The following is a 72,089-nucleotide window of genomic DNA, read 5'->3' on the forward strand; positions in this document are numbered from 1 at the left end:
CAAAAACGAGACCTTTCGACCATGGAGTATGACCTTTCTTGAACTGTCCAGCATTACTAACCTTGTGGCTTCCTGCTAGACCAGTTTTGCCTTGTTGTATGGAGTATTACCATCAGTAAACATATTTGAATCTTCTTCTTGTATAGTTCCGCAACAAAATTTGGTATGATTTTAGTCGCAAAAAGGCTACTATTTATACTTTTTGGTTCTTTTGATATTTTAGGTGAGAATTTCTAGATGCTGACAATGTTTACATAGTTCTAATAAGGCTCAGGGTGCAGTTTTTTACTCGTTAGATCAGATAATTTCATCCTAATAGGATACTAGATCGCCCCCTGAGTGATGGGGGGTTTTCAAAGAATCATCAAAAGAAAGCCAATATGGTGGTTTAATTCCGTATTATTGATAACAAATATTTGATTTGGGATTGTTTTTGTAGTTTTAAGTAGATATTAGTAAAAAAAAATGCCTTTAGAAAAAAAAAATGAAATTGACCATTTTTGTACCACTATATTATAATTTTCTTTCTTTGAGACCCAAATGTGATAAATCAATTTTGTTTTCTTTAAAATGTGAAGAAAAAAACTTGCTGTGATAAAAAATTCCTAAAATACTTGTGTAATTATTCAAAAGTGTTCTTATCTGAAGAACTTTATATATGAGTATGCAACCCTGAGCTTTTAGATTATTGGTCATATCGGCACCTGTAGAAAATAATTATTACCACAAATACTTTTCAACTTATCAAGAATCTGTAAATTGGGACTGTTTTCTGAATCATTAAAGTAATTTATATTTTTTTCTATTTTTTTTATGAAGTAGAAGTATTTTTAATTTTAGCTTCATTTGATTCAATTCTATTTTTTTCCATATTTGGAATTTGAAAAAAAAATAAACCACTTTAAAACTATTTTGATAAAAGAAATTTGTAATTCAAATACTATAATGATCCAAGAGAAAAAAACACTTTAGTTGGTGAAAATATCTCAAAATGTAAAAATGTTATTGCAATATTGATAAAAGTGGTCATATCTAACTTTTTGAATTTTTCAGATAAGAAAGAAGAGCTGAAAACAGGTTTGGGTAGCTGTCTTTGAAGCTGGTTTGCGGACATGATGATGGACTGATCGAAACTTTGCAGAACGATTGGAAATATGATGAAATGACAGAAAATGTTTTTTTTTATTACAATATTTTAACTTTAGCGCACCTAATAGGTACAAGACCACAATTATCTTCCCTTAGGTTTTCATTGTGTACGAATATAGTTCCTATAATAATAGGGGATTTTTCAAAATTTTTTAGAAACACTTCCTTTCAGAATTTCTTATACTTTTTGTACTCAAATGGAAGAGGAATAATGAAATTATTTTAGTAGATGTGTTGAAATGAGAAATTTGACAATTAGGTTGTGATTTGGTGAGGTAAAAAAAGGTCAAGTATGTGAGATCCGGAAGCCATTTTGGGTCATTTTTTAGGGTATCTCTGTGTTTATGCATATAAATTGAAAAAATAATGGTAATTTTTTAAATATTTTTTATATAAGTTGTTGGAAGGTTCAAATTAAAAAAATCTGAATTGAATTGCGCTGGTGGAATTATTTAAATTACAGAAAGGCTATAAAAAAGACAGTGGGAAAATTAATTTTGGTTTCGTGCCTTCATCTGAATAGGGTACATGATTGGTCAACCTAATGCAGGGAAATAAATATTACTTTTTTCCCTGTACCTCCACTCATCTGAATGAACAAACAGGAAAAGTGCTTTTTCAGTAAGTACATCCATTTTATGACACAAATAAGAAGTTACAGAGCTCTGGTACATTGTTTTGATCCTTGCCAGGGCATATTAGAACCACTGTGCACATCATGCAAGACAGCTTTTTTCCCTCCTGAAAAAAAAATAAATTCAATGCTGTTCATTCCATAAATAATGAAAGATGAACAAAATACAACATTGTTTCATCATTAGTTTGACAGAAACATAGCTCTAATACACGAAAATCTGTAAAATTAGCTTCTTTTATCCATTTCTTGCTATTGGCCGAGGGAAATTAGGTATTGAAAAACACATTTTTTCAACTAAAATGCAGTTTTTTTTTCTGGTAAAGGATAAAATCAGCATTCTAACTACACAATATGATTGTGCAGTGTATGCTATCAAATAAAAATACTTACATGAATCTTCTAAGAAGGTTATTTTCAAATCAAGTGTTCAAATACATATGGCTGTGGTGCTGCGGCAGGGCACTTTGTTCAGTCAAACCTCTAAAACCTGGCCATTGACATCTATTATTGATTGCTTATACCTATATAAGACAGAATATTGTATTTATTACATGAAAAAAGTACAATTTGTCACAATATTACCATAATACATGAAATTCTTATGTTTTATGCTATGAAAATTAGGCCTCGGACTGCGTCACGGACAATTCAAGGTTTACAGAAAGAATATCACTAAAGTATGATAAAAAATTGTTATTCCAGACTTGTCGTAAACTATAATATGTATCGTAACAGTAATTTGCACCAAAACTTTTCAAGAAAGTGGTTAACATGAATGAATCTGATATTAAGTGACCATATGTCAGGGGAAATAACTTTTTTTTCTCAAAATCCTCAAGAACTGCATAAAATATTATTTTTAGAAAAAATATCAATTGAAAGGAGAAAAAATACATTAGGTGAGTGATTCTTACATTCAAATATACGTAATAAGTGTGCATCTACTTTGAAAACTTCTATATTAAGTTCTGCAAGTGTAAGTGTTTGTTTACGCCATGAAGCGGTGTCCGCAGAATCACAATGCAAAATCTTATATTTTATGCTTTTCATAATATTTTTTATAATTTAGAACAAGGTATTTGTCATTTTTTATCAGTATTTCTACACAAAAAAAAATTTGCTCTTAGTATTGAACCCATTGATGTGTTAATGACAAGTCTCTATGCATTTGAATGGGGACCCATTCTCATAAAATCATGGAGTCACGTGACGAGACTTACATACCCTATTAAGTAAGGGTACCAACAAAATTACCAAACACTTCTCCAATCCATAATCAAGTCAATTAAAAGAAACTCTGACACTGCAATGGTCCTGACTAAGAGTTGGAATTCTCAGGCATTTCAAAATAATTACATGTATAAATGGTTGGTTAAAACTAGGTTTTACAAAGCGCCTGTAAGGTGAAACATGAAGTAGCACTCCAGATAAGAACCATGCAAAATGTGATGCATGGTTGGAAAGCCTACATATTTTTATTTTTGATATTTTAATTAATGTGTTATAGTTAACAGAAATAAATTATTAACGTGGTTTTTTATATAACCCATGCTCTAAGGAGATAAAAATTATATAGAATATACTGTAGAATTCAAAGTTATGGGAGATAACTCTGTAATTGACAGTAAAATATAATCGAAACTGTTGGATTTTCCATGTGGATTATCTACAAAGAGCAGACAGATTGGAATGAATAATTATTCATTTCATCATAAAGACCTATAAAACAAGTTAATAACAAAAATAAAAATATGTAGCCTTTTTAGGGTATATCATATTTTACAGAATTTGTATAATTCTTACAAAGACAGCTACATTTTTGTAAACATTCAGAAGCCATGTTTTTTCAACAACAACAAAAAACTACACGGCATAAATATTTTAGCTACATGTACCTCACAGTCGAAGTAGTGTGGGTAGAACATTGTCCAAATCAAGAGTACAAGTTTTGGCTTGACGGTCAATTATTCAGAAGGACTGAAAGGCAAAGGCCCAGAAGTTAATATGAGGAGGGCAATGGCCTTATCAGGTATGTGCGAGCGAAGTCCGACTCAAAAGTTTCAGGTTCCCTTTTTGATGTATTAGACTTAATGCCATTTATCATTTTGTCAAGTTACGTAAGTTACATATGTAGTTTAGGAATTTTTCATCAGCTGCAAAAACTGGCAGATGGAAAAGGACTTCAAATATTTGTAACATTCTTAGTAAGGTGTACTGTTGGCAAGGTTTTACATGACAAATATGTTGTCATACCAGCAGACAAAGCCCAAAACAACATTGTTTTTGTCTGCATAACGTTTTACATCCAATGTTTATTATCAGAGGTAGATGTAGAAAATAAAAGCAGTGATAAGACCTATACTGCTACCACACTCTCCAAAGAACAGATTGTTGAAAACCATAAATCTGTGATATCCTCTTTTGGTCTCTCTACCAAGGACGATAATTGTGATTTACTGTCTATGTACTGGATTTCTTAACTCCGCAAGAATCCATACAAACAACATTTCATAGCCGGATCTGCAAAATGTACCATCAAACCTCTTTCAAAACTTTTAACTTCTATACTCACAACTGTCAAAGAGGGTCTGCAGTCCTACCACAACACTTGTTACTCCCTAAAGCCTATTCATTTCTAAGTCTAAGTGTTAGAGCATTTTCTCATAGTGCAGGAGTACTTATATAAAAACTCATTTTTAGAAGCTAAAAAGAATGAATCAACCCAAACTTACTTCCAAAGTGCTATAGACACATTAAATGTACTTTAAAAACAACCAGAGGCAGTGTTTTAGAGTAAACTATCAGATGGGGTAATTAAAATCAAGCCAAAACCAGGGTTGTAAAACTGCGGGTTTTGGTAAATATGCTGTTTATACTAAGATTTTACCCCTACAGCCACAAAATAGTGAAAAGATATTTTAAAATGCATGTTTTGATGCTTATGTGGTACATATGAACTCATCTGGATGTTTCTTTTTCATATCAAGTCAGGTTTTTTTCTGCTTTTAGGCTTTTTAGTGTATGACCGGCTCCAAAATAAGTGTTTTTTCTCAACTCAGTAGGGGTTTAAGTGGCACATTTATTCAAAATATATGTAAAAGAATGGGAAATCATGGTTGTTTTTACATTTTTAAGACATTTCTCTCCCATAATCCAGAATTTCATACCAACGCAGTGCAAGGGAGTATTCCAAGAGGTTGAGACAATTGACTAACACTGTAATTTTGCCAAATGACCTTTGCCGCAGGTTAAAAACAAATTCTAAATGTTAAAATTTTTACCTTTACCCTGTCTACTGCTGATGAATAGTGTTTATTTGCTATTATTATGACACTGTGTGTGCAAAAAACTCAAAATGAGACAATAATTAGCTCATTTGCCCAATTTTACCCTGATGCCATAAGCAATTATGAGTTTTACATTCAAAATCCCACAGAAACCCATTTTTGGACCAAAATGCAAAAAAATGAGAAAAGAAATAGTTTTTTTTTGGCCACATTTCATGTTTATTCCAAGAATGTTGAGAAATAAACCCTCAAAACATATAAAAATAGCAAGTTTTACAAAAATGTGACCTCTCTTATTAGATCGGCTTATTTTGAAACTCAAGTGAAGGCTTCATCTGTGGAAAGCCTATTCATTTCTAAGTCTAACTGCAAAGTTTACAGAGATTTGTTGAAAAATAAATGATTAATGGCAAATTTTGTATCAATGGTATATGTTGCGACTTCAACTTTTTGCAGATTGGGTGAAGAAGTGTCCTCTAAATAGCCTCAATTCAAATATTTGACAGATTGTCTCTTTTTTTTCTCTTTATTTCTATTGCATTGCATGTTTCTGAAGTAGAAAACACCAGCTAGTTAGCTTTCCATCTGATTTAAGACAGAAATATGTGTTTTCATACATGACACTGCAGTGTTAGAGCATTTTCACATAGTGCTGGAGTACTTATATAAAAACAAATTTTTAGAAGCTAAAAAGAATGAATCAAACCAAACTTACTTCCAAAGTGCTATAGACACATTAAATGTACTTTAAAAACAACCAGAGGCAGTGTTTTAGAGTAAACTATCAGAGGGGGGGTGTCTTCTAGCTATTCCAACATTTTGAAATTACATATTCTACCTATTCCAACATGCAGAGAACAATAGATGTTATTATAGCCTAATATGTTGTTACAATAATTAGTAATTAATTAGTTTTACCGGTAAAAATTACCTGAGAATTAAATATGAAAAATTACTGTTTATAAATTTTCCTACAAAATAAATTTTGAGTGAAAATGAGTGGAATGATGACACACATAATCTCGTTTCACACAAAGTCATACCAACTTTCCAGTCCTGTAAAGGCAGCCTATACAACGAGAGACACAAACTACTACCCGCACTACCAAACTCAGTAGCTGATATTAATATTGAGGGTGAATGGGCTGAAACAACTGTTCGACAACAATTTCTTTTAGCAGATGACAACACACATGGCCGCATGTTGACATTTAGTACACCAACCAACCTTACTCACTTAGCTGCAGCTACTACTATTTATGCTGATGGTACATTTTACTCATGCCCTACCTACTTTTACCAGTTATATACTCTTCACGCTATGGTTGATGGAACTATGTTTCCACTGGTGTACAGTTTACTACCCGGTAAAGAACAACCAATGTATATTCGACTACTCAGTATACTCAAAGATCTATGTAACACCAACAACACTCCTCTTCACCCGACAACCATGTTTGTAGACTACGAAACAGCAGTACACAATGCCGCCTACGCAGTATTCCCTGGCATCAACATCAAAGGTTGTTTCCTCCACTATACCCGGTGTATATGGAGAATTGCACAGAAACATGGCCTTCAAACTGCATACAAAGATGATGAGTATGTCCACCAACTAGTTCGTAGAGCAGCTGTACTACCACTACTACCACCAAACACTGTTGAAGACGTATGGTTTAATGCACTTAAGGACATCAACGATGCTGACACCAACACTGACACTTTAGGTTTCACCGACTACGTCACCAGCTACTGGGTTGAAGGCCATCGCAACCTCTGGAACCACTACGCCACAGAGGGCCCCGGAACTACAAATCACCTTGAAGGTTGGCATGGGAAGTTGAAGAAACTTGTAAAATCACCACACCCGAACATTTTCAACATGATTCGACTACTCAAAAAAGAAGAAGCAATACACGCATTGACTCTAATACAGTATTCAGCTGGTGGTAAACGAGTACTAAAGAAAAGAAAATACAGAGAGATAGATAACAGACTCGCCAACCTGAAAACCAGACTTCAAAACCAGGAACTCACACAAGTCCAGTATGCTGATGCCGCATCTTACTTGTTACACATTGACTGAAATTTACTAGGTTTTATTTGTGTTTCAACAGTACATTTGTGCTTTTTGTCTTGAATTAACTTTTGCAATATTGCAGTATGATTTTAGTAATTTGTTTATATTTGTGCTTCTTTCTGATCAATGAATTTTGTTAGTGCTAAATAATTTAGTTGTTCAATATGTTGTTTATATATAATCAAATGTACAAAATAAAAAAATGAATTTATTTAGTTTTAATTTCTTTTTCTCATGTTCAAATCATTTATTCCATGAAGATACCAGGAGGCATGATTCAGACAAATCACAAATATAACAGAATACAACAATACAATATCAGACAAAATCAGTTTTTATAGCACAGTCTCCCAATAAACATTAAAAAAATCAAAAATAACTGTACTGAAGTAAGCAAAGGATACATTTACAAAACACATTAATTCCAACATTCTTACAAAAAATCACCTTTTTACCTGTAATTAACATCACCAATTAAATAATGTTTTTACAAGCTAATCCGATTGTTTGTCCAATATTTACACAATAATTCCACCTATTCCAACATGAAATTTTTGTTTTTTTAACTTAAATTTCAAAATGTTGGAATAGGTGGAATGAACCAGATGGGGTAATTAAAATCAAGCCAGGACCAGGGTTGTAAAACTGCGGGTTTTAACAAATATGCTGTTTATACTAAGATTTTACCCCTACAGCCACAAAACAGTGAAAAGATATTTTAAATGCATGTTTTGATGCTTATGTGGTACATATGAACTCATCTGGATGTTTCTTTTTCATATCAAGTCAGGCTTTTTTCTGCTTTTAGGCTTTTTAGTGTATGACCAGCTCCAAAATAAGTGTTTTTTCTCAACTCAGTAGGGGTTTAAGTGGCACATTTATTCAAAATATATGTAAAAGAACGGAAAATCATGGTTGTTTTTACATTTTTAAGACATTTCCCTCCCATAATCCAGAATTTCATACCAATGCAGTGCAAGGGAGTATTCCAAGAGGTTGAGACAATTGACTAACACTGTAATTTTGCCAAATGACCTTTGCCGCAGGTTAAAAACAAATTCTAAATGTTAAAATTTTTACCTTTACCCTGTCTACTGCTGATGAATAGTGTTTATTTGCTATTATTATGACACTGTGTGTGCAAAAAACTCAAAATGAGACAATAATTAGCTCATTTGCCCAATTTTACCCTGATGCCATAAGCATTATGAGTTTTACATAAAAAATCCCATAGAAACCCATTTTTGGACTAAAATGCAAAAAAAAAATGAAAAAAGAAATAGTTTTTTTTTGCCACATTTCATGTTTATTCCAAGAATTCTAAGAAAAAAAAAAAAACCCAAAACATATAAAAATAGCATGTTTTACAAAAATGTGACCTCTCTTATAAGTTGCGGTCAAGTTCTGGAATTCAAAATAAAGAAGTTTTTTGACAATTTTGATATATATGCCATCATTTGGACAAGTTTTGGTTAAATCCAACAACTTTTGATCTGGCAAATTGGATTCCAACACACCCACTGTGAGCCTTGCTTAACCACCTTCTTATACTAGAAAAAAGCAAAAATCTGAAAATGACCACTTATTTAAAAACTTCTCTAACTTCTTTTCTAAACAAAGATTTTCTCAAAAACTAAAGTGGTAATTATTCTTAGATAATTATGTTATCAGTAATTAAAGCTGCTTTAACAAAAAACACTTATTAGAAAATAAGTATGAATTATCTAATTCTTAATATGGAAAAAAAAAACCACATTTACAACAAATAAAAGCAATTTTTAAAGTAATTCTTTGATATGAAAAAATATAAAATTGTAATAATAAAATAAAGAAATGATACAAAAACTAGAAACAATTCACAAATTGGGGACAAAATGATTATCCTTCAAATTCAAATGTTGGATTGGCATCAGTAGGCTTAGACAGGCCATTAGGAAACAGGAAGACACAAGAGAATTTGGCCCATTTGAATGTTTCACCACCTAGCAGAAGTAGCATGCAGAGAAATTCAGACAGAGTAGCAAAGGAGATGATAGACCTGAATATAGAAGACATGAAGGAGAAAACAGAACTAGTAAAAGCTGATAACAGAAGTAAGGGAAAGCCTGAAAATCTTGTAGATTTGACACTAGATGGTCGATATCCTGGTTCAAGTCGCTCAAGCCAAAAAAAAAACCAGGGCTTAACGCTTCTCAGTCACAGATGTTGGGGGTAGAGCAAAACACAGACAGAAAATATATCATTGTTGGAGTGTCCCAAAACCTATTATGTTGGAAGAGAGCATGGTTACGAGAACTTGGTTTTGAAGTAGTGTGTCTTGGAGGCCATGAAGGATGTAATGCATCTCATAAAAGATTGGCACCTGTGTCAGAATATGAGATGGGAAAGGATGCAGGAAGCCAACTAGCACCACAGGATATTTTAATTCGGTATGCTACTACTGAATGAGATGCCAGGTCGGCGCAAGGAGTTGAAGATGCTATCCAAGCCTTGGTACCTTTGTGGGAAGTGCAGAGACTTGCTGACCCGGTGCACCTGAGCCAACATCAGTTTCGTACAGGATTACATGCCCAGTTTAGTGAGACCATGTTCCACGGTAAAACAAAGATGGAAAATAAAGAATTGAAACAGAAATTTAGCCTTGATTTGAGATGTCGATGTTCGATGATTTTAAACCAACTGATGAATGATCATGAAAGAAACATAGAAAAAATTGGTAAAATTTTACCTGCAATTGTAACTGCTACACTTAAGTGCTATGATGGGGACTGCTCATCCTGCTTCAGGGATTCCATGGTGTGTGGTGGAACAGAAACAAGTAACTGGTGGTTGCGATCCTATTACCTCAGCTGCTATAACATTATTGTGCTAAAAATGGACAAAACAGACAAAAAATTAGTCACTGAACTGGTAAAGATGATACTAAGTGAAGAAGCAATCAATAGTATGAAAATGTATCACACGACGAACAAGAATGAAGGTTTCCACCGTGCCCTGAGTGTAAGCCTACCTAAACATGTAACCCGATAGCAAAAATATGGAGGGGAGTATACATTCTGCAGTTCATCGCAACAACAACAGGCTTGGTACATCAGCCATAAAAAAGAGCAAGAATTTGGGAATACAGATTTCAAATGAATGTAACACTTTCTTCGAAAAGATGGACAAAGACTTTGTTTACCACCAGCAATATGAAAAACGTACTGAGGTAAACAAAAAAAAAACACAACTTCAACAGATAGCTCAAAACATGAAAGATCACAAGGCTACGAAGAGCACAACAAAAAGAGACCTGATTACAAAAAGAGCCAACCAGATGCTGTACCAGGATTGCTGCAGCATGGCTATTACTGCAAAAAGAAGATGCCCCAGTGATGAAAGAAGAAAATCAAACATAAAGGTCCTTTTAAGGACCACCTAAATCTTTCAAAAAGATTCTTAGTTGATGAAAAAAAAAATAAATAAAAAATAAAATAAATAAAGACTGCCTTCCCCTAGCCTGGCCTCCCCCTCCCTTAATTTTGTCAAAAATACCTAAATCATTGTCTGTCATCCTGAGGGCTACTAAACATGGTGGCAATGGGGCAATGTGACCAACACATTCCCTTTTGACACGCATGTCTGCCTACTGTTGTTAAAGCCGTGAGGCTCTAACACCAAGTGCGCAACATTAATGCAGCTAGTGTTGTGGCACAAGTGAGAAACATCAACTGCAGGTAAATAAGCAGATTGATGCTCTATCATGTATGCTAGCCTGTGCACATAAACCGATTTCCACCCAATGGCACCAGGAAATCTACAATTTATAATCCTATATTTGCCATTGGGTGTTGAAGTTCCTGTCCATATAATACATTCCCTGTTCTCTCCAAGGGCTGATTGATCTTGTAGCCTTGTTCTGTACTTTTGGTAAAATGCCTCCATTTTGCTAAAATGAACTTTTTCAGCATGGGTGTGTAGGAATCTACCCCTAAACTTCAGAAATCTAATCCAATTTTCCCCAAAATAGCCAGAATTTCACAGAATTTCAGAAAAATAAACTTCTTCTTACATATTTCAGTACCCAAAGGCATTATCTACACAGATATATAAAAAAAAATACAAAAATAATCAGTACTGGAGCAATAACTGCTGATTTTATATGTAAAAACACTCCTCTATTAGTTGCGGTCAAGTTCTAGAATTCAAAATAAAGAAGTTTTTTGACAATTTTTATATATGTGTCATCATTCTGACAAGTTTCGGTTAAATCCAACAACTTTTGATCTGGCAAATTGGATTCCAACACACCCACTGTGAGCCTTGCTTAACCACCTTCTTATACTAGAAAAAAGCAAAAATCTGAAAATGACCATTTTTTTAAAAACGTCTCTAACTTTTTTATAAACAAAGATTTTCTCAAAAACTAAAGTGGTAATTATTCTTAGATAATTATGTTATCAGTAATTAAAGCTGCTTTAACAAAAAACACTTATTAGAAAATAAGTATGAATTATCTAATTCTTAATATTGTAAAAATATGGGAAAAAACTACAACAAATAAAAGCAATTTTTGAAGTACTTCTTTGATATGAAAAAATATAAAATTGTAATGATAAAATAAAGAAATGATACAAAAACTAGCAACAATTCACAAATTGGGGACAAAATGATTATCCCCTGTGTAAATAAATATTTTTCACAACAGCTGATTTAACCAAATACTCAAAGGCTCAGGATATAGAAGTTCACAACTTGTTGGCTTGCTCTACAGGACATTTGCATAATTTGACAATTTTTTTTGACAAAATGAAAAGAAATTGACTTTTTCTTTATGTTTTTTTTAAAAAAAGATAGTTTTATCACATTTTGTTACATTTAGACAGAAAAATGATGAAAAAAGTAAAAAAAAAAATGCCAAAATCATTTATTTTTTGGAAAGAAAATTCAGGAAGGCAAATCAAGAACATGTTTTTAATAAAACCACTAAGAAAATTTCTAAATCAAATTTATTTCTTCCATTTCACAGATTTTGCACACCATATTTGATTTCTATTGATGTTTCTTTGATCCCCCCCTGCACTCAGAGGGGTTATCCCAGAATCCTATTACAGTTGATTTATCTGATAAAGGAAATAAAAGACTTCAACTGAGCCTTTCTAAGACTAAACAAACATAAACAGAATAAAAAAAATACAATCTAAATTAGTAAAAGAACTGAAAAGTATATAATGTGGCCATTTGAAAGCAAAAATCACATCAAAATTTGCTGCCAAGACTGACTGCAAAAATATTCCAAGATGTTTGCTCCTGGCAATCCTCCACACAACAAAGGTAAAACTGGTCTAAAGAGGAGGTCTACACCTAAGACTGCTGGATGGTACAAGAAAAGTCATACTCTATGGTTGAAAGGTCTTGTGTCTGAGAACGCAGCTTCACCAGATGAAGATAATTCAAAAACTTACATCCGAATGAATTTCCAAGGTCACCAACAAGACGATAAGCATGTTGAAGCTGATACAGAAGAACCGTATACCATTGGCAGTGACAGCTGTTCCCAGTTTGGAAATGATGATGATCCTGCTGTTGATAATTCTCAGAAGATGATATTGCGACCACTTCACCTGAAAAGAGATGAAACACGGACAACATTAAGTTCAAATTCTCGCATCATTGATGAAGAACAGATGTTTGCTCTGTTTAACTCAGCATACGAGCAACACAGATTAACTCCACGTACCTGCAATAAGCCTCAGATGGAATCCCATACCATTAAGAAATGGGGTTGTGGTGCTATGTACAAAATTAAATGCAAGAACTTTTGGTTTGTGTCCAATGGAGTAGTGAAGCTCTACAAAGAAATTGAAAACAACAAGCTGGGACCGAATCCTTTAAATTCAAATGTTGGATTGGCATCAGTGGGCTTAGACAGTCCAATAGGAAACAGGAAGACACAAGAGATTTTGGCCTGTTTGAATGTTCCACCACCTAGCAGAAGTGGCATGCAGGGAAATTCAGACAGAGTAGCAAAGGAGATGATAGACCTGAATATAGAAGACATGAAGGAGAAAACGGAACTAGTAAAAGCTGATAACAGAAGTAAGGGAAAGCCTGAAAATCTTGTAGATTTGACACTAGATGGTCGATATCCTGGTTCAAGTCGGTCAAGCCGAGAAAAACCAGGGCTTAACGCTTCTCAGTCACAGATGTTGGGGATAGAGCAAAACACAGAAAAATATATAACTGTTGCAGTGTCCCAAAACCTATTATGTTGGAAGGGAGCATGGTTATGAGGACTTGGTTTTGAAGTAGTGTGTCCCGGAGGCCATGAAGGATGTACTGCATCTCACAAAAGATTGGCACCTGTGTCAGAATATGAGATGGGAAAGGATGCAGGAAGCCAACTAGCACTTATTCGGTATGCTACTACTGATGGAGATGCCAGGTCGGCGCAAGGAGTTGAAGATGCTATCCAAGCCTTGGTACCTTTGTGGGAAGTGCAGAGACTTGCTGACCCAGTGCACCTGAGCCAACATCAGTTTCATACAGGATTACATGCCGAGTTTAGTGAGACCATGTTCCACGGTAAAACAAAGATGGAAACTAAAGAATTGAAACAGAAATTTAGCCTTGATTTGAGATGTCGATGATTTTAAACCAACTTATGAATGATCTTGACAGAAACATAGAAAAATTGGTAAAATTTTACCTGCAATTGTAACTGCTACACTAAAGTGCTATGATGGGGACTGCTCATCCTGCTTCAGGGATTCCATGGTGTGTGGTGGAACAGAAATAAGTAACTGGTGGTTGCGATCCTACTACATCAGCTGCTATAAAATCACTGTGCTAAAAATGGACAAAACAGACAAAAAATTAGCCACTGAACTGGTAAAGATGATGCTAAGTGAAGAAGCAATCAATAGTATGAAAATGTATCACACGACGAACAAGAATGAAGGTTTCCACCGTGCCCTGAGTGTAAGCCTACCTAAAAATGTAACCCATAGCAAAAATATGGAGGGGAGGTTACATTCTGCAGTTCATCGCAACAACAACAGGCCTGGTACATCAGCCATAAAAAAGAGCAAGAATTTGGGAATACAGATTTCAAATGACTGTAATACTTTCTTCGAAAAGATGGACAAAGACTTTGTTTACCACCAGCAATATGAAAAACGTACTGAGGTAAAAAAACCACGACTTCAATAGATAGCTCTAAACATGGAAGATCACAAGGCCTACAAAGAGTAAAACAAAAAGAGACCTGATTACAAAAAGAGGATTGCTGCAGCATAGCAATTACTGCAAGAAGAAGATGCCCCAGTGATGAAAGAAGAAAATCAGACATAAAGGTCCTTTTAAGGACCACCCAAATCTTTCAAAAAGATTCTTAGTTGATGCAAAAAAACATAAAAAATAAAATAAATAAAAACTGCCTTCCCCTAGCCTGGCCTCCCCCTCCCTTAATTTTGTCAAAATTACCTAAATCATTGTCTGTCATCCTGAGGGCTACTAAACAAGGTGGAAATGGGGCAATGTGACCAATACATTCCCCTTTTGACACGCATGTCTGCCTACTGTTGTTAAAGCCGTGAGGCTCTAACACATAATGGGCAACATTAATGCACCTCGTGTTATGGCACAAGTGAGAAACATCAACTGCAGGTAAATAAGCAGATTGATGCTCTATCATGTATGCTAGCCTGTGCACATAAACTGATTTCCACTCAATGCCAATGGCACCAGGAAATCTACAATTTATAATCCCATATTTGCCATCGGGTGTTGAAGTTCCTGTCCATATAATACATTCCCTGTTCTCTCCAAGGGCTGATTGATCTTGTAGCTTTGTTCTGTACTTTTGGTAAAATGCCTCCATTTTGCTAAAATGAACTTTTTCAGCATGGGTGTGTAGGCATTTACCCCTAAACTTCAATTTGAAACCCCCTTTGACAAAAAGATTTGAAAAAAATAGAAATCTAATCCAATTTCCCCCCCCAAAATAGCCAGAACTTCACAGAATTTCAGTACCCAAAGGCATTATCTACACAGAAATATAAAAATAAAAATACAAAAATAATCAGTACTGGAGCAATAACAGCTGATTTTATATGTAAACACACTCCTCTATTAGGTACAATAAAGAGTCACTTTCTGTCTTAGAAAAAATAAATAACTATACAGGTATCTTCCTATACACATACTGAATGCATTTGCAAAGTTTCAGTGAAATGTGACAAGCACTTTTTTTTAAATATGTGATTTTTAAATATAGGGTAACCAAGTTGCGCGAGCAAAAAAGTGACAATATTCTACCATACTTAAATGCATTAAATATTTGCAAAGAACTTTTCCTGACTTTTCAAATAAAAAAAATCAATAACAACTTGTTTTTTTAACAATATTAATAAAGAGATAGCCTTTAAAAGTAGTCATTTTCTGAAAAATTGGTCTATTTTTAAAAATTCATGTCAGACATGCCTCCCCCTTTTTCTTGACCACATGTCAAAAACCCTAAATCTTTAAATTTTCGCAAAAGGTGATATCTTTGGCTTTAAATTTGTAAATACAGTGTTTTCACAATAAAATATGACAAGTAAAGGGTACATAAAGCAAAAAAATTACTCAAAAATGGATTTTCCATGTTGCCATAGGGAAATGCTTATATGTCCTTAACCGCAGTAATGAAAGTGAGTTTTTCCTCATTTCTAATCAAATATTTGCTCAAATTTACAAAAAACTTGATTTCAAGTGCTGATTACCACCATTTTTAGGTAAATATAGCCCTCAAAGTTAAAAATTTGATATTTTTACTAAATTTTCTACACTTTTCACAAGATAGGACATAAAATTCACCCAAAAAGGCCAATTTTCCATAATTTGGACCTATAACTTAAAAAAAAATGCATATTTTGAAGGATTTTTGTAGTGTATTCCTCTCATAGCAAAGTTTACAAGATCTTCAAGTAGTTTAAAGCTATTCCAAGAAACTTTTCATTTTGCCATGGCCTAAGCTTAAGGCTAAAAACCACTAATTCCACTTCCCATAGGCTTCTATGCTAATTTCACAATATTCAATGGCTTCTCTGGACTTTACCTTAACTTTAACCTGCAGAGGACTATATATCAGCATGATTCTACATATGTCAGCTCACAATCCTCAGAATGGCATGTGGGGTTAGCAGACTTGCAGTGCAGTACTGGTCACCGGAAGTGAAGTGTCTATAAATAGCATGGGAAATCCCAGTGTTTTCACAAGATAGGGGTATATTTAGAAATCATTATGGAGATTAGGCTTCACATCACAAGAAGCAAAATGCACCTATAAAATGAACAGAAATGTTTTTCCTTTCAGAAACTGTTTAAATTTTTGAAATGAGATGAGAACTTTTTTCACGGCACTATGAGGAACAGGGGTAATTTCTACGTAGGACTATTTTTACGTACGTTCCAAATGCTCATTGGTTGAATTGGTGGTCTGTAACCTACAAGGACACAATTAATTTTCACACCGAGTTAATTATAGCATTTTTTAAATTAAAAAAAACTACCGCTTCAAATCAAATGCAATTTTGGGAGCTGAATAAACCATCTTACCTTAAACTTCCATAAAAAAAATTACAAATTTTCACCATCATTTTTCAATTTTAACTACCTGAACACAGATACCCCCTCAATTTGACCCAAAATGGCTTCCAAAGGTCAAAAAGTTGACCTTTTCTGACCTCACCAAATCACACCCTATATGTATTTTTTTTATTAATTCAAGACATCTATTAAATTATTTCCTTTATTCTTCTTTCAATTGAACCAAAAAAGAATAATAAATTCTAAAGGTAAGGTTGTATAAATAATTTTTAAAGAAATACCCTATTAAAATAGGTTTTGTTCTGCTCTGCTGACTTTTATCAAAATTACAGGCCTTCGAATTAACAATTTCTTTTAAATCAACAGTTTTCAGGACTTTTTTTCTCAACATATTGAGCTGATGTTTGGTATGTGAGTTTACAATGTATCATGATCAGTTACAGATCAAGTTCATGTCATGTTGTATACAAGGAATAGCTAAGGGCAGATAATTGTGATCTCGTACCTTAAGGCACGAAACCACAATTAATTTTCCCACTGTCTTCTTTATAGCCTTTCTGTAATTTAAAAAAATTCCACTGGCGCAATTCAATTCAGATTTTCAGGGATGTTAATTTGAACCTTCCAACAACTTATATAAAAAATATTAAAAAAATTACCATTATTTTTTCAAAGTTTATGCATAAACACAGAGATACCCTAAAAATGACCCAAAATGGCTCCTGGATGTCACAAACTTGACCTTTTTTGACCTCACCAAATCACAACCTAAATGTCAAATTTCTCATTTCAACACATCTACTAAAATAATTTCATTATTCTTCTTCCATTTGAGCACAAAAAGTATGAGAAATTCTGAAAGGAAGTGTTTCTGAAAATTTTTTGAAAAATCCCCTATTATTATAGGAACTATACTCGTGAAAACAACGAAAAGCTAAGGGCAGATAATTGTGGTCTCGTACCTATTAGATGCGCTAAAGTTAAATATTGTAATAAAAAACCATCTTCTGTTATTTCATCATATTTCCAATCATTCTGCAAAGTTTCGATCAAATCAGTCCATTATCAAACCAGCTTCAAAGACAGCTACCCAAAACTGTTTTCAGCTCTTCTTTCTTATCTGAAAAATTCAAAAAGTTAGATATGACCACTTTTATCAATATTGCAATATTTTTTTTACTTTTTGAGATATTTTCACAAACTAAAGTGTTTTTTTCTCTTGGATAATTATAGTATTTGAATTACAAATTTTCTTTTATCAAAATAGTTTTAAAGTGGTTTAATTTTTTTTCAAATTCCAAATATGGAAAAAAATAGAATTGAATCAAATGAAGCTAAAATTAAAAATACTTCTACTTCATAAAAAAAATAGAAAAAAATATAAATTACTTTAATGATTCAGAAAACAGCCCCAATTTACAGACTCTTGATAAGTTGAAAAGTATTTGTGTAAATAATTATTTTCTACAGGTGCCGATATGACCAATAATCTAAAGGCTCAGGGTTGCATACTCACACATAAAGTTCTTCAGATAAGAACATTTGTGAATAATTACACAGGTATTTTAGGAATTTTTCATCACAGCAAGTTTTTTTCTTCACATTTTAAAGAAAACAAAATTGATTTATCACATTTGGGTCTCAAAGAACGAAAATTATAATATAGTGGTGCAAAAATGGTCTGTGGTATGCAAAGGTACAGTCAGTGGTAATTGGTACATCAGATCCTTTTACCTCAGCACTTACATCCCTGTGCTGAAAATAGATGAAATTGATGAAATTATACTGCTAGAACTACTGAATATGATACTTAGTGAGGAAGCAGTCGATAGCATGAGAATGTTCCAAACAACAAATAAAAAGGAAGGAGTTCATCGTGCATTGAGTGTGAGTGTACCAAAAAATGTAACTCATGGAAAAAAACATGGAAGGCAGACTTCATTCTGCAATACACAGGACCAACAACAGACCAGGTACATCAGCCAAGATGAAAAGCAAGGAGTTGAACTTTAAAGTGTCTGAAGACTGTGAGACCTTCTTTGATAAAATGGACAGAGAGTATACTTACAAAAGGACTTATGAGCAGAAACCTGAAGTAAAGACAAGGAGGTTACAACAGGCAGATGTCAGACTGGAGGAACACAAGATTCATAAAGAGCTCCACAAAAAGAGACCAGACTATGTAAAAGGGCAACTAGATCCTGTACCAGATGAGATGATGCATGATGCATACTGCAAGAAGAAGATGCCTAAGTAAAAGACAGACAGCTTAAAAAAATCAAAGGTCCTTTTAAGGACCACCCAAATCTTTCAAAAAGATTTCTTATATTGATACGAATAAAATGAAATTTAATGAATAAATGAACACTTTCCCCTGCCCATTTTCTTTTAAATCCATTAAAATACTTAAATTATTATCTGGCATCTTAAGGTGCACTAAACAGGGCGGAAAAGGGGCAATGTGACCTATACATTCCCCTTTCGACACACTTGTTTGCATACTGTTGTTGAAACCATGTGGTTCCAACACCAGAAGGGCTACATTTATGCATTTGGTAATGTGGCACAGGTGTGATACATCAACAACTGCTAACTGTGGAGCCCTATGCTGTATCATGTATGGAAGCCTGTGCACATATAATAATTTCCACCCAATGGCACCAGGAAATCTACAATTTATGACCCCATATTTGCCATTTGGTGTACATGACCCTGTCCAAATAAAACACTCTCCATTTAGCCAAAGGACACATTTCTCCTCTAGCTTTTGATGGCACTTCTGAAAAAAGGCATCCATTTTGTAAAGTTCCTTTTTCAAGCAAGATTGAGTAGGAATATTTCTCAAAAAGAGAATTTGGTACCCCTCAAAACCAAAAAAAAAAGTCCAAATTTGAGATATTCAACCCCTATCTTTTGAAAAATGATGAGTATCTATAGGTTTTGTTCTGCTCCGCTGACTTTTACCAAAATTACAGGCCTTCGAATCAACAATTTCCTTTAAGTCAACAGTTTTCAGGACTTTTTTTCTCAACATATTGAGCTGATGTTTGGTATGTGAGTTTAAAAAGTGTCTGTTATAGACAGGTATTCAGGTTCAGTTAAGACAGGTTTAAGTGTTCTGTTTTAGATATAAAAATAAAAATTTCACTTTAACTTATTAGTGTTTTTTGTTAAATACTAAGGTCATTAGTTCACTGATAACAGATTAGTGTTTAGTATTAGATATTAAGGTCATTCGTTCACTTGATACAGATTTTATGCATGGAAGTACAGCATTCTTATTCTTGTTCTTCTTTTTCAGGACTTTGTATCTCTAGTGGCATTGAAGAATTTGTCAGATGGAATCAAAGTCTGCTTTCATCTCAATTGTTCCATGTTCATTTTGACTGTGTATATATCATCTTCCAGTACTATGTGCATGGGGCTGTTTGAGATTATGGCATTTCATCATCATCAGTAGATTCAGCAACTGGGGACCTACCATAGAATTTCTACTCTTCAATCTTCCAGAATGGATTTCGACTCTCCCTTTCTAAAGACAAATGTAAGACCAGCTTGACCTCTTGAGTATTCTAAAATATATTTAGACCTTCCTTTTTTAAGACCGACCTAACCGTCTTTTTTAAGACCAGACTACCCTAATCCTGTTTTTTAAAGACCAGCCAAAACCTCTTTTTTTAAAGACCAGCCTAACACTTTTTCTTTAAGACCAGCCTGACCTTTGTTTCGGGGGAGGTGGGGGAGGGTTGAAGTATAACCAGTGAGGATCATCTTGTTACATTTCTGATGTATTTTTTCAGTGAATAAACTCAGAAGTGATTAAGGCTTTCCAAATCTGTAGGGTTTAGGCCATTTGATATGACAATTTACATTACAATTCACATATTACACAAACAAACAGTGCAACTAACAATCTGTGCCATTAACTCAATTAGCTACTAAATGAACAGTCAATTTCAGTAATTTTTTCTTGATAACACGACTGAAACTCCCACATGTTTCAATAACCTGTCAGTTTTTACTAGTTTCAGGTTTTGGGCAAGCTGTTTAAGGCACAAAATGAACTGACGAAGGAATGTCACAATATTTATTTATCTATGAGCATTATTTTATTAAAACTACATAGTGAGAAATCTATCTAAACCTATATATTTCAAATTTAAAACTGGCTCCGTTCAGACTTGTATAGGTGGTTGGTTTTCTAAGGTTTCAAAATGTACATTTACACTGATATAAAGATCTTTAAAAAAGTGTTTGGTATAGACAGGTTTCACCGTATATGAAACCATCTTAGTTTTGTGTCAAACGTTTTTTTTAATGTGAAGAGAAAACTTTCTTGAATTACCTCCCTTAGACCATTTTTGGCTTCTCTTAAATTCACGCTTAATATTTATAGTCATAATATTTGAAAACTTCTTTTACAACTCAAAGAAAACTTAAGACCAACACTATATCCATCTTAGGCACTGAATCTTTTTAATACTGAAGGGAAAGTGGGTGGGGTCGGATAATTTGGAGAAAAGTAATTTTCAAAATTTAAGCCATTTTTAGCTCACCTGCCCACAGGCCATGTGAGCTATTACCATAACTTGGCGTCTGTTGTCGTCGTTAACAATTATACACAACTCTTCTCCTCTGACACTACTTGACCAATTGAAACCAAACTTGGTATGAATGTTCCTTGGGGTATCCTGCATAGAACAAATGAGGGATTTTTTATTCGTCCAAAAACATTGCCGCCGTTACTAAAACTAGAACATAGGGGTCAGACAGTAGTTTTTCACATATATCTCCTAAACCGTTAGGTTTAGCTAAATTCTGACTGGGGTAAAAGTGTTCAGCATGATGAGATCTATCTCAGGTCAAATTTTGGTTTTAATCCCTTAGGTCTCACGAACTACTTCCAGGTCAAATGGCCACCCCCCTATGTAGTACCAAAAACACACTGAACCTAGACATATGCATTGTAAGTGCATTAATTGTGTGTATTATGATTAAAAGTAGTCAAAATAAAGCTGAGAATGTGTACTTTAAAATCATAAATGCAATTAATTACAAAAGTGTATGAATATTGTTTACATGTGTGAGTAATTTGCCTCCATGCTGTCAGTTAGCAGAACAGGTAAAAATGTGGATTTTCAGTATTATTTATTCAAGTAAATTTTGTGAAGAATTTCTACAATCATCGTACCATTAGCATAATGATTTGGGAAGCCTTATTTTCCAAGCTTCGCAACGGTATGCAACTTTAAGATGTCATTTGTCCTGGGAATTCACTGTGAGACTTTGAAAATTACTTTTTCAACATGTAAAGTAATGGAAACGTTAGAAGTGGTTAGTGAGACCTTAAGCCATGTTGGAGTTGTTGCCCTTTTTCAATGATTTTTGCCATTTTTAATGTTATTTCTTTCAAAAATCTTCTCCTCTGACACTACTTGACTAATTGAAACCAAACTTGGTATGAATGTTCCTTGGGGTATCCTGCATAGAACTAATGTGGGGATTTTTGATTCGTCGAAAAACATTGCCGCTGTTACTAAATATAGAACATAGGGGTCAGACAGTAGTTTTTCACATATATCTCCTAAACCGTTAGGTTTAGCTAAATTCTGACTGGGGTAAAAGTGTTCAACATGATGAGATCTATCTCAGGTCAAATTTTGGTTTTAATCCCTTAGGTCTCACTAACTACTTCCAGGTCAAATGGCCACCCCCCTATGTAGTACCAAAAACACACTGAACCTAGACATATGCATTGTAAGTGCATTAATTGTGTGTATTATGATTAAAAGTAGTCAAAATAAAGCTGAGAATGTGTACTTTAAAATCATAAATGCAATTAATTACAAAAGTGTATGAATATTGTTTACATGTGTGAGTAATTTGCCTCCATGCTGTCAGTTAGCAGAACAGGTAAAAATGTGGATTTTCAGTATTATTTATTCAAGTAAATTTTGTGAAGAATTTCTACAATCATCGTACCATTAGCATAATGATTTGGGAAGCCTTATTTTCCAAGCTTCGCAACGATATGCAACTTTAAGATGTCATTTGTCCTGGGAATTCACTGTGAGACTTTGAAAATTACTTTTTCAACATGTAAAGTAATGGAAACGTTAGAAGTGGTTAGTGAGACCTTAAGCCATGTTGGAGTTGTTGCCCTTTTTCAATGATTTTTGCCATTTTTAATGTTATTTCTTTCAAAAATCTTCTCCTCTGACACTACTTGACTAATTGAAACCAAACTTGGTATGAATGTTCCTTGGGGTATCCTGCATAGAACTGATGTGGGGATTTTTGATTCGTCGAAAAACATTGCCGCTGTTACTAAATATAGAACATAGGGGTCAGACAGTAGTTTTTTCACATAGATCTCCAAAACCGTTAGGTTTAGCAAAATTCTTTCGATAGCTGAAATGATTCATATTATTAGGACTATAAAAGTCTTCAGGGATAAAAGTTGTCTGATGAGTTTTTGCCCTTGAAAGGGGAAAAATGACTCCTTTTTTAACAGTTTTCAGTCAATATCTTGAGAACTATGATAGATTTAAAGAAACTTTCAATTGTTGAGAAGATCTTATGATAAGTCCTACCAAAGAATTCTTGAGTCAAAATTGTTGGACAACTTCTCGTTAAAATGTATTGCCTTTGAAAGGCAACATTTAACAAGGTGAGCGATTCAGGCTTCTGGAAACTCTTGTTTCTCTTCTTTTTTTCTCAGGCATTGACAGAAAAAAATATAAATCAATATTTCCCTATTACTTAACAATGAAAATTTACAAATATTAAAATGTGGCCTTGCTAATTCCCCTTTTTTTCAACCCGAGATCTTGATATCGGCGGATCAAAGATAATATCAATCAAAGGCTGATAACAAGGGCGATATTAAAATGGCTGTACATATTCTGTTTATCACATACATGTTTATACCAGTAATGGATTATTTATCAATTTTTTTTCCTTTTTTTTGGACAGAAAATAATAAAAGACTAGCAGATAAATGATGTGGTGTTTTCTATTTTTACTGCATTTGACTTTACTCTGTGTTTCTAGCAAAATCAATCTTCATTATGACAGGTGATTATTGTTTATCAGCAATTCAGCATATAAGGAAGACATGGAAGAAGAAAGAAGAATTGAGTAGAAAAAAAATTTTAAAAATTGATTTTTGCCTCAGTGAGGTATTAAAATTTGCCAAAAAATACAAATATACTTCAGTTTATCTCTTGGTGTCAAAAAGATTCGGAAATGGGAGGTATAAGGGTACCTGAAAATCATTAGTTGATTAGGGTGGGGGTGTTCACGGGTGCTATCTCAGCTCACATGCTATAGTTCAATGTGAGCCACCCTTTTGATAATTTTGTCTTCTTAGTCTAATAGATTTCCCTTTAATCTGTTTCTTGTACCAATTGTTAGGCACATAACATTTTTTTGTACTGATGGGGAGGCTTGGTTTGTTATGGAAAAAATAAGATTACTCCAAATTTTAGCCATAAGTATTTTACTCAGTCATTGATTAAAAAAAAATATTAATATTGTTTAATATTTCCACCATCCCTTAACAATATAGATATTCAAATACAATTTTTAACTACGGCTGCTGCTGAAAAAAAGAAATACTTTTCGTGTGTGGGCAAAAATTAACTCAACATTAAATCCGAGCGCCTTCAAAAAGAAAATGGTCTGTGTCTTACTTTCATATTAAGCAAAAGAAATGTTTCGCAGGGCAATGCTTGATTAGAATGCAGATGTATAATCATGAACAGTTGGGCCAAAAGTTTACGCGCTTTCCAAGCTTGATACAGATCTCAATTTTAATAGCAATTAGCCAGGAAAAGAACTTGACCCCAAAGTCCCTGTTTTGCCCTTTATTGCTCAATAAGCACAACCCCCACAATCAAAAAGCCTTTCTTTTAATGATAAGTATGTCACCTTGAGGCTCATTTATAAGATCCATTCATCTTTACTCAAGCTATTATCTGCAAAACAGGAAAATGTTTGTTTCTGATCCCTTATTCGTAATTAGTTCAAGTTGAAACCCCTAAAATCAATCCCAGGCTTTCTTTGGTTGTTTAATTTCATGAAAATCGATACACTCAATGTATACTAACATGAAAAATCTACAGACGACAACTGACGACAGCATGACACCATTATTCCACTGCAGTCAACAATGATTAAACTGACTATAGCATGATATCATTTTTCCACCGCAGTCAACAATGACGATAGCATGATGTCATTATTCCACCGCAGACAACAATGACGAAACTGAAGACAGCATGATATCATTATTCCATTACAGACGACAATGACGAACTGATGACAAGATGATACCATAATTCAACCGCAGACAAAAATGACGACACTGATGAGAGCGTAGTAACATCATCCACCACAGACAACAATGACGAAAATGACTATAGCAGGATACCATTATTCCATTGGAGACAACAATGACGAAACTGACGAGAGCATGATACCATTACTCCATCACAGACGACACTGATGAAAGCGTAGTACCATTATTCCACCAGACAATGACGAAACTGACCATTGTTTAAACCATTAATCCACCACAGACAACAATGATGAAACTTGACATCATGATACCATTATTCCACCACAGACGACAAAGATACTGACGACAGCATGGCACCATTATTCCACCACAGACAACAATGATGAAACTGACTAAAGCATACCATTATTTCACCGCAGACGATAATGACGAAACTGACGACAGCATGATACCATTATTCAAATACAGATAACGATGAACTGACGACAAGCGTGATACCATTATTCTACCGCAGACGACAATGACGACACTGATGAGAGCGTAGTACCATTATTCCACCACAGACAACAATGACAAAACTGACTATAGCATATCATTATTCCACCGCAGTCAACAATGACGATAGCATGATGTCATTATTCCACTGCAGACAACAATAACGACGGCATGATGCTATTATTCAAATACAGAAAACAATGATGAACTGACGACAAGCGTGATACCATTATTCCACCGCAGACGACAATGATGACATGACAAGAGCGTAGTACCATCATTCCACCACAGGACAACAATGACGAATCTGACTATAGCTTAAACCATTATTCCACCGCAGACAACAATGATGAAACTGACATCATACCATTATTCCCCCACGGACGACAAAGAGGAACTGATAACAGCGTGATACCGTTATTCAACCGCAGGCGACAATGACCAAACTGGCAACAGCGTGGTACCATTATTCCACCTCGGACAATAGTGAAACTGACTATAGCATATCATTATTCCATCACAGACACCAATGACGAAACTGACGACAGCATACCAATATTCCACCGCAGACGACAATGACGACACTGGTTAGAGTGTAGTACCATTATTCCACCTCAGACAACAATGGCAAAACTGACTATAGCATATCATTATTCCACCACAGACAACAATAAAGAAACGGACAACAGCATGATACCATTATTAGATGGCAGACGACAATAACGAACTGACGACAGCGTGATACCATTATTCCACCACAGTTAATTATCTGTTTCAAACTTTTCTTGTGTAAAATGTTGTTATACTAGTGAAATTGAAAGGAACCCTCTTTAATAAGGCCTCCAACATGGATCTCCTTAGTAGATACACTCAGGAAGACATGACCTCTTTAGTAGATACAATCACGAAGGCATGAAACATACCATCATCATATGGTAGCGATAAATTGGACACATCTTGACAAAACATCAACAAGACCACACTTAAACAGCCCTTCCATTGACACTAGAGTTAAAGCCAAGAAGAGATAACATGGCGCCATACCATTGTGTTGGAAATGCGCAAAATTAACCCCTCATGGGAACATCTTCAGAAAATGGCCAGAGACAGGCCAAGACATTAAAACTAGCCCTTAAGGGCAAACAAAAAGAGATTTTCGTAAAATGTTTTATTTTTTTTACACCAGCAGTCTGAATACTATTACATGACAATTTACACAAAAAATATCAAATTTGCTTGGATTAGAAGTAAAATTCTGGATACTTGAAAAAATTCAGGAACAATAACTCTTCTCTTCTAATATGGAGGACTGCAATAGCTTGCTAATGTTTCACAGTAATTTTGAATTGAAAGCATATTTAATTTACACATGATCAAAATTGACATACATGTATTATTAAGTTATTGCAATAGTAACTTTAGAACTTTAACTTCTATAGCATTAAAAAAAAATCCAAAAAAATTAAATGGTAAATGTTGTTAAAATATTGTAATAAAGTGTACAAAAAAGAACAAAAAAAAAAAAAAACAAAACAAAAACAATGAAAGTCCCCACTATGAAAAAAATCTTGATGATTCAAACTCTTGTTTGTTCACAGAAACAAAATTTTACTACTGATGAATGATGGACAGCATTGACATGGAAGCAAAATGGATTATCTCCCTTAGAACTACCTGTACACTGTAATACAATGTACTTTAGAATTAATATCATTGGACTGGATCTCTGTTGATACTAAATAATTAAGTGCAAGTTTTAAATCAGGAAATATGCATGTCCATAACCCACAAATATGACAGAATAATTTTACTCAAGGATACTTTCTTTATTTAAAAAGATTATACTTTGATCTCTACATCAATAGATTTGTTCAGAATAATTTTTTAAGAGAAAGTAAGAAAAAATAAATTTTTGACAGAATTAGCTGCCCTTGAAATGTTCATTTTGTGCGCATTTCATTGAGATTATAACTCGCCTTACCAAAATTATATGCTTTTCAAGTGCACTGTGGTATGGTGTTAAAATAAAAAACAAGTAATATTGACATGTAATTTTTTTTTTGCCTGATAACAATTTTTTCCAATTTAGCCAATTACCCATAATGTTTTTAAATTTGGAAATCTCTACAACTGAATGAATAATTACAAATGAACACTACATGTACATGTATTTTATAAGTGTTATTAACTTCACTCTTCAACATGCTGAAGTGCAAGTTCAAACAAATAATCAAAACACAATGTATAATACATGAAAAACCTTTGATAGCTTAGTTCTACATAAACGAAAGTTCTCACTAGAGAAAATAATTCCATCTTTAAAAAAGAATCCAAATAGTCTGCCTTTCATGCGATAATCCATATTGGCAGAGTACATAATTAAAGACTCTGTGAATTGGCAAAGTCGCTTGAACTATACGCAATCTTTAAATAGTCCATGTTGACTGCATCCTGAAGATGAATACATATTCCACAGACTCTATTGGAATGTGTCACATTTTTGATGGACATTAAATATTAGGTTTGTCATTAATATCCATATTGATCATGATAAAATATGTTAGATTCACCCATTATCGGAAAATCCGAATTCACTAAGTGTTTAAAACCAACTTCCACCATGCCTTGGCCATCTACATGTAGATACACGAATATTGTTCCTAGTGTATCAGAAGATAAATTCCAAATCATTCTACTGTTTAATGTACATGAACATGTAATTCCATATGGCTAGGCCTCATTAGTTCTAAAATAAAAACTGGGTTTATCCATCTCAGGAAAAAGCCTTGTTAACAAGTCACATGAGATTTCCTATTAAATTGTCAGACTTTGGTGGAATTGAATTATAAATAATTGATGTAAACATATTTACAGTGGGTATCCAGGGGGTTCATGGGGTGGTGGAAAATTTGTGTTACATGTATCTTCATTCAAAATATCCAATGAGCAAATAATGACCTGAGTGCCCTTGGGGGACTCCCCTTTTTAAAAGTTTCTCAATCCAACTCTGTAGTACATTGTACATACACACGAAAACGAAACATATATATTTACAAAAAAAAATAAAAATGAAAAATAAACAAATATTGTAAATAAATAAATGTGCATTCTACTCATGCCATGTACATTTATATACTGATAAAAATTACATTTAAACGTAGATGATGTACTGTACACATGGTAAGTATTGAAGAAATCTCCATGTATTTATAATTAGTGAAAATAATTTCCAGTTTATTTACTTAAAGTTAAAAATATTTAAAATTTCAAGAAAAACAAATGAATATACATGTAACTTCAGAAGGATTTATAAATGTAAAGTGCATGAAGAAATGTATTTAAATTTAAAAAAAAACGAACTAAATTTGACTTACATGTACAAGGATATCACAAGTTGCCAAAGTTGAAGGTGAAATGTCTTGTAAAAAAATTCAAATCCTGGATAAAAATACAAATAAAGTACAATACATGTTTTTACATAACTACTTCTTTTACAGTTTCATTTTAATTTTTTTGAAAGTATTGTTTTTATAAATAGTCAGTAAAAGGATACATACATGTACATCTATTCATAATATTTATAACTACAATAAGTTATAACTATTTGTTTACAGTGCCTAAAATGTTCATTGTTTTAAAGAGTCTTTTCAAAGAATATACATGTACATGTATATATGATATTCATGACAAATAACAAATAAATATTTCTTAAATCATTTGAGTATGACTAAATCAAAGATAGAAACATGAAAATGATAAATACAACTATATACATGTACAACAACAACGAAGAGAACAGATTTTCACTGATGACACATCTAGATACATGTATTTGAAAAACTTGATGAAGACCAAGACTTAAAGAAATAAAGAATAAAGAAATATGAAATAATTTCCAAAAAAAAATCAATCATTTTACTATATAAACTAATTTTGTATTATTTCTTTTAAAGATTTTTAATTAAGTTAATAGCAAAATGTATTACATTTATGTAAATAAAAAAGTAAAAAGTTATTAAAGATAATTAAGTCCATAAATTAAAACATGTTTCTGAAAAACATTTCTTAGAAAAAAAAAGATTATTTCTGATATTGTTATAAAGATTTCTGATAAATTAAATCATTATAGATTAAACATGTTTTATTTATCTTTAAATCTGAATTTGTTTAATAAATTAATATTGTCTTAGTCCATCAAGAGAAAAAAAAAACACCAAATCATTCTGAATGCACCATTCAAAGTACATATACATGTTATAACCTTATTATACTCAGCGTCACATAAATAACATACTGAGTATAGTCATAAAAATATGAACTGGCATTGTTCCTCACATGAATCATTCATTAGATTTGAACTGATTATAAAATACAGGTATAGGTGTTAACATAATTACAGTGGCGGATCCAGGGGTTCAAGGTGTAACTCGCCCCCCCCCCCCCCAACACACACACAAAATAATTATTAATTTTTGTAATCTATGGACCTTAATGAGCAGATAATAACCTGGCACCCCTCCCATTTTTCATAATTTCTCCATCCGCCCCTGTTAGTGCTAAATATATAAAATCAAATACACATACATGTACATATATATTTACAACAACTGACTTAAAAATCAACATTTATACATGTAGATGTACATGTACCTACATGTGAATCAATAAATTGGAGATACATGTATTTCTTTTAATTATTGAAGTTGCAAGTACATGTAATCACTGTTGTGGGTAATTTAATGTCCTTAGTAGTATATTTCAATAATATACATGTAATTGATATTTCCAAAAAGAAAAAAACAATAAAAGTTCTGAAATAAATCAACCATTTAAAAAAATATGTTCATTTTAGTTGAAGCAATGAAGACTTATAAGGATATCACATGTTGCCAAAAAAAATTCTATTAAATTAATTCTAACCATGACTAAAAAAATGCTACATGTACATTACATGACTGTACTTTTTTAATTATTGTTTTAAAGAAAGTTATTTTTAAAGGCCTACATCTAAATACTGGGTATGAATAAATCACTAATACAGTACATGTACATGTACTTAATTTTTACCACATTCATATTTTGATGTTGGAACTTGTAATGGTGTAAGATATTTACACAAAGTAATACTAGTATTAAAATTTATAATTTTAATTATTTTCAGTTTTCAAACGAGAAAATTTCATTTATTTAGAAACATGAAAATGCAAATATATACAACAAAAGGCAAAAATTATTTTCAATGATGACACATCTACATGTAGATACATGTACATGTATTTGACAATCTTGATGAAGACCAACACTGATTGATAAAAAAATATAAATTAAATTTATTTTACACTGTACTCAATATGAAATTTCTGTACTATTTCAAAGATTTTTTTAATAAGTTAATAATTATCATATTTTTGTAATCTTATGCCAATATAAAAGTAGAAAGTTCTGTCAAATATTGTTAAGATTTTTGAAAATTAAGTCCACAAATTAAATCATGTTTCTTTTCTTTTAATCAAGTTAATTATCATATGAACAAATGTATGTTTATTTATGTCTGACAATTAAAAAAAAGGTGGAAATGTCTGCTATGATTAAAATTACTTTAGAAAAACAAACCTTATATACTCGAATTCACCTCAGCCAATTTTTATTTTTTTAAATGATCTTATATCATATTTCTGCTATTTACATTTAATGAAAGAAAAACCCGGTTTCGAATGAAAATGTTACAACTGGTACCTAATATATAACTTACCACATATAGTATTCAATTGGCAGGGAACCAGACATGTGGCCGGAAATCATGGTATTTCAGCTCTTCAATTGTGAGATAATAGGGAACATTTCAAAATACCCATAGAAACAAGATGGCGGACAAACAATACGCTGAATGCAAAATTCTCATAAAAAATAAAAATGGAAATATTTCGATCCCGGAGGTAAGAACGAAAAATATTTGTATGAAAGTTGTAGTACAGAACGACATGAATAAAATGGCAATTTTTTAAAAAGAACTCATGAGTAATTTAAAAGATAATAAAACAAAAAACTGCAAACAGGCTGAGGTGAATTCGAGTATACATATAAAAAATAAAGTCCAAAAATTAAATCATGTTTCTTTTCTTTTAATCAAGTTAATTATCACATGTTTATTTATGTCTGACAATTAAGAAAAAGGTGGAAATGTTTTCTTACCTTGAAATTGAATTAATCTCAATAATTTGTTTATCTCAGTGTTGGTTCTCCATCAAAAGTCAATATACAGTAAATATCCTGACCACCATATTCCAATCAACAACAGTGAGATGATGGGTCACTTTATCATAATGTACACACCACGGACGATACAATCCATCATCTCCACCGACTACAACTTCATGTTTATCTCCATCCCTTGAAATTAGTAATAAATTATTGTTGTTATAATTACACACAAAAATATTCTGGTGTTCATCCATTGATATTCCATAAGGCTATGACATTGTATTGTGATCCTTGAATGTGAAGATAACTCTGAGGTCAGAATCTAAGACAGTAACTGTGTTGTAGTCAGGACAGGTATAACATATTCTGTTGCCATCTGTGTCTATATATGAACCATCACTAACAGTCTGGTCATCATGGAGTTTGTCTATTTTTTTTGTATCTATATTAATTTTTCGGATTCCTACCTGATGTACACAGAAGTATAAATGTCCATCACTATGTGTAATTCCAAAGACTAAACTCTTTATCTGAAGTGTTTTAATGATTTTACTCATGTCTACATCTATGATGGAGATTGTTTTATGGCGAGGATTAGAAACAGCAACATGGTTCTCATTGATGACTGTTACATCCTGTGGTCTTCCTCCATTAAATCTGACTGATGATTTGTGTTGACCATCACTGTGTAGTATGTTTACTACACCATTGTTATAATCAGTCAACACCAGGAGTCCATTAGGCAGCGTACAACAACCAGTACACACACCTTGACGTGCTGTAAACTGTTGTTTAAGTGTCAGTTGTCTGGGGAATCTTGTCTTCATCTCTGCCTGACCTATGTTTGGTTTGTTTATGTCTATGGAGGTTGCATTTTTTTCTCTTGATACTTTAATGTCACACAGAGTTTTAATTCCAAAAATTGTGTCGTCTGCTGTGATGTTTTCATTCATTTCTATGTCTGTATTATCCATGGCTCCTTTTTCAGATATTTTTTGTAAGATTTCTTCTGATTCTTGAACTTTTCTCTCCATTTGTTTTGTTGCAATAAATGCTTGGAAATTTGATGCATGTTTCTTAATGAGTTCCTCTTGTCCCAATAATTCACCAAGTTTTCTTTTATTTGATTCCAGGATTTTTGTGGTAGCTTTGATTTCATTTACATTTTCATTTACAACTGACTCTAACGCTGATAGTGTTTTGTTTTCTAGTTTCTTAATTTGATCAATAAGTCTTTGTGTTCTTTTTTTTACATTTGTTGATAATTCTTCCTTCTTAGCTTTCAGTATTTTCACATTTTCTTCTTTTTCAGTGATCGCTGTCAAAAACGTTTGATGAGTAATTTTTAATGATATCCAAACATTTTCGAACATGGCTGAAGATTTTACTTTTTTGATCACATCGTCTATAGGTAGAGTGTCTTCACATTTTTTATGAGATTGCAATAAACACATATAACAGACAACACAATCGTGAGACCTACAGTAATATTGATATTTTTGTTTGTGTTCTTCACAGTCGAGTTGAATTTTGTGGATAAAAGATGGTAATTTTAGGTAATCTTCATAAGGTATGGTGCTGTGGTCCCTTGTTGCTTTGCCTACTCTGTGTTGCTCACTACATGTTGAACAGAGGGATTCCTCACATTGTGGACACCATACTTCAGGAGTGCTGGTCCTTTCTAGTAACAGACAGATGCTGCAGCTTTCAGATGCCATTTTCTGTAATATAAATAGAGAACTATAGGATTTAAATTCCTACTTCTTAAAATCAGTTAAATATAGCTTAATATAATCGATTTTTGGATTTGGCATTGGTTATATTTTTTATGTTTTGACTGTGATGGTAAAAACAAAAAAAAATATATCTCCAGCACCGAATCCAAAAACGGATGAAGCTCTAGATATTACCTTGGTTATATTTTTTTTTATCGACTTTTGAATGAGTTCAGACCTTTCATACAGTTTGTTAACCCTCACAGAGCGTAGTGTAAAGGGAGGAGTTACATCATCATATATTGTTAAACCCCATACTGGTGGTCAAAATACAAAATACTAAAGCTCTAGATATTACCTTGGTTAAGTACATGTATATCAAGCCCCTGTTTTTCTTTACAAAAACTAATCCAAAGTTGTGATTACATGGGACTTGGGTTAAAATCAGCTACGTACAGACAATTCTCTTAAAATCAATTATATATTGCTTAGTATTTTTGGGATTTGGCATTGGTTTTATTTTTTTGTTTTGACGGTGGTGGTCAAAGCAAAAAATTTTCTCCAGCGTCGAATCCAAAAACAGATAAAGCTTGTTACAAAATGTATTTTTTATTGACTTTTGAATGAGTTTAGACCTTTCATACCGGTTAAAATCAGTTACATATAGCTGTGCTGTGAAACGTAGCTTTAACTATTATTTTGTGATTTGGCACTGGGGATATTTTTTTCTTTTGACGGCGGTGGATTCAGCTTATTACCAATTTTTTTTATCGACTTTAGAATGAGTTTATATAAACCTTTCATCTTTCAACTACCCTGGACTTTTTATGAGCAACTCGGCGGGTGTTTCTAGAAAAGCAGAGGACACTTAACCTACTTTGTATGTATTATTTTATTTACATGTACTTCATGTTCTTTTTTTTTTTTGGTATGTGTTTTCCATGTATTGTCTTTATCACTGTATTACTTTCATTTGATTTCTGCTAGAACCTTGGTTTCCTTGATTACTATTCATACTGTGGGTTAACCCTCATGGAGCGGAGTAGTCAAAATACTAAGCCTCTTGACCTGACTTTGCAGATACGTACATCAGTCGTTTTAATTGTAGCCACAAATAGCAATATTTGACTCTTTTCTTGCTATTTGTCACTAATGTTCAAACGTCTGTGCGTTTATGTATATTAAGCCCTTGTTTTCCGTTAAAAAAATCCAAAGTTGTAATTACACAGGTTAAACCTACTCCAGCAATGCTAGAGTCCATCTGGCAAGCTATTTTCTGACTTGGTGCCATCCTACGAGTTGGGGTATGGGGGAACGGAATTCAAACTTCTTACGTAGTAGGAGTAAGGTTAAACCTCTCAGGAATCTCAAATTTAAGTACTAGCATGTATAATCCCTTTCGGGATCGGTGGTGGTCAAAACAAAAATATATCTCCTGCACCGAATCTCAAAAGGTTACTGTCATGTCTTAATTTTGCACAACCGTATATATCAAGTTTGAAAATCCACACAGTTATTGAGGGACAATATGTTTGTATGACTTACAGACATGCAACACAGTCAGGGCTTTAAATTAGCGGTGTTCCTGCGCCTTTCAGACAGACGCGGAGTTTCTGTTTCAATGATGACGTATGTCTGCGGGTCTCACTAATTGACGACAAGAAGTGACAAAAAGCGACAAGAAACAACAAGTCGAATAGCGCAAAGAAAATTTTGTTTTCATTTAAACAGAGAATTACAATTGTTTATTTATGTGTTTGATTTAAAGCAAAAAAAAAAAAAAAGAATAAGAAAATATTGTTTTTAAAAACCAGGAAAAGAATATTTTTCAGGTAAAAATGTGAAGATAAAAGGTTGTTTGAAATATTTCCAAAATGATAGTAGCCTCAGGAAGTTTGTTTTCATTAAAGAAAAATAATAAAAAAGAAAGAGATAAATCAATAAAGTTACAGGAAAACTGACTTCAAAATATGTTATAAAGATTCAATTCTCTCATTTTTTAGAATAAGGCATATTGCTGAACTTGGTATTATTTTTGCAGTTTTCATATCTCTCTAAATAATAACCCATTTTATCATATATTTTGAACTAATTTCTTCTATAACAATGCTTTTGCCATATTTTTTTTTTCATTAAAGAAAATATATAAACAACTGCGCTTTAAAGCGCATGATATGCCCGTTGCCCTTTTAACTTGTCCTTATGTTTTAATGAATTTATATGATCAACTAGAAATACTGTAAAACCCTCCCCCCAGAAAAGTAAATAAAAAAATGCTAAAAAAAAATTTGCATTATAAATGCTACCTCAATATTAACTAAGTTTGTTGTCTTGAAATTAGTAATAAATTATGTTTGTTATGATCACACAAAAATATTCTGCTGTTGATCCATTGATATTCCAATAGGCCGTGAAATCTGACTTCAAAATATGTCATCAAAATGCCATGCCCTCGACCTCTCAGCTCCGATCATACAATTTTTTTTTAGAATAAGGCATATTGCTAATCTTGGTATTTTCAAGTTTTCATATCTCTCTAGATAATAACCTATTTTATAATATATTTTGAACTAAGTTCTTCTATAACAATGCATGTTGCTATCTTTTTCTTCCATTAAAGAATAAAAAAAAACAGCTTTTCTTTTAATCATACCACTGAATATTGTTTCCAAATAATTTCCTTTTTGTTATTTCACATAAAACATGTTTCCATACTTTTATCAATTTGAAAACACATCAAATCAAATCTAATATGTATAGAGATATATTTTATTTATGAATTGTAGTATCTAATTTGTTCTAACTGTTCATTGGTCAAATTGAGAAAATATGTTTTTTTTTTTTAATTTTAAATTTGTATCAATTGACTTCCGTTTTTTTCTAAATTTTCCTAAAAAAAATTAACTCATTTTTCAATAATTATCTCATTGTTTTCCCTATGTCACTTTATTTTGCCTATAAATGAAAAAAAAAATATTGTCGCTTGAATTTCTCGAATTCTTGACCTTTCTTGTCCCCACTTGACACGTCTTGTCACTAATTAACTATAAATTTCTATAGGAAACATTTTGTTAGTATTCTCTGTACTCCAATCCAAAACTTTACATGCAAATGTAAAGCAGCATCAAAATCCATTCCTTTACATGTAAATGTAAAGCAAAATTAAATCCGTATCTTTACATGTAAATTATGTAAAGCAATACCTTTATTTGCCTTCAGTAAAGCAATACCTTTATTTGCCTTCAGCAAAGCAATACCTCCTTAACACTCCAAGTGTAAAGTCATACTCGTATATATAAATGGGCTAAAAACACAAATTAAGACAATATTAATTTGCCGACCAGCCAACCGTACAAGATAGACTTACAAAGATAGGGGGAGCCGAAGAAAAAGTAGAGCGTCTATAAACCTAGTTTTTTTGTGTGACTTCTAATCGATTCTCTTATGAATCGGCAATGTACCCATCTTTGCTTGTATCTGACCTGCACCTTCCATGCTTCTTCCAACACCTATCATTTACATTGGAAGTAGCAACTGCTGTAGCACCACCTGAGCGCATGGAATGTAAACCTAAATTCAAACTATTGTCAATCATCCTCAACCTGTTTAGAATACTGTGACGTGCAGCTGTATAACTAAGTTTCCTGTTTTGTAAATCAATTTGCATACGGACTTGCTCCTAAATATGGGCCTGAACAGATGACCATCAGAAAACAAATTTATGTCCGAGCATTTAACATACCTATTAAACATATTTAAAGCGGAAGCCACCGTTGAACCTTTCGCAATGACAACCTCATTACCATGTCTGTATTGATCAGTTTTAGATTTGTTTATATAAATGACTAAGTAATCATCAAAAACCTTAACATCTCTGCAAAGTAAAGAACTTATTTCATCATATCTGAGGAACCCAGCGTAACTCAAAAGAATCATGTTTAGATCCCTAATGACCAATAAATCTTCTGAATCCTTAAATTTCCACAAAGTTTTATCAATAAATCCGTATTTACGGGATCTTTCTTCTGTTTTTGAGGACATGCGATTCTCTTTGCCGACTTTTGAAGAGATACAATGAAAGAATTTAACGTGGGATCGGGTAAGTTATTAATTTGACGAACCCATTTCAAACTGTAAACGACGGAGTTTATGGTATTACAGGTGGAACCGAACTCTAATAAATATGTGATATATAATGCGACATGTATGGGCTGGGCCGGTAATGCTGAAAACCCCTGTTTTTTTAATAAACCCTTCCCATTTTTTAAAACAATTGAAATAAGATTTGATAATATTGTCACTCCTGGAAGACACAATGTAAGAAGTCATCTTGTCAGATAAACTGTGCATCCATGACCCATCCTGAATATCGGCGGCGGCGACTGCATCACTAACCGTGTCCTTTAAGCAGATTCTGAGTGTTGGCGATATCTTTCTGCTGTGCATTTATCTTACGCATTTCAGTAGAAAAAAAGTGATCTTATTTCAGACATCATGTTGTTCTGGGCGACTGTCAATGCACTGGCGACTTCAATTCGAATTTTTTCATGGATGTTGGCGTCCATATTTGAACTTGTCACTGCGAAAGGTGGCTAGTGAATGACAACACAGACTCACCTGAAAACCAATTACCATTGGTCAGGCCACATATCATGTGATTAACCTCGAATTGACAATCCAATATTTTCCCGCTATACAAGCGAAACGCAGAAAAATACATTAGTTTTCCAAACAATGTGACATTGAGTCACGGTAAGATAGCTACTTGTTGCAGTTTGTGTTAAAGCTTCCTGGTTCAATCAGTTCAATCATAATACAGAGTATCAGAAGTACATGTAAAGTCCGAAACGAACTCAATATAACATCAAACGAAACGAAGAACGAAATCGAAAGAAATGAAATATAACAAAACCAATCAAACCAGATCCATTATTTAAATATAGAAATTGAATTATAATGAAATTGTCCCAATAATCATTATAATTAATAGGATTTTAGTCTATGCCAATGATGGACGGAGCACTTGTGCAATCGTCTACTTCCGTCAGAATATTTTAGCCATTCATAGTTCTAGTCTTACATTCCACATACATGTATATAGGTCGCTGACGCTCCGTTAAAACAATTAATTATGTTTTGGGTAGGAAGGACAAACTATTTGAAAATGTTATACGTTGTGAAGTGGCTCAGTTAAACATACATAACAATAATAAATAAGTTAACAATAGTCACATTTAAAGGTAAAAAAGGAACTACATACGAGTATATTCAAGTTACCTATTCATTTTTAAATGCATAATAAACCATTTGATGTTTAACTAGAAATGAAAACCCAGCGAGATTGTAAATAGTCTTCAATCATAGAAAAGGAATGATAAAAGGAATGCCGAGTACTAATTGGGAAAACTGTCTTATGCAGGGCTTGAGGCAGTGGTTCCAGTCAAGAAACATTATAAAGAAAGGGATGTCATGCTTTTATTTTCCGCTCATTGTTTGCCCATTTTTGTTACAAAAAGGTAGCATAACCCCCGAAACCATCCTGACGTATCATCAACTGTATCATAAATATATTTTTATTACGATTACCGCCTCATGACAACGGAAGCTACGAGATGGCAAATAAAAATGAAACTTTGCATAGACGATGGCATAGGAATTTCGATAATGCATTTCTTGGGAATTGTGCCATTTTTTGGTCTGGTATTATTGCTTTTTGCAATATTAATCATTATATTTTGCTATTTTGGCCATGATTGGTGGAATTATATCACAGGGGCTTGCTCCTACTATCAAATATGCAGCCCGACTCTATATATTAATAAATATTGGTGGTGATACCTGTGTTTATTTATTAGGTTGTTTGCAGGGCAGTAATAAGTAATAATTATATTTGATTTTATTCGGGGGGAGGTGGGGTTGAGTTGAATCGAGTTACCCCAAAATCTGGTATCCCCGTTTTCTTGTTATATACTATTCGGACTGCATATTTGGGAGTGGGACCAAGCCCATGTGATAGTATTTTAATCGTTTTATCGTTTATGTTATTGTACATGTCTCTGGATTAGGTGCCCAGAAACTAAGCGCTTTCACATTACACATAGGTGTCTATGAAACAACTTGTAGCAGCTGTTAACCTTATCAACTGAGAAATGACGATAGTTGAGTGTAACACGTTTCTAAGAATATGATTTATTTCAATGATTTGTCGCTTAAGGAGTTAGAGCTGGGGTAAGGGACGCCTCTTCAATCAGTGATATGGTTGCATCATATTCGATTTCACCAGAGCATATAACGCTTTCTTTTGAAACGTAATGAAATCAGTCCAAGTTACTTGATGCTTACATGAGATTGATGTCAAATGCAGAATACAAACGTTATGATGATTTGTAAGAGTTATATCCTTTACCCTATATCTACCTCCTTAAATTTGAATTTTTTAGCAGACAGTTTCGACCTGGGGGTCGATAAACTGTATTTCGTCCTGAAAATTTAGAAACTGGGAATGGTCAACTAGTAGTTTGTAGTTCAATTATGGGCTATATCAGAGTATTCCATGTAAACCGATATCGAACCTGAACATTAGGCAAACTGGCACGCTACTATGATGCATTATAATGCATTTTGGTGTGCGTGTTTTTAAATGTCCTTCATAATCAGAATGGTTAATTTAAGAAAAATTAAACGGTGAGTTTAATATTTACCATTTATAACAATAACCTTATGTTAAGATACGTTTGAATTCGATTCCCGTACTTTCCTTTTATTCCAAATTTTTGCAATACGGCAAATATTTGAGGCGCTAAAACGATCGATATAAATTGATTTAGTACATGAGTACTTTGATTCTACACCATGAATCACCTCTACCATTGGCAGTGCCTGAATTCTACGTGGATTGCTACTTGAATATACATGTATTAATACTTGATATATATGGATTTAACGTGTGTACATTGTATGTGGCAGACCTCATTCTGTTTTGATATTTCAAAAAAAAAAACAAAAACAAAAACAAACTAGTCTTAGTCTTAAAGTTTGACCCTTGACATATTTATCAACAATTATGAAATAATAAAGTACGGACAATATAAGAAGATGGTACAATGAACTGAAGTAAATGCTGAATGGAAAAGTAAATCTTACTCTTTACTGGTCAGTATTCCCAATTAGCACGAAGTTAACTTATTTGAACGTTAGCCAGGAAAACGCCCTGTTGGTTTAGTATGGAATGTTATCTTTTTACTTCCCGGTATAACCACACATTACACACGATTAGTTATGGAAGCTCATAGGGTACAACCGATTCCTAGTTTTTTTTTCAAAATAAGCCAGAATAATTGGTTAAAACTCGTCTTGTCGACATTTCAAAGGTCAGAATGCTGTTTTATAAACAAACATGTCGACTTTTATTATCAATTATTTCTCGGTTTTTTTTTCTAGTTCAAATGATAGAAGTGTGTGCATTATACATGTATCATGGCGGCTTGTTTTTGTCAGCTTTGTAAACCACATGTCCACATGTTTAATTTCAATACATAATTACGCATGCGCAATCACGAATGTCGAACGCCTGTCAGATCGTTATTTACATGGTTAGTTCTACTTCCCATCAACAAATAATTTGCTGAAAGATAATTTATCTGAACAAAATACATCATACTAAGCTAATATAATATTATTTCTACAGAAAACACAATATTAATGCTACAGGCGTATGCTTTTCTCCCACAGGCGTATTTTAACCTGGCAGGCGTATGCAGTCGTAATTAAGTAGGACCGGATATATCTGCCAATCAAAATCGAGCTACGTAAAGGACTTTGTCGACATTAAAATGATTTTTTTTTAAATAATACTTCACTTGAGAAATAATTGCTTAAAATTACGTTTTTTAATTAAATCATTTAAAGAAATCCTCTTTTCAAACTATTTTAATTCAGTTTCATTTAAAATTTACGATTTTCGTCGTATCTCGAAAATGCCCGTATGTAAATACGATCAACGGCGGAATGCTTGAAATCGATGTGCGACGAGAAAACAATGATATCTTGGTAGGTATCTGTCGAAGAAGCGAAGTTATATACCAAGAAGAGAAATATACAACGACAATATTACCATGATGCTTGAAGCGGAGTTTTGACGGAGGTGCCAACAAATTCAAACCACACACAGTTACTGTACACAGGTTAATTTATAGCACGCCCGAACTTTGTCAAGTTCATGAAGTTTTTTCTAATATTGGGTAGGCATTGCCTAAACCAACGAGCACCATGAGCTTTACCATATATGTACCGTCTGTGCGAGACTCGTAAAAATATTAAAGGACATTACAATGATTTTTTTTTTGGGGGGGGGGGGTGGGTGGGGGTCGACCCGGATGAAAATTTTTGTTTGGCAAGTTCAGTATTTTTATTAACATTTAAGCAGCAAGCAAAATCAATGTTTCTATTTAAAAAATCTGTCTTGTTAATATATTTTTTTTTCAATAAATGAATAACTTGAACATCCCCCCCAAAAAAATCCAACCCCATACCCCCTTTCCTCTCACTCTCAAAATGGTCAATAACTGTACAGCACTTTGCAATACTTAACATTTTTTATCCCTTAAGGGCATCTCTAGCAACATCAATTTTAGTTTCAATCTGTACAGATACCGGAAGTATTACAGTTCTCCACGGAAGGTTGGAATATTTTACATTTGACATAAACAAAGTTCAGATGACAGCTGCAAATTCCAAACAAGAAAATTATTGCGTTTCCTATCTTAGAAAAGCTATGCTGCGTTTTTGATAATATAATCAGAGTTATATTTTTTCCGAGGCGGGTTAGGTTCTTGACAACAACAACAGCGGAACAGCGGTGATACACGTACGTAAATCCATGTGTTTCCCGAAGTTTTTATAAACATAGCATTCACTTCTTTAAATAATTAAAACAAATTAGAAAAAGCCTTGAAAACTATCAGAAAAGATGAATTTATTTCTACTGAAACGCAATCTTAACCCATATTGTCTTATTTGTTTGATTGAAGGAAATGACGTATTTTCTCCGTAAGGACAGTCACTTTTTGTTACTTCCGGGACATGACTGTTTTTTGTTAGTGTATTGGGAAATCTTAAGGGAAATTTAGAAAGTACACGTAATAACCATAGAGCTTGCGGCGCTCGCTAATGATTATTATGGACAAATGTATTTTGGCTTCACAAATATTAAATTGGTGGTTTGTAATTTAAGTAACGTAAATTCCTCGACAAATTCTCCACGACAGTCAAATACTGAATGGCAGTTTCTCTGTACTTCATTACATAGTGAAACCCAACAATTTAATTTCATACATTCATTCTTTTTAAGGTATGGGTTGCAGTATACAGAAATGGTGAATTTTTCAATTGTAAACATGGAGGTTTTGAGAATATAATTGTACCAACAAAGATAATCAATGGTGAGTTGCAGACTGTTATTGTCCAGTCTGCAAAATTAATTAGATTACTTAAATAATACTGGTCATTATCAAAACAGGTTAACTAATTATGGAAGTGGTAACATACATATGTGTGGTATATATTTCATGCATTCTAAAGAAAGATGTTGACATTTTCTCATGTAAATTCTGGATTGTGATGGGTATACAATATTGAATATTTCTTTAATTACCCTCAAGTTAAAGTGTGCAAATTTAAATAAAATGGTAGTAATTCAGGAATGGCTGTCTGTGCAGTAATATCCTCAATTAGGTGATGCACACAACAGGTTTTGAGGTTTTGTAAACTAAAAGAGCATTACATCCTTGTAACTTCAAATACAATAACTTAGCATTTAATAATAAGTTTGTGATGTCACTGTCATACACATGTAGAAAAAAAGATGAAAAATAACTTTATGTAATCAGTCAAAATATTAAACTTAAAATGATTTTTATAATACTACCTATGTATTTGTACATTATCATTCATGTATCACTGAGCAATCAGGACCGAAACAAGGGTACATTGTATATCTATTCTAACTTTTGATTTCAGATGAGTCGTTTACAGTTTGTCAGAAGAATTGAAACCAGATTAATGTCCTTGTATAATGTGGATGCTACTCCATGTGTTTTAAGCTTGATACTGTGATCTAATACACAAATGCAGATACTTGTACTCTAGTATAGTGCTTTGATTGAGAACTTTTGAAATTGTACTAGTTCAGACCCTTGCGCGTAAATGTAGAATTTTTTTCAAACCATTATACATGCTATGTTTCTATTGCAATAAACTTTACAAATTATACTGTACAATTTGATGTATGGAGTCTTGTTTAAACCATTTAAGAGCAAACAATCTAAATCCAGCTTTTCTATTATATTTTAATTGGAAAAAAAATTCTTAAGTCCAACTCTCCGAATGTTTTCCGTGGGAAAAAATTCTAAGTTCCTACTTTCCGAATATTTTCCGATTGAAAAAATTCCAAGTCCCTACTTTCCGAACATTTCCCGAGTAAAAAAAATTCGGTCCATATTTCCAAACATTTTCTGAGTGAAAAAATGCCTAAGTCGTCACTTTCCAAACTATTTCCGAAATTAAGTACAGATTTTCGAATAATATATTCGGAATTCCAAACTTAAAGCTCGGAATTCTGAGTAAAGTCAGAATATCCTGCTACGGGTTAACAGAGTAACAAAAGCAAATGAGCAACTCGGACTCCACTAAAAACTTTGAGCATGGACCTGGTGCACAGGTAGGCTAAGCTCCTCTGCTTTTCTCGAAACATAAAAAAAAATAAAAAATCAAGTCCTGTGTAGACGGAAGAGGAAAGGAAAACTGACTTTCTTATGTGCGTTGCAGTACTTATTTTCACTGTAAAAAAATGTTTGGTTATCCATTTTATTTATTATAAGCTAAAGAAGTAACATATTTACTTAAAAGGGGTTAGAATAGCATATATCACAAAAAGATACTAGAATATCTTCTATGACGTCGCATTTGAAATGATGAAACTAAAGAAAATTTGTAGCCAGGTGCACATGGCCACAATTGTGTTTACTTTTGACCACATGATGAGAGTTTTGATTGGCTCAATGATATACATTTGATTGACACCTCCCATTAGGATATATTGTTTACATGAAAAATAGACAAAAAGTGGCAAAAGTTAAATCTGGTGGTATATTTTTGGGATATAAGATAAATTATGAAGATTGTATAGAATGCTTCGACACTGATTGTTAATATGTTTTATTGTTTAGAGTAAAGGGTGCACTATACAGTTACATTAAGGCGCACTGTTTCGCACACAAGTTACCCCAGCCTAATTTTGTAAAACTTAAAATTAAAAGTTGAAATTTGGTGGATATATTGTTTAAAGTAGTTAAGCATTTATACATAGACAGATGTAATATATGTAATGGTAAACAGGTGTAATTTAAAGGAAGAATGGTATCAGGAACGTTTCTGTCTCCTGCCGCATTAGGTTCTCTCATCAGGATAAGGGTGCACTATACATTAAGGCGGACTGTTTCACACACCAAATTACCTCCGTCAAATTTTGTAAAACTTAAAATTAAACGTTGAAATTTGATGGAAATGTTGATTAAATGTAGATAAGCATTTAAACATGGACAGATGTAATATATGTTATGGTAAACAGGTGTAATTTGAATGAAAAATGGTATCCGGAACGTTTCAGTCTCCTGCCGCATTAGGTTCTCTCCTTAGCTTCAGATGGTTGATTTTCAAAATACCTTATTTCGCACGAACTTTTGGGACTGAAATTGTGAGAGAATGAATCGAGAAGGGTCTTATTATTTTTACCTTTTTTCCACCTACTCCATGCATGCTTTCATCCTGTGGTAGTGTCTAAGTGCCTGATATTTTATAAAACATAGTATTTGGCTGTTAGTTTTGGAAAGGCACCCCTGATTTGTACTAAAACTCAGTAATACTTTTTTCAGTATGTTTCCATGGCTACTGGATTTTATAAGAATAATCACTAAATTACTTATAAATGACTTGAAACTCCACACGCCAAGGATTGATAAAGTATGCACTTTTATATGACAAAACACTAGAAATTTCTGTGTGGACTGCCTCAAGAGAGCTTTATTTCAACAAAATGAGACCAAATTTTCAGAAATGACTTAACTGTATTGTACTACCTGAAGGCAAGTTTTAAGGAACCGTACATCTGAAAAAATAGGATTTTCATCGTAGAAACCACAATTTCTTGTGTAGGTTAAGGTGTACTGAGTAAGAAAATGTAGTTTGTGTTAAGAAATTTAATTGTTTAGTGCAAAGATGTCCTTAGCAACCAAATTTTTTGAATTTTCATCATTTCAAATGCGACGTCATAGAAGATATTCTTGTATCCTCTTGTGATATGTGCTATTCTAACCACTTTTAAGTAAAAAAAATTACTACTTTAGCTTATAATAAATAAAATGGATAACCGAACAAACTTTTTTTCTGTGCAAATAAGTATTGCAATGCAGAAAAGAGAGTCAAAACAAACCTATTAGTACCCAGTCTTAAGTTTTGGGAAAACTCCATGATTTTCTATACTTTCATCCTCATATACTTTTTTTTGGATATGAAAACCAACGATGAGATAAAAACATCAAATAAATACTTTTTCGGTGCCCACAGTGTGAAAAAAAATCTGTGTCTTAATGTGTTTTCTCATTTTTGCCATGTATACAGCCTTTTTCATTATATGAATGCATGTAGCAGAACACAAGGCAGAATTATCCCCTATCTAGGGTAGCAGACCAAGCATTAGATTTGCTCTAGAATCAACATGTTATGTTCAATTTCAATAAATCTGGTATTTGTTAATTCCATATTAATAGAGCTTTTACAAAATCACAAGACATACACAACTTAAAAAGTTCTCTTCTCCTTAAAGGTGCACTATACAGTTACATTAAGGTGCACTGTTTCACAAACCAAGTTACCCCGGTCAAATTTTGTAAAACTTAAAATTAAACGTTGAAATTTGGTGGATATATTGTTTAAATTTAAATAAGCATTCATACATAGACAGATGTAATATATGTTATGGTAAACAGGTGTAATCTGAATGAAAAATGGTATCCGGAACGTTTCAGCCCCCTGCCGTATTAGTTTCTCTACTCAGCATCAGATGGCTGATTCTCAAAATACCTTATTTCGCATGAATTTTTGGGACTAAAATTGTGAGAGAATGAATCGAGAAGGGTCTTATTATTTTTACCTTTTTTCCACCTACTCCATGCATGCTTTCATCCTGTGGTAGTGTCTAAGTGCCTGATATTTTATAAAACATTAGTATTTGGCTGTTAGTTTTGGAAAGGCACCCCTGATTTGTACTAAAACTCAGTAATACTTTTTTCAGTATGTTTCCATGGCTACTGGATTTTATAAGAATAATCACTAAATTACTTATAAATGAACCTCCACACACCAAGGATTTAGAAAATATGCACTTTTTTATGACAAAACACTAGAAATTTCTGTGTGGACTGCCTCAAGAGAGCTTTATTTCAACAAAATGAGACCAAATGTTAAGAAATGACCTAATTGTATTATACTACCTTAGATGGCTGATTTTCAAATTACCTTATTTCGCACGAACTTTTGGAACTAAAACTTTGAGAGAATGAATCGGGAAGGGTCTTATTATTTTTACCTTTTTTCCACCTACTCCATGCATGCTTTCATCCTGTGGTAGTGTCTAAGTGCCTGATATTTTATAAAATATAGTAATTGGCTGTTAGTTTTGGAAAGGCACCCCTGATTTGTACTAAAACTCAGTAATACTTTTTTCAGTATGTTTCCATGGCTACTCGATTTTAAAAGAATAATCACTAAATTACTTATAGATGACTTGAACCTCCACACACCAAGGATTTAGAAAATATGCACTTTTTTATGACAAAACACTTGAAATTTCTGTGCAGACTGCATCAAAACAGCTTTATTTTTTAACAAAATGAGACTAAATGTTAAGAAATGACCTAACTGTATTGTACTTCCAAATGCAAAACTCGTAAAAAAAGCGATGCAGTTTTTGGTATCGTGCATATTCCTCCGGAATATACAAGGTATACTTCCGTTGATGCAATTTGTCAAATAGAAAATGAATATTTGACCCTCTCTTACAGGTATAAGTATATCTCTTTATTAGGGATTTAAATGCAAGAACCTCAGATGAATTGGAGTATTTCAAATTCGATGACAAGGATCCGTTGAATACGTAGATGATAACTTGCTTTTTTTAGACGAGCTTAATATCCCCAGAGATAGGATTAAAAGTGATAAAGACAAAAACAGATTTGGTACACAGTTACTTGATTTTTATAAATATAACAACATGTTTATACTTAACGGAAGGGTGAATGGTGACCAACAGGATAAATTTACATGTAAAAACGCGAGCATTGTTGACTATTACATCGGTTCTGTTGATTGTTTGAGTAGTTTTCTTAGTTTCAAAGTTCTAGAGTTTTCGAAACTATATTCAGATGTGCATTGTCCTTTGCGTATTTCCATGAGTATGTATAATAGTGAGAAAGACAGGGTAGTGAAAGTTACAAATGTACTAGATCTGTCACATGAAACATAGAAAGCTAAGAAATGGAATGAAAATAAAGAAAATTATTTTATATGTAATATAGATCAGGCTAAGCTGAATGAAATCACCCAAATTTTAGAATTACCAAGAGAAAATATTAACTCGAATATTTTAAACGATCTTGTAGGAAAGATATGTGATGTATTCATTAGCACACTTTAGGAACTTATATACATGTACCTCGGCATTCTAACAAGGCAAACCATAGGTGTACCATGAATGATAAGCCTTGGTTTAATATAGACTTCAAATTTGCAAGAATAAATTATAGAAAATTTAAAAAGTCAAGATCACTGGCAAACAAGGAACAGTTAAGAAATGCCGTTATATAAGAAGACTCTTGAGAGCAATATAGAGCTGACATGGCCAGACAACCTAAGCGAATGGGATCACACAAATTCATTGAAATTTATAGATGTTTATGAAAAGTTATTTAACCTGATGTTTGATACAGGTACTATGCCAGAGACCTGGTTAATTGGTAATATTATTCCAACATATAAGAGTAAGGGAGGTAGCAATGACCCTAAAAATCTTAGACCCATTACGATTGTAAACTGCTTGGGTAAAATTTTTACAGCTATACTAAGCGAACGCCTGAACACTTTTTCAGATATCTTTCTGATATTGAATGAGAACCAGACAGGCTTTAGACAAAAAATTCTATCATTGATAACATATTTACTTTATGTTCATTTTTCGAAATTCTTAAGACAAAAAAGCGAAAATTATATTGCGCGTTTATTGATTTTGAGAAGGCGTTCGATAAAGTTTGGAGAAACAGTCTTTGGTATAAATGTATTCTTAATAGTATAAATGGTAAAATGATAGATGTTATTCAAAATATGTAGAAGAATACTACATCCAATATTATTTATAACAAAGTGCACCTGAATATTTCCCATGTGAAATTGGAGTCAGACAGGGTGGAAATCTGTCTCCTTTTTTGTTTGCTCTTTTTCTTAATGATGTAGAAGATTTTATTGGTAGATATGATGCACCATGGTTGTCAACAATATGTGATGAGATAGAAAATTAGCTAAATTTATATATGACAATTTTTGTTTTATTATATGCAGATGACTCAACTCTGATGGCTGAAATGCCAAAGGACCTACAGAATCAATTAGATATTTTTCTCCAGTACTGTGAAACTTGGAGACTTAAAGTTAATGTTAACAAGACTAAGATTCTTTGTTTTTGTAATGGTAGATTGGCCAACAATCTAACATTTAATTTTAGTAACGAAAATATCGATATTGTCAAAGATTTCAATTATTTAGGTGTTCTCCTTTCAAAGAGTGGAAATTTGCGAAAGCAATACAATCACAGGCATAAAAGGGAATGAAGGCTATGTATGAGATACTCAAGAGAGGTAGACACCATAGCCAATTGATTTCTTGTCAACTAGATCTGTTTGATAAGGTTGTAAAACCTATATTACTATATGGTTCAGAAGTTTGGGGCTTCGGAAATACTGAACCAATAGAAAAGGTTCACCTAAAATTTTGCAAAGGTTTGCTACGCGTAAAGTCTTCAACTCCAAGTGTTATGGATTATGGTGAATTGGGTCGCCATCTATTACTTTAAGAATTAAAACATAGAACTGTAACATACTGGACTAAACTTGTGTCTGGAAAGCAAAGAAAATATTCGTATGTAATGTATAAATTATTGTACAAGATACAATCAAACCGTGGTATTTCATTTCCATGGCTTCTTTATGTTAAAAAGGTACTCGGTGAGTGTGGTCTTTCTTATGTATGGATTACTTAGACTTTTCGTAGTGATACTTAGTTATAGGCGGTGGTTAAAACATGTTTATCAGATCAATTTCAACAAGGAGTGGCATGATATGGTTCATAAAAGTGCTAAAGCTGTAAATTATAGAATTTTTAAGGGAGATCTTGTATTTGAGAAATACTTTGATATTTTGGAAGATAAAGATTATTTTTTATTTTGCAAATTTTGGACCACTAATCACAGACTGCCTATAAAACAAGGTCGATGGAACAACATTTTAAGAGAAAACAGATTATGTACATTTTGTGATGTTAAAGATGTAGGTGATGAATATCATCATATGATGACGTGTTCTTTTTTTCTAGAGTATCGAAAAAAGTTTATTTATAGAAAATGTTATACTAGGCCAAATGTTTTATTGTTTAATGAATTAATGTCTTCATATAACAAAAATCAATTGGTCCAAATATGTAAGTTTATACGTGTTATTATTAAGAATATGTGCCCTCCTGGCTAAACACATACGCTGTGTTATAAATACTGTAAATATTGTACATATTATCCATAATATATCTGTACCTGTCTAATATGGCGATGAGTATAAATAAACGGAAGGAATAAATTGTCACACACGGTCGCCTGGTCTAAATACCTTTAATTGCCTTCAGTCGTAAATTGGTTGGTCACGGTAAATTAACTCTGGCCAGGTCTCAACACAATTGTTTAATTAGAGAAAATATCTGTTGCTGATAAACGTCCTGTCAATTTTGATACACAAAACTTAGATAAAATAAAAAATCGCAAATTGCGACATTGGCGAAGCCCAGCGCGACCCCTGAATCATTATTATCCATGTTGCAACAAAGATAGTTTTGTTTTTATCATATTTTGAGTGTGTATCACAAATTTCTTGTTTTTTTATACATATTTTTGTTGATATAATGAAAAAAATCACTTGAAACAGAAATTTGGACAATAACCAAGATCAGTTACCATCGATACACAACAATAACAGAGTCCTTACATGTAGTTGACTTTTAAAAGGGAAACTTAAAGCTGAATTAGCTGTCATTTTCGTAAAATTTATTTCTGTCAAAATATGCCTAAATTTTGAATTATTTCTTATCAATTGTACTTTTCCTGTATGATTTTATTTGATATTCACAAATAAAATGCTTTAAATACATGAAATAGGTGTTTATATATTTATTGTCTTGCAAGACAAAAATTCGACCAGGATAAATTCGTATGCATTTTATTTCTGGTGATCTTAATCCGCGCATGTGTTGTAATGGTCGCTTCTTCAGTAACAAATCTGATTGCAAAGCGAAAGTAGTTATTCAACGGCAAGGAAGACCGATGAACTCAAGCCGTAAAAGAAAAAAAAATAATCGAATATAACGCAAAGATCCTTTTCAAATTTACGTACTGTGATATAATGTGGTCGAAATATGGTCATCATTTCTTTGAAAACTAATCAAGAAATAGATTAAATGAAATGAAAACAAACACGTGCTGACCTCTGCATCAGTTATTGTTATTTTTTTGCAAAGGTTAAAGTATTTTTAGCCCAGCTGTATATCCTGTCGGCAATCTTCGGACGTAATGTCGAAAAATAATTAGACCAGAGCTATCGATCTTCTCTGATGAAAAAACGTTGTTCTCAGACTATTCTGTAGGTATTAACGACATTTATTGCATCAGTTGCATTACTACAAACTTATTTCATTGATTCAGCAAAATGCAGTAGAATCAAAACTGAACAAATGTGGCAGCTAATGCAGCTTTAATCTTATAAGAATAGGGAAACATGAATCTTTTGATATACCCTTGATCCGCAAAATAATTTGTTAATCTTGCTTTATGCACAGTTTTTACTGCAGAACGTTTTTGCCAATGCAATTAAATTCTTACATTGTTTTGTTCTTACCATCCACATAACAGATAGCTACATGTATATCAAGGTTAGGTTGTAAAGTAAACTCGATATGCAATATATGCAGCCAGAAACCTACCGCGACGAGAACAATAGAAGTCGCGCTCTTGTTTAGCCGAGGCGGAAAAGTGAATCATGTTGTTTATTGCCGGTGCTAATGATCTTAAAAGTTACTTTTAGACAAAAAAGTCATCATTTTCAATTTAGATTATGAATATAATGATTAAACTAGAGGAATATCAGTATGGTTATTGTTAATTCCCTTTTGTATTGTTTCAGATCTCCATCATTTATGATGTCAATATAAAGATATGAGAAAACAGTGTTATACTCATTTATGATGGGGATATCTTACTACCACGCCTGAGGACTTACTTACAGAACACTTTCAGCTATAAACATGCCTGTAGTTCATTGCCCGGTACCAGATTGCGAGTATGACACAGCCGATCCCACTGTCATTGCAGCTTTACTCACAGCTCACGCAAGAGTACACTCCGCAAACGCTGGCGGCAACATATCAGCAAAAGTTGAAAAGGTCAAAACACCAACTGCTTCTGCAGTGGGTTCTAGTGAAGATTGGACTTATTTCCTTTCTCGGTGGAAAAACTATGTTGAAGCCATTAAAATACAGCTTCTTGAGAGTTATGATAAATCTTTGCGTCGAGTCCTCACAAGAGGTGCTGGTGGTTTACTTGTCGATAAACCTGAACAAGACGTCATTATAGCCACGCGCACACTAGCAGTGAGAGAAGAAAAAACGATGGTGCACTTGTAACTCTCCATGGCATGGCTCAGGATCGCGATGAGACATTTGGTGCAATACTTCGAGGTCAGGCGAGGGTATGTAAATTCACAAGGACATTTTACGAGACGTACTAACTCGTGGAATAAGTGACCCAGACATACAATTAGATTTTTTGCGGGATAAAATCAAGATATGACGCTTGAACGAGTCTTTAACTTTGTCCAAGCAAAGGAATCTGGCAAACGCTCAACATCACGTCTTCTTGACACTCAGGGAGCAGAAGCCACCTCGAGCACATATCGCAGGAGGAAAATTGGTAATATGACCAAGGATACCAAAAAGTTGAAAATAAGATCACAGACACAAAACATAGTGAGGAAAGTGAAAGTGTAGTATTTGATTTACTGTGTGCCGCAACCGTTTCACAACAAGGAAAGAAGGTAATACACCTTGACCATCACCTATATTCCCAAATGTCAGATACATGGGAAAAACGTCATTCACAACCACAACCATTCATCAACACAACTGTTATAGTCGTTGAGGATGATTATAACCAGCTAGGATTTAACGTCGTAACCTCTCAACAGAGAAACGTCGTCGTCCCTGCAATGGCAGACACGAGGAGTTGTCTTGCTGGAATCAAAGTGCTTCAAATATTGGACTGAAACAGACCGACCTCATTCCGGTGAATATAGAAAATGCACGCAGCTAATTATAAAGGGATTATAATTCTTGGAGCGATTATAGTGCGATTATCCGAAAAGAACCGTGAAAATCTAGAAAATGAAACTCGACAAATCGTATACATTACTGACAGCTCCTTGTGATTAGTTCAGTTTACAAGACTGAATGTGTGGATCAGGATGAATTTATTAAAATATTTCAAAACTTAAAGTCTCCAAACATCAATGCTTGATACAGGTAAATGAAATATGTTTTGGGCTTATGATATAATTACAGGAATTGGAGCGCGGAATTTCATTGAACAACGTGCATTGACTTGACATGGTACATGGAATAAACAAGGTACGTGGATTGGACATAATACACGGTATGAACATAAAACATGGTACAATGTACATTGAAATTGGTACTAGGTACACAGACCGTTGGGAATACTAATGCAATTGAAGAAGTCCCCTTTTTACTTAATGTTTTCCGTAAGAACCCCCGAGTTATTTTAAAGGTTTCTTTCTTGGTATGGCACCTTGTGGTACAAACTTAAATAATTATATTCTCCAATACTCCAGTTATTGTCTATACAACATATCTAAGAAGGCGAGGACAACATAATATTATTATACAAGTGAATGAGTAATCAAGGGAACCAAGGTTATAGCGGTAATCTAAAGAATGTAATCCAGGGACATAGACCAGACATACACAACAAAGAACATAGAGTTACTAAAATCATACATGCAAAAGTAACAAAAGCAAATGAGCAACACGGACTCCGCAAAAAAACTGAGAGCATGGACCAGGTGCACCGGTAGAGTAAGCGTCCTCTGCTTTTCTAGAAACACCCGCGGAGTTGCTCATGAAAGTCCGGGGTAAACGAAAGAGGAAATGAAAACCATGACACATTGAACAAATCAGTTTTCATGGTGCAGATAGATACACCGTAACGATTCACGAGTTCATGATGACGGCCATAAAACTTTTGAAGTGATGACTTCAATCTTATAGCAACATACCCTGCTCCAGAAGCCTATTCGTAAGAATTTTAACGGCGCGATACAAAAAGCCTGCGTAGTCTCGGCAAGCTCTGGTATATCGTATGAGTTGTGATATGAACACTCCATACGCAGGTGCTGAAGGGATGTTGCCACAGATGAAAGGAAAGTTGACAATTCTGAATTAAACGTCATCATGTTTGTCGTAAAGTTTCGTCATTAGTTTTCTTTTGCCATCGATTTCTAAGTGTAGGTCAAGATAAGAGGCTGACTTCACAGTGTCTGTAGTATCCTTTATCTCAAGTTCTTTGGGGTAGATGCGATGTATCAAATCCCCCAAATTAGGATTGCTTAAAGATAATACGTCATCTATATAGCGGAAACTGAGATTAAAGGATCTAGCTAAACAATATTCCTTCTTTCGGATCAGATCAGCTATAGTCAGCCTCATAAGAGTGAAGGAAGGTGTAGATATATAGTGGTACAGAAAACAACATACAAACAGAACATTAGACTTTTATGACATTTGTCTCGAACTTCCTTCGACAAAAATTCCGAAGCTTTAATAATAGGGCAATTCAGTACAACCGATAAATCTACATATAAAGCGAACCGAATAAAATAGACAACAAGTAAAAACTCAAGACAACGAAATACAAGACGAAACTGAAAAAGTATAATAGTAGCAGTATAAATCCACAAGAAAACGTATAAGTGTAAGTATTTCTTGCTCCGCCAGTGGAACCTTTACTTCAGCTAGTGATTAAAATCCGGAAAATGTCTAACAAAAACAATGAAGCTGTCCAACTCAATCACAAATGTGTCTAAACAATAAAACAACCGAGTAGATTTAAACTATTGTAATATCATGTAATTAAAAAAAATGTATCATTATGTAAATAAAGCAGCCAATATTAAAATTGGTAAAATATAATTCGAAAAAAGAAATTTTGATAATCAATAATTCAAGTAAACAAAAAAACGGGGATTTTGGACTGAATGAAATCACGTGTTCATAAATGAAATAAAGTGGTCGTTGCATAAAATTTGATAATATAAAGTAAAGTGTAAAGTAAAGTTATTCTCCTACTGTTTTAGTACATAATTGTGGATCAGACTTTTCAGTGTTCAAGAATGGAGCTAAATCAAACAACAAGATTTCTTGTACAATTGAGAACATCTCTTTATGTTTTCTTCTTTCGTTCTGTCTGTGTTTGCTTTGTTGTATATTTACATATCAATAGTTTAAGGGTTTTGGCCAATTGTTAAATCATAATATAGGTTACATGAGCAATGTAAACAAATAAAAAAAAAACTTACTTGTAGAATCGAAGACCTGTCGTGTCTGTTATGAATTCGTGTTCATGTGGTATTTCCCAATCATAACATTTAAATTATCACATGACTCATTGTTAGTTTAAACGTAACAAAATTTATAAAGTCAAATGGAATAGATAAATGATATGTTGACGTTACACTTATATAGAATAGTTAAATCCATTGTTTGAACTTTAAGGGGTTTTGATATGTAAAAACCAAACTTTAGATTAAATTTATCATAGGAGAACTATTAGTACGTGGGCTGATATACCCCCGTGCACCCCTCCACTCATCAACTAAAATATTATTTTCAGGTATCCTTACACATGTTACATCTCCTATTTACGAATCGTTTTGTCGCCACAAAATAAACTAAATCATATTTGTATTTTTGGCTACTGTTTATATCTCAACGAGGCAAAAATTAATTTTGACAGTATTTTCATGTAGCCCAATATCCCAGTTTTAGGATTTTCGTAGTCAGAATATATCAAGCAATGCAAAAAAATGGGATTTCCAATTTTTAGGTCCAAAAAACATATAAATTGCCTCTACAAGTTATTACTTTACTAATACGTCTCAAATTTGGTATCATTCGATAGTTAATTCAATTTCCTACATAAATGAACCGCGAAAAACTAATTTTCAAAAATGACGTTTCAAAAATGTTACCCCTACCCCAAGGAAACTGGTCTCTGTCAAACATGTTTCCCATTCATAGCATAGTGACATTGAAGAACTCATATTTTAGGCATTTATAATTTGATTTTCTTGTTCCATAATCATTGGAATGTTGTGTCAAAGATTGCCTTTTTCCACAATTATTGAAATGCTGTCACAAATAACCGTGTCCTCACTAACTGGAATGATGTGTCACAGATTGCTATGTTCCACACTCACTTGAATGCTTTGTCACAGATTGCTTTGATCCATAAATATTTGAATAAAGTATCACACATTGCCGTGTTCTGTGTCACAGATTGCTTTATACTACACTCACTAGAATGCTGTGTCACAAACTACCGTGCTCCACACTCACTGGAATTATGTGTTACAGATTGCCATGTTTCACAATCAGTTGACTGCTGTGTCACAGATTGCCTTGTTTCACAAACATTGGAGTGCTGTCACAGATTGCCTTATATGACACTCACTAGAATGCTGTCACAAATTACCGTGTTCCACACCCATTGAAATGCTGTGTTACAGATTGTTATATTCCACACTCACTTGAATGCTGTGTCACAGATTGCCTTGATTCACAGTCATTGAAATACTGTGCCACAGATTGCCGCGTTCCAAACTCACTTGAATGCTTTGTTCCACATTTTTTTAATGCAGTGTCACACATTGTAGGGTATAAGGGTTAGAACACCTCCTCTTTTTTGAATTTTGATAATTTTGTCTTCTTAATCTAATAGGTTTCCCTTTATTCTGTTCCTTGTACCAATTGTTAGGTACAGACCTTTTTTGTACTGATAGGGGAAGGCTTGCTTTGTCATAAAAAGAATAAAATTACTCTAAATTTTAGCAATCATTCATCGATTGATAACAAAATATTAATATTGTTTAATAGTTCCACCATCCTTTAACAATGTAGATATTCAAATACAATTTTTTTAATTATGGCTGCTACTGAAAAAAAAGAAAAAAGAAATAATTTCCGTGCCTCGGCAAAAATTAAGTTTTTAACTCCGAGGCCCTTTCAAAAAGAAAATGGTCCATGTCTTACTTTCATATTAAGCAAAAGAAATGCTTCGCAGGGCAATGCTTGATTAGAATGCAGAGAACTAATCATGAAGAGTTGTGTCAAAATTTGACACGCTTTTTAACCTTGATACGGATTTCAATTTTAATAGTTATTAGACAGGAAAAGAACTTGACAGAAATCGGCTATTTCCCTGTTTTGCCCTTTATTCCTCAATAAACACAACCCCCATATTTAATCCAAGCCTTTCTTTTGAGACGGAGTATGTCACCTTGAGGTACAATTTATAAGATCCATTCATCTTTACTCAAGCTATTATCTGCAAAACAGGAAAATGTTTGATTCTGGTCTCTCATTTACAATCAGTTCAAGTCAAAACCCCTAAAAGCAATCCTGGAATTCATTTGTGGTTTAATTTCATAAATATCCATACACTAATATTCAAGTTCAGACATGAAATATCTACAGACGACGTCAATGACGAAACTGACGAGAACATGATACCATTATTCCACCGCAGACATCAATGATGAAACTGACGATAGCATGATACAATTATTGCACCGCAGACAACAATGGCGAAACTGACGACAGTATCATAACATTATTCCACCGCAGACAACAATGACGAAACTGACGACAGCATGATGCCATTATTCCATCGCAGACAACAATGGCAAAACTGACGATGGCATGATATCATTATTCCACCGCAGACAACAATGACGAAACTGACGACAGCATGATGCCATTATTCCACCGCAGAGAACAATAACGAAACTGACGACAGCATGATGCCATTATTCCACCGCAGACAACAATAACGAAACTGACGACAGCATGATACCATTATTTCACCGCAGACGACGATAACGACGACAGCATGATACCATTATTCGACCACAAATTCTTAGTAACCTATCTGTATCCCGTTTGAATCTTAATATGTCTTTTGTTTGTTTCAAACTTTTCTAGTGCAAAATCTTGTTATACTAATAAATTGAAAAGAACCCTCTTTAATAAGGACTCCAACAAGGACCTCTGTAGTAGATACAATCAGGAAGCATGAACAATATCATCATCAGATTGTAGCCATAATTAGAAAACATCAACAAGACCACCTTTAAAAAGTTAAAGCCAACCAGAAATAACGTGGCATCATACCATTGTGCACGAAATGCGCAAGGTCAACCCCTAATGAGAAAGCCTAAAGAAAATGACCAGAGACGGACAAGGAAATTACAACAAGCACCTGATGACAAACACTACAAAAAACAAAACAAAGCAAAACGAACACAAAAAAAAAAGCAATGGAAGTCCCCACATTGAAAACAATCTTGCTTATTTAAGCTCTTGTTTGATATAAGCAAGCTCATTAAGAGCATTTAGGAAAAAATGTACATGTTCATGTATATGTACATGTATATACCCCTTTTCAAGTGCACTGTGGTGTGTGTTAAAATGAAAAAAAAAACAAGTACTATTGACATATGGCCTAATCCTTCCCCCTCTCGACAGAATAAAAACAAAACACGACAAATACATATACATATATAAATGTACATGTATAATCCTTCTAATCCTTCTTTTGCTTTTGTTACCTTGTACGTATGATTTTAGTTACTTTATGTTCTTTGTTGTGTATGCCTGTTTTTCATGTCTGGTCTTTGTCCCTGGATAACATTATTTTGATTAACCTTGGTTCCCTTGATTATTCATAATAAAGCAGTTGTATAAATATCGATACCCTTTACCCCGGATATGTAATGTGAAAGCTTATTATCATCAACGATGTTTCATGTACAGTAAAACTTGTCTTAATCACATTCTGAATATCCGAAAATCTGTATAAATCAAAAACTTTAAACAGTCCTTTTAATCGACTATTTGAACAATGCTTAACCAAGAACTTGTCTAAATCATTTTCAAGTTCAAAGTGAGATGGGTTAAGATAGGGTTAAATTCATATGTAATAATTGATAGCTGTATCCATAAATGTTTGATGTTAAAATATCGGTTATGAACTGGACAAAGGTGACAGACTAATATGTCGATGTTTGATACAGTATGGCTTTACTCTTCCAAAAATGTACAGTGAAATCTGTCTAAACAAGACACCTTTTGGACTTTGAATATGGTTTGGTTTAGAAAGGTGTGGAGTTGACAGGGTTATAAATACATGCTAATTAATATTAAAGGATTATAAAAGTTTGGTGTAGAGAGGTATTTAGACTTCGGATAAAAAAGAGTAATAAAGGGAATCAAGGTTCTAGCGGAAACCTAAAGAATGCAATCCAAGGACTAAGACCATACATCAAATACTGACAAAAGCAATAAAGAATATAAAATAAATAAAATAATACATATAAAGTGACAAAAGTAAATGAGCAACTCGGACTCCACTATAAATGGGAGCATTGACCAGGTGCACTGGTAGGTTTTCTAGAAACACCCCCCGATTTGCTCATAGAAAGTTTTACATGTTGTGTGTATACATTATGTATTAAGTTGCACTTGAACTATCAAACGGTACGACTTGCAGCGGTGGTCTTGAGATAGTATACTTATACTGTGAAATCTTAGCATAAATCTTTAGATGTATGTCCCATGGCCTAAGTCTTTCAAGAGTTTTCAGTCTAGAGTCATGTCCCCTAGCCTAGGTCTTTCAATAATTATGTCCCTTAGGCTAGTTCTTTCATCAGTTATTTGTCTTAAGGTAGGTCTATCAAGAGTTATGTCACTTGGCCTAGGTCTTTCAAGTTATGTCTCTTAGCCTACGTCTTTCAATAGTCATGTTTCTTAGCCTAGGTCTCTCAAGATTATGTCCCTTAGCCTAGGTCTACCTACTTCATACAATTCAGCAATGAAAGCAAAGCATCATTTTTTTTTTGTTTTCACTGGTACAAATGAACTTGATATTGGTTAGTTTTATTTTTTTAATTATTTTATTTTGCGCGAGTCCTAAACAGTAAACCATAGTAGAATTATTATATATCAAAATATTTGATATTTTGCATAGATTAACATTTCTAAAATTAACAACGGCACATTACAATACTTAATACTCAACCAAAACCGTTGAAAATGACTGTAGACGCGTAACCTAAATAGTACATACAGAACGGGTAGAATGTTCTAACAAAAAACGAAATGCGCGATATGTACCCTAAATTCACAGGAAGCGACGCAAAAGTCAGTGCATTTCTCATATGTTAGTGTTCGTTGTTTTTAATTTTGTTCGATCACCTTCCTGACAGAGTTATTGGTGTAGGCGCTGAACATCATAGGAAAATTTAGCAATAAACGAACGGTAAACCTGAATTTTTATACACATAAAAAGAAGAAATGAAAATATTATAAATTTGCATCTAATATAGAACCGAGGACAAGAACAATCAGGGAAATATTAACTGCATGACAAAAATTCTACAATTTTTACAGGTTTTATATAGGTGGATAAATTTGTCCACAAGAAACATAAATCCATTTATTTGTCAAAATAGTGCAGCGTTGTCATGGAAACCAGGGTCTAACAGTAGTCCAAAATGTAACTTCTAAAAAACAAGTTGTTTTTGTAAGTACAAATGGCATCAAAAAGAAAAGCCAAGCTAGTCCTTTTCATTATACAAGATATACAAAATAGTATACACTCAAAATATCAACCCAATCCCCTTAAAATATGATAATAAAGAACACAATGCCAACAATGCTTTTCAAACTGTTCTTAAGCTTATTAAAGAAAAGGCAATAAATAAAGGTCTATTGAAACATAACATACATTTTCCATGTGCATATAGTTTATTGCGCGAAATGCAATAAACAAAATATGCTCATGGAAAATTTATGTTGTTTTTCAATAGACATTTTTTTTTATTATTGCCAATTCTTATAAATTAATTTTTAAGCATATTTTTTTTAAACATGAGAAAAGTAGCTCTGAATTTCATTGAATAGGTACGTGTCAATATTTTTTTATCCATTAAGATATAACAAAATTATTTTAACCAATCAGATTACAGTATTTATCTCAAATTACTTTATTTCGTTATAGCTATCAAATAACAACTTTAAAATTTACCATAAGTTACTTGATTTCGGTTTTTACGGAATTCCTTATCAACTGGCAACTTCGTAATTTTGAAAATGTTTTTAAATTTCCTCAAACTAGAATTTCTTCATTGAACAACATATGTAAAAGCAAATAATTGAGAAATATTACGAGAAGAGAACAGATATAGTATGCTTCGTAATAACAAGATTCCAATCAAAAGCATCTAAAATGGATATTGAATACTCGGGAAGTCTGAAAACACAGATGAGAGGAGAGAAGTTACGCCAAAATCTCATATTTGGGAAAATGTAGCTCGTATCCATATGTTGAAACATCAAAATCCGTTTATCTCTATAAATGACAAGGAATCACCTCAAAATAAGTCACCTTCTTAAATGACTATCTCTACCCCGTACAAGCTCAAACTCTCCGCTCTGGACACGGGTATTTCCATTCAGTTTAAGATTCTGTTTTACAAACTAATAAAACAGCAGTACAACTATTGGAGAAATTGATTATAAACTTAAGTAGAAACGAAAATAAATGTAAATGCTAAAAGGATTTTTACTTTTAGAAATCAATTGACAAAAGAAATTAAAAAAGTATAAAAGATAAGAATATCGTTATTATCCATGTATATTTCAAATAAAAGTAAAAACTTCATAGTCGTAGGAATATATCTGCCAAACGTTATCTTCCTACGATTGTTAATAAAATCAGAGAAAAAAAAAACAAGAAAAAAAAAAAAGAAAAAAAAAAACCAAACTAACAAACAAACAAACAAACAAACAAAACAAAACAAACAACTAAATATGTTAGTAAAACAGTTTATCATGGTATCATTCAATACAAACTCAAAATATTTAAAAATTGAATTACATTCAACCACAACACAATAAAATAGAAAAAAAAATCAATTCTATTTAATATACTATAAAACGAAAATGCAATTTTGCTTGCAACATACATATTGGGTAAGCATTCTCTGTTCTAGTACAAACACCCACCAAGTTGCTCATGAAATGTCAAGTCCAGGGTAGACGATAGAGAAAAGGAAAACTATGACAAGTTGAAAAAATTAGTTGTCATGGTAAAGATGGATACACCGATACGATCAACGAGTTCATGATCACGACCATACTATGCCTTCTTGCAAAAATAACTTTTAAGGACATGCCGTCCGGTAAAAATGTTCTCTGGTGATCTCCAAATTCCTGGAGTATTCAATGAAAAAAAATGCAGGGAGGAGGATATTTGTTTACTTTTTGGCTATATTTTATAATTAAAACTGCGAATCATAAACTTATTCTAAAAGTTGAAACCTGAACTGTTTAATATATGATATCGTACAATTTTTTGGATCTGTTCTTTTTTCTTTATTGGAAACCCAGTTTTTAATACATTACGTCATTTTGACGTCACGGCCTTCACCATTTTATTCAATCCTGAGCTAGCGCTGCACTTATTTTTTTCTCCAAAAGACAGAAATGTATTTCAAAGGAGTAAATGATGCAGACTTTATATGCCTACAAAAAATTCTGTAAGGGGAGGGGGTAAGCTGGCTCATGGTCTAATTTACTAATCATAACTGCATTTTATGCTTATGTATAATACAGGGGAATAGCTTGATAAAATTGTCAACTTTCGTTTCATCTGTCGTAACATTCAGCACCTGCGTATGGAGTGTTCATATCACAACTCATACGTTATGCTAGAAACTACGCTTACTTTTTGTATCGCGCTAGTCTTCTAAGGGTTTTATTGCTATAAGATTGAAGTGATCACTATTAAAATTTTATGGTCGTCATCATGAACTCGTGGATGCTTATGGTGTATCCATCTGCGCAATGAAAACTGTGTCATAGTTTTCCTTTCCTCGTTTGTCTACCCCGATATGACTTTTAATGAATAACTCTGCGGGTGTTTCTAGAAAAGCAGAGGACGCTTAACATACCAGTGCATCTGGTCCATGCTCCCAGTTTTTAGTGGCGTCCGAGTCATTCATATGCTTTTGTTGCTTTGTATGTATGATTTTTAGCAACTTTGTGTTTTTTTGTTGTGTATGTCTGTTTCCATGTATGGTATTTGTCCCTACATTACATTCTTTTGATTAGCGCTATAAAGTTGGTTCCCTTGATAACTCTTTCACTACCTTCCCCTTCCCTCATACCAATTTCCGACATAACATTTTCCAATTAACGGATTAAGATGGAACATTTCCCATTTATTAACATCATCGCCTAATCGTAGTTCCTGGTTGAGATACCTCGTACTTTGTAAGACAACTTTAACGATTCCAAATCATCGTTAAGATATGCCTATGAAAATGTTTTCAACAAGTTGGAATTTTCATCGACAACATACTTTAATGATTTTTTTAAGAGTTGTGTCCCTTACCATAGGCCTACCTCCTTAAGGAGGAGGTTTAAAAAATGATCGAAAACGCCAAAATAAAATGAGTACAGTTTTTACTGTAGCACAAAAAAATAAGCATATAAATTAGTTATAAAACGTAACCCATTCAATAGTTAGTAATGAATTGAATCATCGAATCAAATCTGTGAAAAAAACATTCGCATAGTATCAGACAGATCTAACTTAATGTATTCAATGTGATATAAAACCTGCATACTCAGGGCTGACTGAAAAGTGCCGAAACATTTAATGTTAATTTCATAAATGTATTGTTTGCTTATTTATAATTAATTAGGCTTGAATGGTGTTCAGGATTCGTAAACCTAATACAAACAAACATTCACATTTATTTTTTTTTTTGCATTTACCTCCATTTACATGAATGGACAGATATCAAATGTGTTTAAAAAGAAATTTGATTTTGCCTTAGTTTGATACGTGTTGGGCAATAAAAACTACGTCGTTCAAAATGTTAAGACAATCTGTTTCTAATAAAAAAAGAATGAAATCTGCTGAAGGAATATTGTTGCAATTGAAAGGAAAATTGACGAAAATAAACGCGAAATAATCGCGTTTGTCATGTAGTTTTAGTCCAGCGAACTCTAAGAGTATGGTAATATATATGGGTGACATCATAGTAGTTTTAGCATACATTACCTCAATTTGTTTGGGGGGTAGATTTGATGTATTAAAACGCCGAATATCGGATTGTTTAATACAAAACGTCATCTACTAAACGATGTCTCTTCTTTTGGCTGAGATCATCTGTTAAATCAATCTCATTAAGTAGCAGAGCACACTTTGAATGCAGACCGTGTTCACACATTTGACAAGAACTTATTCAATCCAGACTGAAATGTAGAAGTATGAAAGCTTGAACCGTGGTTGTGGAAACCCATCAACCTACCTTGAAATTAATCGATGTGTATTTCTTATAATCTTTTTCTTACTTTGTAGACAACGTTTCAAAGGCTGCAGTGGAATAGTTTAGGGATACATTGAAATCAAAAAGTTTGACCAACGATATCTTGTTATTAAAAAGTTTGATCAGCAATATTCAACAGGACGACCTACCTGCGTTGTTAGGTAGTGAGATTTAAAGAGCCACTTGATTGACCTGGTCATGATTCAATCCTTGGTGGCGGAGTTTTAATTTTGCGAGTCAAATCATGTTTCCCGTTTCAAATATATTGGAATCTTAACTTTGATCAATGATACCTAGACATACACAATTTTGATTAACGATACAATGATATCAAAATTGTCGATAAAAGTGCATAGGAATCGACAAAAGTGATCAATTATATCGTTTTACTCCTTGTAAACTGGGAAAAGATAGACTATGTATAGCTTTCGGATCTTTTCAATTATTTTTTTTGTATGAATATGCTAAATAACGAGCCGAGACAAGTGTTCATTTTCAATTGTACATCATTTTAATTAATGAAATGTATGAGGCGATACATGATGAAATTTATACTTGCATTGTTAAAGCTATGTATTATTTTATTTCAATACATTCAGATATTTTTAAAACAAAAACAAAAACAAAAAAAACAAAAAAACAAAAAAAAGAAAAAAATATAAAACAAATAAAATAATAAAACAAACAAATAAACAAAAATCTTGCGCCGTTTTGTTTGACACGTCGGAGAACTAGCATTGGTTTTAACGACTACAATTATCATTTGAAAATACATCAATGAACATATGATAATGCATTGTACTTTATACTATTTTAGTCTGTAAATATACATGTAGTTTACTTTTTGTTCTTTTTATTATTAGTTTTATTGTCATGATGCTGGTGGCCCCGTGCAACTCCGGGTGTTAAAAGAATAGGCCTGCAGCAGCGCTAAGCTTGTCGTATAAGGCGACTAAATAGTGCCCAGAAACCTAGCCGGGGGCTAGGCGCTCTGCGCACAGAGCAACTGGGATGTGTGCCCCAGGTGGTAGAATGGGGTACCCCTGGCGTGTTACATGCTGGGTTTTTCAGGCTATGATACGGAAAACCTGACCGCAAACCATAGTGGTGCACCGTGTTAGGAAAGATGCCACGTTCCTCGCACGTTAAAGAACCCTGCTGTGGTAATCGATAGGAGTAGGAACCTTTGCGCTCCGCCAGAGGAGGCTAAATGGCCCGACCTTACCCACCCCCTTTTTCCAGTGGCAATCAAAATTTGTCGACCCTATTATCCTTGTGACCCATCCTTTTTTTTTCATTTCATGTTCATTGTATCATACATTTCATGTTCATTGTCTGAATAAAACTGAAATATTGCTGCTCGGACATTAAACCCCAACAAACAAACAAACAAACATGATCCTGGTGCATCATTAACGTTATAAAAATGGAGCTTATTTTTAGACGAAAGTACAAAATACAAAACCGGACAATAAGAGCGTGATCTAGTAGTGGTCCTTATAGCTATACATACGCTCCAAAGTGCAACCAGATCTAAGTGTATAAGGGAGAATACAGCGTAATACAGAATATGCATTTTCATTGAACCTTTAACTGTCTCATGACTCAGACAGAGACGTGGTTGGTTCCACTCACTAAAATATTAACAGTAATTGTAAGTGTAGGCAGAAATAGCTCAGTCACACTTCAATAATTGTAAAAATTATTAAAATCATTATAAATTAAATATATATATATATATAATTTTCAGACCATTCTATGCCTACGTTACATTCCCTGTATCAAATTGATTCGATGGAGCAGTGTAGCAAATAGAGTCGTCTCATTCTGAAACGTTTGTATAATATTGTTGGTTGTGACATGCATCGTTAATTTGATCCTCTATCCTACATAACAACATCTAGATGAGCTGTCCCGTACTACCATACATTGTATACCAAGTTACAACGCTAAATTAATTCTTCAAAGAGGAGGAATGACCCGGCAAGCGAAAGCTATATTTTTATATATAGCCTAGCTGGTCGAGAAAGAATAGTATTGTGTTTCATGGTAAAGGGTCTATTAGAATTTATATTATTTAAAAGCTTAATCTGTGAATGTACGATTACATGGCACCCCTTTTTTGTTTGACGTACATGCAACGTTCAGCATTCTTGGATATTTTAAGATTGGAATATTTCATCACTGAGAAGACACAAAAAAATATTCTGACGGCTGCAGTCTGCGGGAAAATGTCTTAATAAAACAATGAGAAAATATTGTAACAATAAAACACTTGTTTTATCGTCATTGGACAGACCGCAAAAAAAAATGAATTATTCATTACGGGAAAATTTGACGACAGACTTTGTTCTATGAGCTTTTAAATATATTTTACTTCTTTCCGATTCCTTGATTTTTTTGTCTAATACATTTTAGAAAATGTGCAGGTAGATGGCGAACATCATCCGTTATTTTTATATCAAAACAGATCCTTGGTTTTGATCTATATATACACGGTAATCCAATGCAGGTATCAAATATGACCGTTTAAACGCTTAATAATTGACATTGTAATAATTTTAGTCATATAAGATACAAAAAAACAATTATTCATATACTGAAAATGACCGCTTTAATATCATCAAAGCAACTAATTTGTATTGAATTGAATGATTATGATGAGATGGTAAGTTTTAGACATACCATCATGACAGCGTATTAAACATTTAAAAACGACAAAAGATATTTATTGAGCTCACCACTCAGTATACTTCATTTTGCGAAATAAATAAATAAAATATATGCATATGAATTTAAAAAATATGCTCACATTAATTTGGTATAAATAACCAAAATCTAGTATGTCGAAGATAAATGTGACTCCCTAAATATTCAGGATTCTTTTGATACTTTCTTCAGGTTATGTTGAAGCCTCTGTAGGGAATGGTAAATTATACAATTAAGATTTGCAAAAAATAACAAAAATAAAAAAAATCGTGAATTATATTGTCCGTTTTTACCACGACCTCGGTTTAAATGTACTCAAAATTGAAATAAGTTAAGACAAATGCTGAATGTTCATTGGTTTCCGCGGGGATCTTGAAATTTTATTTCACCACTGGCTTTTGTTGTATAGCCTATTCTTATGATAACATTTGTTAAGGAATGCCTTCAAATGTAAATGTGAAGTTGCCTATTGAAATCATGCATGTAAATGTTTTGATCATTTTATGAAAGAAATGCTGATGTTTTATCTTTTCTAAATGCAAGGGTAACTTCCTACATTAAAAGTCAACAATTTTGCTAAAAGTATACAGCAAATGAATAAAACACATTTATACTTGTCTCAATCTTTGAAATAATTGTAGATAATAACCATGATAACGACATGCTTCTTAATGACACACATGAAGTTGACACAGATTCATCGCTTATATCAAAACAATAGGACGAAACAGTAGTATAAGACGCTTGCTTGTCTAACAGTTACTCTGCCAAAAAGAAGTTAATTTTGTTTTGTTTTGTTTTTTTTGTTTTGTTTTCATTTCTTTATTTAAATATGTTACAAAACGTACATGAAAATATGCAAAATTAGTATATTGTTTTATATTTCTTTCATTAAGCAATCCTGTATTAGTGGATGGAATAGTATTACTATAAATTTGTATTCATAGAATTATAAAATAAGATGTTTTATTTATAAGAACGTGCAATTATCTTCAATCTTCTTACGAATGCATGCATAACTATAGTTATAAAGATATAATCAACATTGAAAAACGGTGTACCATTTATATTATTTATCTTTTAGGAAGTACTATGATATTGACGTGAGTAGATTTTGTAAATACACTTAGAATGTTTAATATTACAAAGATAGTCTTTTTTATATTTTAATCAACTTTTTACCCACTGCCTTAAATTTAATTCTGGATTTTGTAATCACAATAAAGAGGAAATAAATACAATGGAACAAGAAGGTTAGGCAACATAGAAATACAGAAATATGTCTATAGCTTAAAACAAATTCATGAGTATTGTTTACTATTTTTGGGTGAGTCTTGTACATTGGGGGGGGGGAGGGGGGGCGACAAGGATTTACATGTATTTATTTGTAGAAGAGTTCTTTCTACACTTTTAATTCAGTTGAGATATTAAACTAATCTTTGTGACGTGACAACAACACGTGTATTTGCGTATTTTAAATGTAAAAGAACTATGTTGTAGTTTGTTAGCTTACAATATTAATATTTTAACTATGACGAAAACTTTCAGTTACAAAATCTGGATAAGCAAAAATAAAAAATCGGGCATTTAAGAGTGAAATTGCTCTGACCCCCGACTTGACTGAGTTTTTCTGTAGAATTAGAAAACTTTTTACTTGATGACTGAGATTTTTGATATTTTTCAGTTCCTATATTTTGCAATTGTTTCTTCTCTAAATTTTCTAATATATACAACAAAAACCATTTATCCACATTAAAATGGATTGGTGCCAGATTTGTTGAATAAAATTACAACTTCTTTAAACAAGGTGAAACAGTTCTTTTGCAAAACAATTGTAACATTGTAATATTTTTTGCCTTTGAACAGACATCAAAGTACAAATAAGTGTGTTGTTAAAAGGTAACATTTAAAAGTTTTAGTTTTCTGGAAGTTATGAAGGGTTAAAAGAGCCATGTACACAGGCAAATGTGACACACATGAGAAACCTATGACTTGCATCATATGATTATCATATCAGTCGAGCACCATATAATAATCATATGTTTCGGTTTATATATGATTATCGCATAATTGTCATATCATAATCATGTTTTCACAAACATCTGATTGTCATATGTTTTGAAGACAAAATTAACATATGAGAATCATATATATGAATCGGGCACCATATGATTATCATATGTGGTACATTTGACTCTGTACTTTAAGTCTATAAAGTCTTTAAAGTTTGGAAAGTGGTCCCTTTTTGAACAAAATAGTTCTAAGGTCATGACCAAAATACTAAAATACTTTTGATGGTTCACTGGGCCATTTATTATATTAGAGTGCGGTAACAAAAGATGTATCTTAAGCACAAACAGTACCATTATGAGGAAAATTACATAATCGGTAAATCAGTAAAATAAACACTTTTCGAATTCGGAAATAACAACCCATAAATTACATTTGTTGGATCCCTTAATATCCGCTTCTCGGCTAAATAAACAAGCCAAAAATACAAAGATTGCGAAAAAAAGATACAACAAGGAAAAAAATAACTATTAGAAATTATGATAGTATTGAAAAAGGAATCTGGAGTAAACTAATAAATAATAACAATACAGTATTATAAACACTACCTTCCAGGTCTTGCCCGACATCAGTCTGCATGAGGTAACCTTATTTGAATAAGCATGGGACCGAAAACCGATATACTGCGTGAAAAGCTAATGAAAATAAGGACAATTTTATAATTTGAGTTTGGACTACCAAACCTGTAATAACTCACGCTTATCAGCAACAATGCCGTAAGCAGTACACCGCGATTTCAATGTAATATGGTAATGAGGGATGTTTCACTTGATCATTTCCACAATATTTTTCAAAATTTTGCATAAATTTAACACATTTTTTAACAAAAGAGTAGAACTGATTTGAAGCCATGGAAACCTCCCATGTATCAGAAAGATCTAAGAAATTACATAAAATAAAGGTTTGTGAAATTGTCAAAGCAAATACTTGATCGTTATCTCGAACGAATAATCAATGGAACCATGGTTATAGCGGTAATCAAAGAACCAGACATGGAAAACAGACATACACAACAAAGAACATAAAGTAACTAAAGTCACACATACAAAGTAACAAAAGCAAATGAGCAACTCGGACTCCACTAAAAACTGTGGGCATTGGACCAGGTGCACCGGTAGGATAAGCACACGCTGCTTTTTTCGACTCCCGTCGAGTTGCTCATAAAAAGTCAAGTCCGGGATAGACAAACGAGGAAAGGAAAACTATGACACCGTTGAATAAATCAGTTTTCATGGTGCAAATGGATACACCTTGAGCAACTCGGTGGGTGTTTCTAGAAAAAGCAGAGGACGCTTACCCTACCGGTGCACCTGGTCCATGCTCCCAGTTTTAGTGGAGTCCGAGTTGCTCATTTACTTTTGTTACTTTGTATGTATGATTTTAGTTACTTTATGTTCTTTGTTGTGTATGTCTGTTTTCCATGTCTGGTCTTTGTCCCTGGATTACATTCTTTTGATTACCGCTATAACCTTTGATTACTCTCTCTACCATAACGATCCATGAGTTCATGATGATGACCATAGAACTGCTGTAGTGATGACTTCAATCTTGTAGCAAAATAACCCTGTTCCTGAAGCCTATTTGTTAAAGTTATAACGAGATGAAAAAGTTTGCGTCATTTCGGCAAGCTCTGGCATAACGTATGAGTTGTGATATGAACATTTCATACGCAGGTACTGAAGGGATATTGCCATAGAAGAAAGGAAAGTTGACAATTCTGAATGAAAAATATTCACGTTTGTCGTAAAGTTTGGTCAAAAGTTTACCTTTACCATCGATTTTTAAGTGTAGGTCAAGATATGAGGCTGACTTCACGGTGTCTGTAGTATCCTTTTAAGTTCTGGGGTAGATGCGATGTACCAAATCTCTGAAATTAAGATTGTTTAAAGATAATACGTCATCTATATAGCGGAAACTGAGATTAAAGGATCTAACCAAGCGATATTCTTTTTTTTTCGGATCAGATCAGTATAAAGTCAGTCTCATAAGAGTGAAGGTATAGGTCAGCAAGTAATTTGTTCCCATTGGAATGCCGACCTTATGTTGAAAAACGCGTCCTCCACACTGGACAAATATGTTGAATAAAAATTTCAGGATTTTATAAACATCTTCCTCTGTATATTTGAAAGATGATTTGGAATTATTTCTTACAAAGTATGAGGAATATCTACCAAGAACTATATATTTGTATCTAGGTGTACCATCTTTTTTGGAAAAAACAACGATGTATAATGTATAATCCTTTTAAGTTCTGGGGTAGACGCGATGTACCAAAGCTCCGAAGTTAAGATTATTTAAAGATAATACCTCATCTATATATCGGAAACTGAGTCTAAAGGATCTAGCTAAACGATATTCTTTCTTTCGGATCAGATCAGCTATAAAGTCAGACTCATAAGAGTGAAGGGAAAGGTCAGCAAGTAAAGGAGCCCATTTTGTTTCCAATGGAATGCCGACCATGTGTTGAAAAACACGTCCACCACACTGGTCAAATATGTTGTAGATTAAAAATTATAGCATTTTGTAAATATCTTCCTCTATATATTTGGAAGATGATTTAGAATTATTTCTTACGAAGTTTGAGGAATCTGTACCACCAAGAACTATTTATTTGTATCCAGGTACTTCGTTATATGTGTCACCTTTAGCAACACTTCGATTACATATTTAAAGTCGAGTGCAGACAATATAGCACAGTGTAAACTATCATAAGCGAACCCTGAATAATCCAAACACCTGTGTAACCGGAATTTTTTAATAAAATC

General features: G+C 33.2%; 2 protein-coding genes and 1 long non-coding RNA gene across 9 annotated transcripts; 2 read left to right on the forward strand and 1 right to left on the reverse strand.

The window, feature by feature from the left end:
* Positions 1–1,773: 1,773 nt before the first annotated feature.
* On the reverse strand, positions 1,774–40,745 carry LOC148600007 (uncharacterized). 5 transcript variants are annotated; one of them, XR_015917683.1, is made up of 7 exons: positions 40,580–40,742; positions 17,686–17,843; positions 13,842–13,981; positions 12,598–12,756; positions 9,882–10,021; positions 2,177–2,307; positions 1,774–1,890 (listed from the first exon to the last, which is right to left on the reverse strand). XR_015917683.1 is itself a non-coding variant. In XM_088557316.1 (2 exons), the coding sequence occupies exon 2, from the start codon at positions 33,437–33,439 to the stop codon at positions 31,991–31,993; it is 1,449 nt and encodes a 482-aa protein (XP_088413442.1). In that variant the 5' UTR covers positions 33,440–33,442; positions 40,580–40,698; the 3' UTR covers positions 28,003–31,990. The 5 variants fall into 5 exon arrangements, 1 of the variants encoding a protein (XP_088413442.1); XR_015917684.1 differs by lacking the exon at positions 40,580–40,742 and adding an exon at positions 18,792–18,880; XR_015917685.1 differs by lacking the exons at positions 9,882–10,021; positions 12,598–12,756 and having other exon boundaries at positions 40,580–40,745.
* On the forward strand, positions 6,212–7,159 carry LOC148600008 (uncharacterized). The gene has a single exon (XM_088559094.1). It carries the CDS (start codon positions 6,275–6,277, stop codon positions 7,157–7,159), a length of 885 nt encoding a protein of 294 aa, XP_088415220.1. The 5' UTR covers positions 6,212–6,274.
* On the forward strand, positions 30,966–43,703 carry LOC148600009 (uncharacterized). Of its 3 annotated transcripts, none has more exons than XR_015917687.1 (3): positions 30,966–31,456; positions 42,786–42,876; positions 43,454–43,703. It is a non-coding gene; the product is annotated as an uncharacterized LOC148600009 (long non-coding RNA). The 3 variants fall into 3 exon arrangements; XR_015917689.1 differs by lacking the exon at positions 30,966–31,456 and adding an exon at positions 40,855–41,619; XR_015917688.1 differs by lacking the exon at positions 30,966–31,456 and adding an exon at positions 40,863–41,485.
* Positions 43,704–72,089: the final 28,386 nt, after the last annotated feature.

Source organism: Perna viridis, chromosome 13 (assembly GCF_037379345.1).
Source record: "Perna viridis isolate PV_CMFRI_1.1 ecotype Kerala chromosome 13, ASM3737934v1, whole genome shotgun sequence".
In the NCBI taxonomy this organism is placed as follows: Eukaryota; Metazoa; Mollusca; class Bivalvia; order Mytilida; family Mytilidae; genus Perna; species Perna viridis.

Coding starts and splice junctions, on each gene's coding strand:
- LOC148600008 (XM_088559094.1), top strand. CDS start 6,275: ATGTTGACATTTAGTACACCAACCAACCTTACTCACTTAGCTGCAGCT.
- LOC148600007 (XM_088557316.1), bottom strand. CDS start 33,439: ATGGCATCTGAAAGCTGCAGCATCTGTCTGTTACTAGAAAGGACCAGC.